The sequence below is a fragment of the Diospyros lotus genome, chromosome 15, assembly GCF_014633365.1.
Source record: "Diospyros lotus cultivar Yz01 chromosome 15, ASM1463336v1, whole genome shotgun sequence".
Lineage (NCBI taxonomy): Eukaryota > Viridiplantae > Streptophyta > Magnoliopsida > Ericales > Ebenaceae > Diospyros > Diospyros lotus.
This window is the reverse complement of record NC_068352.1, coordinates 25,510,463-25,582,551: the sequence shown is the minus strand read 5'-3', so window position 1 is coordinate 25,582,551 and position 72,089 is coordinate 25,510,463. Positions and strand designations below refer to the sequence as shown.

Here is a 72,089-nt window from a genome sequence, read left to right as displayed (position 1 = left end):
TAATCTATTCTCAGAACTAGTTTTTCTGGGAGTTAGCCTGTTCTATTCACACACTGACATGTAGTTTTGAACCCTATGGTCTCCTGTTATTCACATTCTGACATATAGTTATTGAATACCTTAGCCGTAGCATTCTTCTTATAATATGGTAAGAAGTGTATTAAGTTGGAAATGATACTTCTACAGGAAGCTTGTTTGCATTTTCTATTGCGAAAGAGGAAGCCACAAAGTTGGGAACAGTTATTGGCATAGACCTTGGCACAACCTATTCATGTGTCGGTGTTTACAAAAATGGGCATGTGGAAATTATAGCCAATGACCAAGGAAACCGGATTACCCCATCATGGGTTGCCTTCACCGATGGTGAGAGACTGATTGGCGAGGCTGCAAAGAATCAAGCAGCTGTCAATGCCGAGAGGACCATCTTCGATGTGAAAAGGCTTATTGGGAGAAAGTAATAAATTCTCCTTTTCCTTCCTGTTTACATACATAATAGATTATGCACACCATTGTTCTAACCCAGATTTCTCTATAGGTTTGAAGACAAGGAAGTCCAAAGGGACATGAAGCTTGTTCCATATAAGATTGTGAACAAGGATGGAAAGCCTTATATTCAAGTCAAGATTAAAGATGGAGAGACCAAAGTGTTCAGTCCTGAGGAAATAAGTGCCATGATTCTTATCAAGATGAAAGAGACGGCAGAGGCATTCCTTGGAAAGAAAATTAAGGATGCTGTTGTAACAGTTCCAGGTAGAGTAAATCTCAAATTATGGAATTAAATGATCAGTCAAGATTTGACAGCAAAATTTGTTTTTATCAAATTGGGATAATAAAATTCATATAAATCGTCATTGAAACCGACACATTTATTTATTTCATGAATTTGCAGCGTACTTCAACGATGCCCAGAGGCAAGCTACTAAGGATGCTGGAATAATTGCCGGATTAAATGTTGCAAGAATTATTAATGAACCAACTGCGGCAGCTATTGCCTATGGTTTGGATAAGAAAGGTGGTGAAAAGAACATCCTTGTTTTTGACCTTGGAGGTGGGACGTTTGATGTTAGTATCTTGACAATTGATAATGGTGTCTTTGAGGTTCTTGCAACAAATGGAGACACTCATCTGGGAGGTAAGACTTTCGTTAATGCCCATTTTTCATTATTTACTTATGATTCAATAAAAGAAAGAGCTGTATGTCTTTGTTTAACTTAAATAGAAGACCATATCTATCATATGAAGAAACAATTCCATAGAGCCAGGGGCGGAGCCAAAAGATATTTTTAGTGAGGGCAAAATTTAATGGAGGGACAAGACTCAGTGAAGGCCAAATTAATGGAGGGCCAAGGTTAATGGAGGGCCAAGGCCCAGTGTGGGCCAAATTAATGGAGGGCAAAGGCCCAGTGAGGGCCATGGCCTGCACTGGGCCTATGCTGGCTCCGCCCCTGCATAGAGCTACATAACTTATTTGCTTGTCCACAAGAACACTGGCCTTGGTAGCCTTCCAAGAAGTTGAATATTGCAGTAGCGTTTTGTCCTTTGCTGCATCAATATTTTTATCATTACCTTCTAATTTAACCGTTTTACAAGAAAAATTATGTCCACGAAGCAAAGAAGTTCAATTGTAGACCGGATAAATTTCATTTATTTTGCATGCAGGTGAGGATTTTGACCACAGAATTATGGAATACTTTATTAAATTGATTAAGAAGAAGTATGGAAAGGACATTAGCAAAGACAACCGAGCTCTTGGGAAGTTAAGGAGAGAAGCTGAGCGCGCTAAGAGGGCCTTGAGCAGCCAGCATCAGGTCCGCGTCGAAATTGAGTCTCTCTTCGATGGTGTTGATTTCTCCGAGCCACTTACCAGAGCTCGTTTTGAAGAGTTGAACAATGACCTCTTCAGAAAGACCATGGGACCTGTTAAGAAGGCCATGGAGGATGCTGGCTTGCAGAAGAACCAGATTGATGAAATTGTCCTTGTGGGTGGGAGCACCAGGATTCCTAAGGTTCAACAGCTTCTCAAGGACTACTTTGATGGGAAGGAGCCCAACAAGGGTGTGAACCCTGATGAAGCAGTTGCTTATGGTGCTGCTGTACAAGGAGGCATCTTGAGTGGAGAGGGAGGGGATGAAACAAAAGGTATTTACTTTACCTGAACTGCTGCACCGTGGTTATGATGCCATTATCATTATTTATCTTGTTTCAAACGGGTTGGAAGATATTGGTTGAAGAATCTGATTACTCTCTACCTATTTTTCTTATACCATCCAGATATCCTTCTCTTGGATGTGGCCCCTCTCACTCTTGGCATTGAAACTGTTGGTGGGGTGATGACCAAGTTGATCCCAAGGAACACTGTGATCCCAACCAAAAAATCTCAAGTTTTCACCACTTACCAGGATCAACAGACCACTGTCACTATCCAGGTAAATGTTTGAAAACCAAAAACAACCCCTTCAGTAAACTTCTTCAATGGAAAGGAAAGAGTTGGATCACTTCATCTATTACGATTATATAAATGACATTTATCTGGATTATGCTAATTTTATCTGGTCTGATGTGAATTCGTTCTGTGTCTAGGTTTTCGAAGGTGAAAGGAGTATGACAAAAGACTGCAGACTCCTTGGGAAATTTGATTTAACCGGAATTGCTCCGGCTCCAAGGTTTTTACTTTCCCCCTTACCTTTATGAAGCCCGTCTACTACAAAACTGCTTAGATTGTTAAAATCTTATTTGTTTGGACAGAGGAACTCCTCAGATTGAAGTCACATTTGAGGTTGACGCCAACGGCATCCTCAATGTTAGGGCTGAAGACAAAGCCTCAGGGAAATCAGAGAAGATCACCATTACCAACGACAAGGGTCGGCTCAGTCAGGAGGAGATTGAGCGCATGGTCCGCGAAGCAGAGGAATTTGCTGAGGAAGACAAGAAGGTGAAAGAGAAGATCGATGCAAGAAACAGCTTGGAAACTTACGTCTACAACATGAAGAACCAGATCAGTGACAAGGACAAGCTGGCAGACAAGTTAGAGTCCGAGGAGAAGGAGAAGATTGAGACAGCCGTGAAGGAGGCCCTTGAGTGGTTGGACGACAACCAGAGCGCGGAGAAGGAGGATTACGATGAGAAGCTTAAAGAGGTGGAAGCTGTTTGCAACCCAATTATTGCTGCTGTTTATCAGAGATCCGGTGGAGCCCCTGGTGGCGGAGCAGATGGAGAAGATGACTCTCATGATGAGCTCTAAAGCAATAGGAATCCCTAATTAGTCGTCTTTTTGGCTTTTAATCAAGAGAAGCTGACAACCGGTATTAGGATGGTTCGTTATGTATTCTTGTATTTTCTAGTGGTAGAAGAAAGGGGAGGAAACGAACACTAAACAGGGGAAATGTGCACGTCCTGATGAGATTTGCTTTCCTCTTGTTGATTTTGGGAAGATATGCATAGAGAGTTTACTGCTTTTACCATTTCGGTTGGGGGTTTTGGAAGACCAAATTTAAGTCTTTCTTTTGGTATTGTTGGATTCAAAACTTCATTCAATTAGTCGTGTCGTTTTTGTACTCTTCCTTCGTCTTTTACGTTACTGATATGTGTCGCTGTTTTGATCTTACCATATGCGACCTGATCTAGAATTGTGATTGGACTGAGCTGAGAGGACAGTTCCCTTATATCAGGCTTCTTAGCACGAGCAGAGCAGTCCGTCTTGAGGGACTGCTGCAACCCCAAATTATTACAGTTTGGGTCATTAACCGATAGGCCGCCGGCACGGCAGCCACTAGAGCTTTGATGGCACCATATGCGCCTCATCGAAGTCGGTAATTTCAACACCTTCCCAATTATCGCCATCGCCATCGCCATCTTGACCACCGGAAATCAGCCCACTCTCCCTCTGTGAATCACTGTAATTTTCGATGACCCGTGCATCTGAATCATTGCCCCAACCCTCGTGAATCGGTTTGGACTCGCTCGACCAATTCAGCCTCCGGTTCGTTCTACCGAATCGACTTGAAATCGGTTTTACTTCTTTCTTTTGTTTTTTTTAGACATTTTGTTTTGTTTTGAATTATATATATAACTTTCTTTATAAGGTGGTGTTTATTAATTAAAATATTTTAAAAAATAATTAAAAGTGAGATATAAAAAATATTTTTGACAAAAATAATTTTTATTGTATTTGTTAAATTTATTTGATAATTTATTAAAAATAAGTCACATAATTTTTTATTTATAATTATTCAGATAAATTTATCTTTTTTCCCTTCAAATAAATTTATTTAATACTTTATAAATAAAAAAAGTAACATATATATTTTAAAAAATTTAACAAATAATCTTGTCTACCAATTTTATCTTAATTATTTTATATTTTAGTTCAAAAGATATTTTAAATTCATCTCAATATAACTTTATATTTTTTATTTTAATAAACGTTATTTAGATGTCATAAAAAAAGAAAAAAAAAAAGGTAAGGGCATGTTTGGGATGAAATGAAAAAGAGAGTTTTTTTTGTTTGTTCTTGGTTAACGTACCATCACGAGTGCCCCTGCTGTTCGACCCCACAATTTCAGTAAGAGAGGTAAATCAATGAATTCAGCAGGCAAGTTTCGATCCCTAATACAACCGCAAACGTGATGGCAGCAAGTATTTTTTATTTTTCAGGGTCGTTCATTATTTGCAAAACTATCAACTGGTTAGAAGTTAAACACGAAACTTGAAGACCTAAAAAATAATACCCCAACACATTCTTTCTTTATCAAGCAACAGAATGGAAAATGATGAAACGAGAATGGGAGAGTTATTAGTAACGGAGTTGAGGAAAATTCTTTCCATTCAATCTTTTTAAAGTCCCACATTTTTGTATCTTCCCAAACTTGGGGAGAATAGATTTAAAAGAAATGGGTGAAGAATAGTATTATATGCATGGACAAAGTGATCTTTTGTAGTTTATACAAGGGTAAATTATTAAAATAATTTTAAATTTTGTCACACATATCAATTATATAATAAATTTTAATTTTTATTAGATATATACTTTGAATTTTTATAATTGTAACAATTATGTAACGTCAACAATTTAAATTAGCATAGCAACTTTTCATTTAAAAAATAAAAAATTTCTTTTACAAAACTTAAATAAAAAAATTAAAAAATTGAAAAGAATAATAAATTACACTCAAACTCCTCTATTATTGACTCCGTCACTTAAATTTTAATTAAGATAAATTAAATTAATTAATAATTAAGTAAAATTAAAGCTAAATTTAACCAAACAAAATAAAAAATAAAACTAAAAGATTAAACACAAAAAGCTCTGAAGAATAGAACTTGCTCTTAGCCAAGCAACCCAAAGGTTTCTTCGACACTTTCTTAGTTTTTTTATTTTGCTTGGTTAAATTTAGTTTTATTTTACTTAATTATCATTGAATTAATTTAATTTAACTTAATTAGGATTTAATTAGAGAAGGAGTTAGTAATGGAGAGGTCTGAGTACAATTTTCATTTTCTTCAATTTTAATTTTTTATGTTTGTAAAAATAAAAATTTAATTGTTGGATGAAAAGTTGCTCCCTTAGTTTAAATTTAACAATGCTATGTAATTGTTACAATTATGAAAGTTCAAATATATATTTGATAAAAGGTTAAAATTTGGTACATAATTGATACATAAGACAATATTTAGAAATTTTTGGTTATTTGTCCTTTATAAAAGTTATTTTTATATATCTTTGTGATGATATAATTAACATTTGTTGTTTATTAATTAATAGAGATGACAATGACTCACCCATTTATCCATTGCATACTCCTTTACTAAACATTAAAATATATTTTTATGTAGCAACTCATGAAACGTAACTTAATTTAATTATTAGTTATTGAGTTAATTTAATTTAAATGAAATATTAAACTATGTTATTAATAACTACAATGGTAATCAGTAATATGAGAATAATGACATTAACAATTATAATAATAAAAGTAAGAATAAATTCATTATCAAGTATAATAATAATAATAAATTATTATAAGAGTAGGGAAATTGGAGGATGGCGTGAAGTCTTCCCAGATTTGTTCAATTCCATAGGATGTTTGACTTGGCATTGAAATTAGAGTGAGGGGAAATTAATTGAAGGAGCAGCCAGCGCAGGCAGCAGCTTCTGCTACCCACGTGGCTATTTCTCCACCAAGTTTTTTCTTTAAATTAGAGCCATTAACTTGCCCCTTAAATGGCTTAATTAAACAGCCTTTAGAGCAATTAATCGGAAGGAATTGGGCAGAATCAAAGAGAGCGCGCGCGCGACAGCAGAAAGTAAAGAGAAAATTGAGATTTTTTTTTTAGAAAATCTCACTTTTAATTGCAATCCGAGAGTACCAGGTAATTCAGGGAGTCGAGTACTACATTCTGTATGGTCAGAATTTCGTTTTAAGTCCGATTTTATTAATTTTGACAAATAATTAGGATATTGCAGTTTGTATAATTTTTACTGCTTTTGGACCAAACAAGCCTAAGGATATCTCTGATAAGGCAAGTTCTTCTTACCTATCTCGTCGTTTCTTTCGTTGGCGATTTATTGGACCTCCATTCGTTTGTTTCGGCTATTAATTAATTATGAAGTTTTAAACGGTTAGTTTAAGATTTAATTTATTAAATGGATCTTGTGGGTTTTATTCGTTGGTTGCCTACGGGGGTTTGTGTCACCCCTGCTTGTTGGGAATGATGTCTTACTCACCCGGGGCTAGGTTCTTAGCGGTTCGGGTATTATAATTGGACTTTTGGTTGTTTTCTAGCTGGAGCGGTTGTGTAGTGGGGGGCTAGGATCGACAGTTTGGTGACGGAGTGACGGTCGTACGGTCTACCTTAGGCCGCCGACGAGTCTCTCCTACCCACTGACCGTTGACCAGTGTCAGGCACTGCTGACTAGCTTAGCCGTTATGTGATTATAGTATGCCTGCTTATATTTTATTCTCGTTGCATGGCTTGATGTGCACATGGGTACGGGCTGCATGTTGGGATTAACATGATTTGGTTATGCTTGGTCACGGGCATTTTAGCTTGATTATGATGCATCCAGCACGGGCATATGCATCACGTGTGGCTTACTATATGGGCGGAGCATGGCCTGATGTCTGGATGTATGGGCGCTTGGTATCACGTTGATGCTCACTACGCCATTGCATTTTATGTGCATTGCATGGCTACTAATAGTATTTAGTTCTCGGACGGGAGTATCGTTCCGAGGGAGCCTATGGCTCGGTTGTCGGGAGTACCGACGTGGATACGGGTGACGGGAGTACCGCCCCGAGACAGTGCGCACAGGTTTGTTGAGAATATTGTTGCCTTTCAGGGCAGCGGCAGGTTAGTATGGGACTTGGGTGCCAGGTGTCTTGTGTGGGCCCCCAAGGACCGATATGTGCTCTTATTATGCTGCACTGTTGTGTTGTAGCGTCTCATGACTTGTGTGTACTTGTGGGGCTATGTTTGGGATGGTCTCTTCTTTTATTTATAGCCTTTCATTTCTTATAAACTTACTGAGTCTTGCGACTCACCTTGCTTTCCATTATTCCAGGTAGTAGCGGCGTGGGCCATGGCAAGGGAGTTAGCTTATAGCGGTAGAGTCAGTATGGTGTACAGGCAGTCCCGTCAATCCTTGTCAACTCTGATGTTCGAGTAGGATTTACTCTTTTATTTTGTACTGTGCCAGGCCTTTTCTCGAGTCTCGTGTATGTCGGCACAGGAGTCTGTATTTATTATTTATCATGTGACCGCTGTGATAGCGGGGTTCCCGTAGTGCATGCATGTATTTAGCTTTGTTTCCGTTGCTCTCATTTTTGAGTATGCATGCCAGGGTGGTCTTTGTCTCGTATTTTATTTTATTTTTTCTCCCGTAGACACTCCCGTTCGGGTGATTGGGGATATCCGGGCGGGGTGCTTACACTTTATGTCTATATACTGCACAAAATGAATAATGGGGGAAGGGTAATTAACGTCCATGTGAGCCATGAGATTGGACTGTGGTTGAAGACACCATAAAGTCACCTTCCCCCGTCTTAAGGGCCATTTGCACCCTTTAAGTGATTCATAAAATGTTACCACGTTTACTTTAAAGAGGTAATTGAACACTTCACCTAAGTTTGAAATTATGAATTTGACATTAATGACAATTTTTAATACTTTTTTTTTTAATTAGAAAAAGTTAAAAAAAGGGGTTGTTAAGATGGTTGCTAAAAGAATATGAAAACTAGCTAGCGTGTGGTCCTCTACTACAAATAATCTTTCATTATACAGTAATGCCATTCTCAAAAAGGGGAGAAGTTTTCCGTTCTTCATCTTCTTCATCCTTCCGGCCTTCTTCTTCCACCATTTCCATCATCTCTCAGTATTTGCAGCTTCCATAGCCTGCAAAATTATCAAAAAGATGAAGGGAAAAATAAGAGATAATTAATACTAATCATTACATATAATATTTTTATTAATTATAAAATACTTTAAAACAATATATTTAATTATCATCAATTATTTTATAAATAAATAAAAAAACAAAATACATTTATTACATTACCCAGTATCCTATATATATTATTACCCATAAATGATTATGAAAGTAATTTGAGTTTTTTACTCACTTGGATCAACATTGGTGATGGCGCCAGTTTGATCGAAATCACAGTCATAACCATTCCTTCCCTTCGCCTGGAAATAAGCATTCATGGCATACGCAGCATGGGCCCGAACCGTGTCGGGAACGAAGCAGGCCCCGCCCTTTTGTATCGGCCCGCAATCCAAACCCAACCCGCATACATAATCAATGTTATTCTGTAAAGCCTCTTCTTCAGCTCCCCATTTTGGAAGACACCATTTTCCCCTATTACTAGGCTTTCCCGGTGACGGACTCACCGGGGCCGGGTGATCCGGAAAAGTCGATCTAGCCTGCAGCCAGAGCCAAGCACAGTTGTATAAGTACTACCCACAAATATGCATCGTGTTGTTTAGAATTGGCGGCGGCGGCGTCGTTGTCTACCGTTTTCCTTAGTATCCCGGCGTTGTACACCGGCTTCATGTCCGGCTCAAACAACCCGAAGTTTCTCTCGCACGTTGGCCCCGGCTTCAAGTTCTCGTTAAACAGCGCGAAAATATAAGTCTCGAATGTTCTATTGGGCATCAGCGGCGTGCCCAAGCCAGACGAAACGTGTTCTATGAGCTTGTGGTTGTACTCGGCGGCGGTGTCGGCGTCGACGCCGACTTGCCCCGGGTCGCCTTTCGACGGCCATCCGGTCTCGGCGATGACGATCTCGAGATCGCCGAAGTCCAGGTGCTTCATCGCCGAGTAGACGGCGTCCAGCTGGGCGTCCAACATGTTCGTGTAAGTAAGCCCTGACACTTCATCGAACACCTTGGCGGCAGGCCTAAACAAGGCGTAATCGAGAGTTTCGGCTGAGCTGCCAAAGAACGGATATGGGTTCACCATGAAAGGGGAATCGGTGGCTCTCAAGAAGCTGAGCAGTGGCTTCAGGACGTGAACATCGTAGCCTTGCCGAAATTTTCCGGCGGATGGCGGACTGGAATTGGTGAGGATTCCGAGCGAGTGTGGCGTCGAGACTTGGATCTGCCGATCTAGGGACTCGCCGACGAGGGCAGTGTGGAGAGTCTGCATCGCCGGAACCAGATTTGCGATGAGCAATTTGTTGGCGGTGGCGAGAACTTCGTTGCCGACTAAAATGCGGACTATGTTAGTGGCCGGAACGTAAGGGGTGATGTTGGTTTTGACCCATTGTTGGGCGAAGCTGAGCTTGGTGAGGCGTGGGATCTGGTCGTTGGGTATGGTGACGGTAATGGCAATTCCGGTGGGAGCAAATGCTCGGAGCATTTCCGGGTCAGCGTCGAAGAGTCTGACACGGTTGATGATGGTGGATTCCAGGAGAAAAAGCGCCACCTCCGCCGGAGGAGGGAGGTTGTTCGCCACCGTGCCGTAGTTGACTCCGGTTTCTCCATCCACTCCTGGGTAGGAATATGATTGCATGATCAATCCAATATGTAACTAAACATTGATAATTGAATACAAAATAAACCATTAAAGGGTCGGTACGTACGTATATGGTTTCAAGAAGTTGGAATATATATATATAATTAGGTGCACTCTCTACCTATATCGGTGGGTTTATATATATATATTATATATTCAAAAGTTAAAAGATTTGGTTTTGGTTAATTCACTTATCATTAGCTTTAGATTTAGTTAAGGAATTTAATTTTTATTTAATCAAATTTCAAATACTGATCCTTGAAACTATTAATCAAATCTAAACTCTACAAATTAACATAATTTTGTATTATTTTTTAGGATGGTACTACAGGTGTGTGTTTATAATCATTTAAATATGAATTTAAGGTTCGTAATTAATGCCTTGTAAGTGTACGCAAGTAAGTAAATAAATAAATATGTAAAATAATTTATAAATCACATGTATTAAATAAACACAAAAATTTGTAGTTAGACTCGACTTTAGAGAGATTTAAACTCTAATAATAAAAGACTCATTTCAGTCTCCTTAATTACAACCATACTAAATGATGTTTCTTCTTATTTTGTAACAATGAGAATCTGCAAACACTAACTTCCTTCTGTATATAAAGCAAATTCAAGAAAATAAATAATAACACACCATGTGTGTGTGTGTAAACAACTTGATATATATATATATATATGAGGAGATTCGAGCCCTCGTGGAGGGACAACTAGCTAGATACGAGGATGCCACAAATATTTCACCTACGTACGTACCTTGGTGGAGGAGGGCTGAAGCAAGAAGAAGCGCTGCTGTTCCACAGAAAATAGAAGCAAAGTTGGTCTCCATGGCAGCTGTAGCTAGCTAGGGGGTGAAGATGGTGGAGAATGACGGATCGAAGATCGAAGAAGAAGAAGAGTACTGCAAGGAGATGCTTTCCTTTGGTAGCTGGAAATGAATATGTCCAAAGGGTTCCATTTGGAGTGCATGGAGAGGGAATGGACCTTTCAATTAGCTCAGCTTTTTCTTTCTTTAATTTGCATCTCCTCTTAACTTTCTATCTGTTTCTCCTCTCAGAATACACACACACACACACATATATATACATATATCCTCCTGATTATCAGAGGACTGTACAATCATCAAGTAAACTAAATGGAATTATTGGAACATGACTATCATTCATATATATATATATATAGAAGAAGAAGAAGAGATTTATTAAAGTTCATCATGGATCTTGCTTTATCCTTCTATTATCCAATAACTTTTAGTTACCAAACTTGGGCAGCAATTTTAGAACAATATGCTGTGACAAAAGCTCTGTTGACTTTATCAATTTTGCTGTAATTCTATCTTTTTTTTTGCTGGCATCATGTATTGGAATCCTTAAATCTCAAGTTAAATATAGTGGAGGTAACAAAATAAGTTACACCAAAATAAACAAAATTAAAATAAAGCAAAGCGACTAGAATATCTTAGGTCATCGATCTGTTTGAGATTTCTGTACACACCACCTAACTGGACCACATGAAGTAACTTTGGCCGGGTTCTCTATTCCTCATAAGCATTGTTCTCGTTGTTCATCTTGGAGCTTCTCTGCATGCAGAAGGCCTTCGCCAGAGTTGCCAGACCTAGGAGATGGGCCCTAGCATTAGCTTGTTCCTTAAAGGAGTTAGGATGCGTATAAGGAAGCCAATGATTTTACTCACCTGATGTTGTTTGGTGTACTGTAAAACAATTATGACGAACAATAAGAATCATCTAGAAGAATTGAATCCCATAAAAAAAAACAGGAATAATATAAAAAATATTACTATTTTTAATCAGTAGAGTGAGAAAAATGAAAGTACTCATTTATGCTGTTGATGCACCAACCACCAAGCTCTCGATTTATAAGGATGATATGAGAAGAAAACATGTTTATAAAAAATACTATCTTTACATAATTTTAATACGCTACTTTTTGATATATAGGAACGGAACATCCTTCCTGCGTCCCATATTTAGTCACAAAAGGACTATCAAATAGTAAAAATACAACACAATTACTTACTAGAAAAAAAGGGACACGACAATACAACCCAGAATTAATCCAATATGCGGCCTCAAGTTTTAACATTGCTTGCACAAATGAGCATCTCAGAAACAGCAGCAGCAGCAGCAGCATGTCATGGATGAAATTTTGAAAGGGCTGCCGCTGATTGGAATACTCATTTGAGCAAGAAACATTACAAGAAGCCATGAATGATCATCATACTGCTTCCATAGACTCTCTCTCTCTCTCTTTCTCTGTGTGTTGTAAGTAGATGAATTCGTTAAGTTCCTCAACCAATTAAGTCATTGTTATAAGGAGAAGGATATGGAACTGTGACAGGAGTGGTATTTTGGGAAAGGAAGGATTGTGATAGAGATGGGCGACCCACCAGTCTTCCAGCTAGAATTAATGGAAGGGGATTGGACCGGGTTGGAAACCTTGTTTTGAGTCACTTCAGAGAAGCAGGCAGTCCAGAATTGTAGTTGCTCATGGAATGGCAGATCAAAACCCAACAACCAAAGCTGTGCGAAGCATTATTGCTCTAGTTGGTTCAGCACTTAAAAAGCGCGTTTGGCTTAATGGTTTGACCGCTCTTCCTTCACATAACTTATTTAGTTACATATTTATTAAAAATTTAAATATTAACAAACTTATAAACTGTTTTTTACAGTATTTTGAATAAGCTATCCCTACAAAATAAATTATTAATTTGCCTTCAAATAATTCAAATATTTATAACTCTCTATCCCTTAAAACATTACAATCTCTCACCTTCTCCCATCTCATCATCTCATCCATTATTGACTTTTCTCATTGTTGTCTCCATTTCCTCCGTTATTGTCTTCTCTAATTTTCTTCTTCATTGTCACCATCATCACTGTTATTAATCATGATTTTACTATTGCCGTCGCCTCCATTACAGCCTTTACCGACGCCTTACCCTTTTTTATATAACATATATATTTAACATTTTATGAATTAAATTTAAATTTAAATATAAAGTATTATATTAATATATTTTTAAATAATTATATATAATTTATCAACATGTAATAGTAAAAATTTTATTCGTTAGATATTAATTTATAATTTATTTTTATTAAAATTAATATTTTTTATTTATTTTTTTAATATTATTCAAAATCATATCTATTTTAATATTTTTGTTAAATTCTGACAACTTATTAATGGTTTGACCGCTAGTTGGTTCAGCACTTAAAAAGTGTGTTTGGCTTAATGGTTTGACCGCTCTTTCTTCACATAACTTATTTAGTTACATATTTATTAAAATTTTAAATATTACCAAACTTATAAACTGTTTTTTACAATATTTTGAATAAACTATCCCTACAAAATAAATTATTAATTTGCCTTCAAATAATTCAAATATTTATAACTCTCTATCCCTTAAAACATTACAATCTCTCATCTTCTCCCATTTCATTATCTGGTCATCTCATCCATTATTGACTTTTGTCATTGTTGTCTCCATTTCCTCCTTTATCGTCTCCTCTAACTTTCTTCATCACTGTCACCTCCATCGCTATTATTAATCATATTTTACAATTGTCGTCGCCTCCATTACCGTCTTTACCGACGCCTTACCCTTCTTTATATAACATATATATTTAACATTTTTATGAATTTAATTTAAATTTAAATATAAAGTATTATATTAATATATTTTTAAATAATTATATATAATTTATTAACATGCAATAGTAAAAATTTTATTCGTTAGATGTTAATTTATAATTTATTTTTATTAAAATTAATATTTTTATTTATTTATTTTATATTATTTAAAATCATGTCTATTTTAATATTTTTGTTAAATTCTGACAACTTATTAATTTTTTTAAATTAAATATATAATTATATAAATAATATTTTAAAATATATTTACCTAAACATATCATCAATTTAAACATTATTCAACTTTTAAGATGGCATATTTGAAAGACTTATAAGCAGCCAAACAACCTCTAAATAACTTCACTTGGGCTAGTAGACTTGCAAGGGCGCATGAGTGTAGGCATTAGATCGATATATTGTAGTAAGATTAATTAGGATGATAGACTCACTTTTTGAGTAATAATTATGAATTAAATCAAATATTTTTTTATGAGAAAAAGTCTTTTATGATTACAATTATTATACTAGTCATTCTATTTAAAAAAAAAATTAAAAATGTCTAATGATTGTGACAACCAAAATGAATAATTGAGTTTCATTAATAGGGGTCTTTTCCTTTAGGAATATGTCATTGTTACAATGCCAAATCAAGCATGTGATTAAAGAAAGACAAATGATAAGACAAATGATACGGACTTTCAATTCAAGTTCAAAGTAAAAATAATTTGAAAGGCAAACTAATTAATGGAAATTCTAATCTTTTAAAGACAAACTAACTTGTTCTCTTTCATATTGAGCATTTTGAAGCTTCATAAAACCATTCAATTCAATTCATAATTTTAGCTCAAAGTGATTTACTCAAATTGTTCCTTATGTTTTAGACATTGTTTTTAAATCTTCAAATCTTGATTATTTTCAATTCGAATGAATAATATTGAAATCAAGATATGTCATCGTACGTAATTATACTTATTTGAATACTCACTTTTTAATTCATTTCAACCCAAATCTATTTATATTTCATTTTAGTTTAAAGTAAACTATTCAATGAATTTGGCATACATTTCAACCATTTGAGTTCAAATAATTTTTAATTTACTTGACAATTTTCAATGAACTTGGACCCCATGAGTTTTTTGCAACCCAGTCTACGATGCTCTTTATTGAGCTTGGCCCAATTCAATTTGGTTGAATTTGGCTCCCAAAAGCTGGAACTTTAACTTACTAGAAATAACTTATTTAACCAATTTTAAAGAATTATGCTTAGGAGTTATTTCTTTATAAATAAACTAACCTTTGGTCCACTTAAATTCCTCTTGTATCCCAATAATTCTCCCAATTATCAACAACCCCTTTCAAATTAATTTTTAATATTCAAAATTATTTGAAATTTTTAAATATTATAGAGATGCAATAATTCAAAAAAAAAAATACAAAATTACGTCTGAAAATATCCTTTTAAAGTCAAAAAGTTTTAGAAAAATGCAAATAATAATTTTTGCACATAGTTTATTAATATGCTACAATTAGGAATTAAGATGTTGACAAGATTTATTTAGAACGTTTAACATTTAAACTAAAAAAAATATAAATTTTAATAAATAAATTGCTTAGTAAAAGAGAATAAGTGTGTAAAAAAATAGAAAATTATAAAGAGCATGCATCTCTCACATTTTTAAAATAACAATGACTACTCCTATTATTAAAGAAAATTAAAATCCAATAAACTTCCTCAAAATTTACAACTTTGGAACACTTAACCCCCTTATAGTTCTATTTTTGACAAAGAACTCCTTTTGACATTATTTATTAGCCAAAATACTAGATTTATATGCCAAAAAACTAAATGATTGCAATCCCCTAATTAATCTTCAATAGATAAATGCAATTCTATTGTTACAAATCAAATACCAAACTTACCTTTAAATGGAAAAAGGTGGCACTAATTGATAATTTGAGAGGGAAAAATAGAGAGAAACGTAGAAAAACGTAACCATATAAAAATTATATTATTTTATTTTTCTTCTTATTTCATAAAAAATTTCTTAGAGCTTGTTTGGTCTGACCTTTTGTTTTCAATTTTATTATTTTGAAAACAAGAATAGAAAATAATATAATTATTTGATTGCTTGTTTTGGCTTTCAAAAATTTTGAAAAGATTTGAAAAATAATGAAAATGATATATGTGTATTTTTAAATATTATGATTTTTTAAAACATAGTCTGTCATTATGAAACAGTTTAGAGCAATTTTTTTTACCATAGTTGTTGTCAATAAGCAGAGTGATTTTCAATTTTTGAAGTTAAATGTAATATGTGGAGAACCCAAAATCAGGTTTAAGAAACAACTATTGAGAAATTAATATATATATATCGAGAATAATAAGAAATGAAATAACACCAACTAAATATCTTTTGAGTTGAATGTAGATAAAAAACTTCTGAGTTAAGTATGCTCGAGGTAGGGTAGCTCAAGAATGGACAACCCCTGAAAAGTTTGTGTAGGTCTATGAGAGTAAGTTGATCCAATCCTTCCTATCGCTCAATGCAGGATGTTAAAGGTGGTATTAGAATCGACCCTCGAAGAAAATGGTCCGATGAGGGCAGGAAGTAATGCTAGGGCGCGAGGGCCTAAACAAAGTGCATCTGTTGGCAGACTTCTAGGATGGCAGCTCCCAAAGAGAAGAAGATCTGAGATCAGTTATAAGGTCACATAACGAGAATGTCATGTGCTCAAGGGGGGAGAATGTAATACCCCGAGAGCCCAATGTTAGGTCTAAGAAGGGACTCTAGAAAAATTAGTATATATATCGAGAATAGTAAGGAAGAAAACAACACTAATTGAATACCTTTTGGATTGAATGTAGGTACAAAAACTCTCAGTTTAAGCGTGCTCAATTTAGGGTAGCTCCAGAATGGGTGACGCCTGAAAAGTTCGTATAAGCCCATCAGAATAAGTTGATCTGATCTTTCTTATCGCTCGATTCGGGATGTTACATTAAAAACACAAATATAGTATTTGAATATTCAATCAAAAATCGTATTTACTGAGGACGAGGAAAGTTTAAAGAATTACATGTTTCAAAATTTAATTAAAAATTGTATTTACTGAAAAAAAAAGCAAGAACATTCAATAAAAAATTCAATTAATTAGAAATTATTTTGCTTCCATGATTCAAATATAAATTGGAGAGTAATTTTACTTTTGTAATTCGGTGAATTGGATTTTAGTTACGTCAGCTTTTGTATTTATTTGGAAATAAATTGAATTTTGATTTAGTTTAGGAACTGGTTAAGTTTAGTGGTTATATTTTTTATTATTTTTTCCTCTCAAATGATCAATTAGCGTCACTCTCCTTTACTTAAAGGCAAATTTAGTATTTTTATTTTTAATTAATTTGTAATAATAGAATCATGTGTAATTATTTAAGATTAATTGGGGTATTATGGTCATATTCTTTCTTAGCATGTAAACCTAATTTTTCTAACCCAAAAAAATAATATCCAAGAGTTTTTTTTATTAAAAATAAAATTATAAGGGAGTTAGGTGTCTCAAATTGTAAAGTTTGAGGGGGGGGGGGGGGGGGGGTTTGTAGATTTTAGCTATTAAAGAAAATATATAAATTATGAGTAACATTAACTGGTTCCCTTGTTAAGGTGCAAGACATTTGCCTTGTTTACAACTCTCAAATACTCATATTAGTTGATAAATTTTTTAAAACATAATATATTTATTATCTATATATAGAAACATTTAGGGATGAAAGAAAAAATGCATTTATTATAGTTTAACGAGTATCCTTAGTTTTCGTTAGCATTACCATAGATTTATTATTTTCATCTCCTTCCTCTCTCTGCTCCCTTTATTTCCTTCTAAACTGGATATACAAATAATTTTATTTGATAAAAATACATTTAGAAAGGTAATTATTAACTAAAAAAATACAGTTTTTGAATATATAGCGTCCAATTTTAAGAATTAGTGAAAACTACAAAATATATATAAACTAAAAAAAACAACAACAACAACCTCAGCATGCTCATTGGTGTGTACCTTGCACCCATGCAGCAATGTGGTACGACTAGGATGTAAGCACCCTCGTCCGGATATCCCCAACCACCCGGACTATTCGAACGGGAGCGCCTACGGGAGGAGAAAAGTAATAAAACACGAGACAAAGACCACCCCGACATGCATACGCGAAAATAAGAACAGCGGAAGCAAAGCTCAAGACATGCATGCACTACGGGTACCCCGCTAACACAGCGGTCACAAGATAAATAAATAAACTCGAACTCCTGTGCCGGCATACACGAGACTAGAGGAAAGCACCTGGCACAGTACAAAATAATAGAGTAGACCCTACACAACCATCAGAGTTGACAGGGATTGACAAGACTGCCTATACACCACACTGACTCTACCGTTAAAGCTGACTCCCCTGCTATGGCCCACGCCGCCACTACCTGGAATGATGGAAAGCAAGGTGAGTCGAGAGACTCAGCAAGCATAAGGAAGAAAAGGCTGAAGGCTACACAAAACCAGAAATCTCACCCTAGAATAAACCCCAGGTACACACAAGCCATGAGACGCTACAACACAACAGCTCAATAGCATAACAAAATAAAAGCACATACCGGTCCTTGGGGCCCACATAAGACACTTGGCACCCAAGTCCCATACCAACCTGCCGCTGCCCTGAAAGGCAACAAATATCTGCAACAAATCTGCGCGCGCTGTCCCAGGCCGGTACTCCCGTCACCTGTATCCGTCGGTACTCCCGACAACCGAGCCATAGGCTCCCTCGGAACGGTACTCCCGTCCGAGAACTAAATACTACTAGTATGCATGCAATGCACATAGAAATGCAATGGCGTAGTGAGCATCAACGTGATACAAGGCGCCCATACATCCAGGCATCAGGCCATGCTCCGCCCACATAGTAAACCACACGCCATGCATATGCTCGCGGTGGATGCAACCTAACCAAACTAGAATGTCCATGTCCAAGCATACTCAATAAATGAATATCCCAACATGCATCCTGTACCCATGTGCATATCAAATCATGAACAGTAATACAAGATATCTAATCATGCAGTAAATCACATACCGGCAGAGCTAGTCAGCAGTGCCCGGCATCGGTCAACGGCTAGTGACTAGGGGTGTCCACCCGACGGTCCACATCAGGGCCGTACAATAGTCTACTCCAGCGTCACCAACAACCGACCCCTGCCCTACTGCTCGATAGCTCTAACCGAACCATAAATAAATCCGAGAAAAACTATAAATAAGCCCGATAAAATCATAAATAAACTCGCCCGTCTAGGAACCTAGTTCCCAACCTGGGTCCGGCATCATTCCGAAAGGAATGGGGGCGGTACAAACCCCCTTAGGCTCACAACGAATAAAATTATAGAAGCCTCAGATTTAATTTAAATTAAAACAAATGAATAATAGTTCAACCAATAAGGTAAGGTGCCGAATTAAAGTAAGGGAGGTGATAAAATATAGGAAATCACGGGGTCTTTCACGGGAATTGGAGAACACGAAGAGAGAGTTAGGAGCTGGCCTTTACACGATCGTTTCTTCTCTTCCTTGCACTCCCGTTGCGAAGTAAAACGTTTAATAACTATTAATAAAACTCGTGGCTCACACTAATTAAATCTAACCGTATAATTTAAATAATTTAACCATCTAAAATCCCATGTAAGTACATCGTAAATAAAATTCCGACGAGTCTTATATTTGATTTAAATTAAATCACATCAATAACAACCTCAATATATATAATTAATTAATTAATATATAATATTAAGAACTCACCAATATCCACCACTACCTCTCGCGTAACTTATAAACATAGGAACATATATATATATATATATATTTGCTTAATAGCATGTACAAATATCTTCACCCATATGCTTACACGGCCAGGCAATCCTTTTCTTTTCTATCACCCTAATTTCATTGCACCCACACACAGGGACATTCACGCCCCATATACTGTATTTACACACACACACACATATATATATATATATTTAGATATGTAATTGGCACCCTCACTGTAACGCAATTCTCACAATCAAAACAATATACACACAGTAAACTCACCACTTGCATACAGTGTATTAATATATATATATATACTTACGCAACAAATTAATACACGAAACACAGTATAATCATCCAAAATTACTAAAATCAAACTTTTAAATAATTTCTAACCGAACAAAATTATTTACTCACCCGAGTAATTAATCCGCAATGAAATTTGACTAAATCCTCAACTTCTCCTAATTTTCCTCAAGATTTCCAGCCTTTACGTGCCATTTTCTTCTTCTCCCGAGCTCTCTGCTCTGCTCCAATTTAATCCAAATTTTTGCTTCAATTTGAAGCATAAAAGGCAGCAAAATCGGTAGAAAAACATGGCCAATTTGGCCTTAAAAAACGTGCAAACAGTGGGCGTGGGAGAGTGGCAGCGCGGATGCACCAGCGCGCGCCACGTGGCAGCCAAGGGCTGCCCACCGCCTAATCAAAACGGCGCCGTTTTGGCGCTTTATGGCTGATAAAAATCCAAAAAGAATTCCTCCAGCGCGCGCAGCCGAGAATCGATCCCGCGTCCCCCCCCTCGCATGCACACGCGCACGCATAACCGCTCGACTGGCACTCACCTTCATACATATATACATATTTAACTAAATTTAAGGTGACTTATCGCCATTTCCAAAATTTACATTTCAGCTCCCACATTTTCTATTATTTGCATATTGGCCTAAACTTCACTTTCCTTCTTATTACACTCAAACCCCGAATTCTCCAAAAATTCTACCAAAGTAATTTAGTTAACCCTTTTATAAATACTCCCAATAATTTATTTAAATTTCCTACTTCCTCAAAATTACATAAATAAATATTTTTTTTAATACTCCAAATACCTAAATAAATTAATAATCATTTATTTAATTCTCAAATTTCGAGATGTTACATAGGAGGTGGCATGTCAATGGTACAAATGTTGGCTAAAACTTGCATGCTCCGTGAGGGAGGCATGCTAAGATCAAGGTTGCAGTGCGGGATAAAAAAAAAAAATATATAGGAAAGGTTGGAAACAATTAGGGATGTAAATGGGCCCAATTAACTCCATTTACAAGCTTGTTTTGATAAATTTTTAAATGATTCTTGTATTTATACTTCATTTTTGTACTTGTTTTCACTTTAAATGATTCTTTGTATTTAAACCTTTGCATCATTAGCAGCAAGGTTGGGGCACAAAATGCTAAGCGGGGGAGCAACACGGGGTCAATTAGCGCACGCTGGGCCATGCTATGTGTAGCATGGCATGTCTGACACGACAACTTGGCACAAGAACAAGCATGAAACACGAATGGATGGTCGGCATGGCCCGTGCGTGCGCACCTGTCTGCATGACACGGTTTGGAAGCAACCTTGACAATAGTTGGCTATAGTTACCGACAACTAGGAAGCCCAACTTTTTCATATTTTCAAAATATCCCTTTGAAGTTGGGGTGTCTACAACCCATATTATGTCTACAAATACCATGTTTATGTGGGTATTTTGGGATAGAGTGTTTTCAATTGAAAAGCCTTTCTTTTTTTGATCGAAAGGTAAAAATATATTATTAAAAAATATATAATGTACACTAAACATACCCGAGAACGAAGACAATTGCCAAAATAATTAACGATTAATGACATGAGCCTAAAAATGAACTAAAAACCTGTGGATACAAGGAAAAGATAGTCTTGTATACAGAAGTTTTAATCCTATGAATAATACAATTAGGACGGGTAGGCAAGTCTTTAAAAATAAGCCAGTTGCGAACATACCAAATCTGGTAGATGGGGCATCCCAACGCAATTCACTTGGCCTTGCATTGCCAAGAAGTTCCTTAAGCTTCTTTCTTCATCCACTTGAGGGCGCTAACCATGGTGGACATTGATCGAGTGAGCCCTATCCATGCTTTAATATGGCTCCAAATCAACGAACTTGTAGGACATTGGAAAAAAAGATGATGCAAGGATTCCTCTACTGAACCACATAGCTGGCAGCTGCTATCGATATCCATGAATAGGAGCTTGTCGTTAGTAAGAATCCTCTCATTAGCACACACCAACAAATGAAAGAATGCTTTGGAATGATGTTGGAGTTCCACACAACAGAAGCCCAAATTCGTTGTTTGCCCTTGAGCCTAAAAAAGTTATAAGCATCTAAAAGATTGATACTCTTAGCTCTCATTGTTGTTAAAATCCCGATTTTACGCGTACGATTTTACGATTCGAAGACCCCCAAACGATTCAAATCCCATGTAAAATCCAATTTGGGATAAAATCCTATAAAATCTCGATTTTACATGTACGATTTTACGATTTTACGCTTCAGAGATCTCCAAACGATTTTACGATTCAAAGACCTCTATTGATTTAAGTTATAATTTAGAGGATGCTTCCAACGTCTCAATGTCACATAGCATCTGACATTGGAACTTATGCAATGAATTGTTATATTTTGCCTCTAAATTGGAACTTGATTTAACATTGATTACATAAATTCCAATGTCACATAGCATCTAACATTAATTGCATAAGTTCCAATTTACTTGATTTAAATTATAATTACTTGATTTAACATTGATTGCATAAGTAAATCAAGACAAACAAGTAATTAATTAATGGACCACCCAACCCCAAATTGGGATATTACTTGATTTAATCAATGTTAAATCAAGAAAAAATTACAATCTAAATCTAATGGAAGACATTGGAAGCATTCTCTAAAGAATTTTAAGCTATATTTTACCTTTAAATTACCTATATTTTGCCTCTAAATTGCCTATACCAACCTGCTAGTTTTTGAGCTATATTTGGGAAGTATCATTTTTTGAATTATAATAAGGAATAATCAAGTTATTAAATAATATTAATTCATTTTATACAAAATTATATTATTATAAACATATATTTACAAAAATTAAAGGGTATTTTTAATTATCTCTAAAATTTTACGATTTTACGATTCAATTTTACGATCCAATTTTATGGACCCTTTGTCGATCCCACTTAAAATCCCGATTTTAACAACCTTGTTAGCTCTAGCCCATCTGGAAAACAGATTAACAGCAGCCGAGGGAGAACCTTGAGCTGAGCAAAGAGCATCTCGAATGGTAATGATCTTTTTTATGAGGAGCGAGTCATCTCTATTAGCCCTCAGCTCCTAGATCGAAAAGACAACAAGGTAACAGTGATGGACCCATTAGACCCATAAGGAGTCCTTCTTGTGGTGAATATTCTAGAGAACTTTGATTGGGAGAGCCGAATTCTAGCTCTGGAGGTCCTTAAGGGCAAGCCCCCCTTCATTTTTGGGAAGACAAACATCATGCCAAGGAACAAGAGTCGACTTGGAGTTCCATAGAAAGAGCCTGCATAACCTGTAAACTTTTTGAATAACAACAGCAAGAGTGGGCAGGATGGAAAGCCAGAAACATTCAACGCCTTGGAGAACTGCTCTAATAAGCTCAAATCTGTCTGCATAAGAGAGAGATGATGCAATCCATGAATTAATGCATTCTGAAATTTTGTCCGTGAGGGGCCTAGTGAATAACCTTGAGCTTCTCTGCAGCAGGGGGATGCCCAAGTATCGAAAGGGAATAATGCCTCTGAAAAAATTCGTGACAGCAAGAATATCATGGAAATTGCTGTCATTAATACCCGCAAGATAGATGTTGGATTTGAGGCCATTAGCATTTAGCCTAGAGCAAGCTCTAAATTTGTAACATCCTAAAATTTGCAAACAAGTAATAATAATTAATTTCGGTATTTGAGGACATTTTAGAATATTTGGAGATTTTAGAGAAAATATTTATTTATGATATTTTGAGGAAATGGGAAATTAAGGTAATTAATTAAATTATTTGAGAATATTTATGGAAATAATGATAAAATTATATTGGTGGATTTTTGGGAATATTCGAGGTATAAGTGTAATAAGAAGAAATGAGGTGTAGGGGTGTGTGTGATTTTCAGAAGCTTTGGGGTGTTGGGGTAATTTCGAAAAGAGGCTGGGAGATTACTTAAATAGAATGAGATGCATATATGCGTTGAAGGCAAGTGGTAGCGCAGGCGGTTGCGTGCGAGGAAGGCCAAGCGTGGGACCCAGGTTCGATTCACGGGGGAGGCGCGCGTGTTGGGAGAAAAAAAGGCTTATTTTTAATCAGCCAAAGCGCCCCAAAATGATGTCGTTTTGGGGAGGCCAGGTGCTAGCCCTGTACGGCCCAGCTGCGCCACGTGGAGTGCGCTGGTGCTTCCCTCGCCACTTGTTCGTTTACCCTCAATTCAGCTTCATTTTTTTGCCAAATTTCAGCCACATTGGAGCCATAAATCAGAGCATTTATTAGCCAATTCAGTGGGTAAATTCGTGGGTTTGAGGTAGAAATCAAGGGGTAAATGAGACTATAAATAGGAGAAGATTAGAGGTGAGCTCGGCAGTAAATTGTGAAGAAAAGCAGAGGCGCTTGGAAGGAGAAATCGACCGTGAGGTAATTAGTTTAATTGAGTTAAATTTATTTAATTTAATTAGTAGTTAAGTTGAAGTTTATTTTAATTAATTAGTTTAGTAAGTTAATTAGTTAAGATAATTAGTTAGATTGGTAAATTAGTTAAACTAATGAATTTAGGCAGTGGCTAATTAATTAATTACTTAGCCTCATGTATATGTATAATTGTGATAAGGGCGTTGCGGGTACGCTACTAGTTTGTACAATGAAATAGAGTTCATCACCGAGCAGCAAACAAATTAAGGTAAGGGTTAATATATTTTGTGTGTAAATTTCTCTTGTCGTGGCTTGCATAAGATGTCAAGGGAGTGCCTAGGCATGGAGTAGTGGGTTTCAGACCGTGTGAGTCTTGAGATAGGGTCATAGAGGAAACCACTAAGGGCCATCTAGAGCCTGAGATAGGTGCGATGGACAGGCTTGCATGCACGCTGCACTTCATTTTTATCTATGATGTCATGCTTATTAATTTACTACATTGTATATTGTCTTTATTGAGTCCCTGGACTCACCCCCTCTAACCCAATAAATGGCTCGAGGACTAAGATAGGGAAAGCAATAGTGGTGGAAGAGTCGCCGATTAACAGTAATTACGGGCAATGAGAATGTGGGTCATATACGTGTCATTTATGTAAATTATATGTGCTCTGTACTTGGCTACGAAAGATGGCTGTGATTTAAATAAAACTTGCTTTAGATCAAGTTAAGGTCCCCATTGTGAGTAACTAAGTGAGTGTGAACTAGTTATGCTTGACCATTGGAGTATTGTATTGGGCATGTTGGTATTTATTTGTTTTATTTGAAATTGGATTTATATTTTAAGGGCTTAATTGGTTTTGAGAATCGGGTAAGTACTCGTTGCTTATACATTTTAAACTCTAATTTTCGATAATCGAAAGCAGTGAAGCTTGGACCCTACCCAGGGCTTCCAATATTACTTTAATATTTTATGTTGGCAGGGCATAGCCGTCTTTCGAGACAGACCGGGGTTGTAACCATAGGTTACGGTGGCCGGGGTGTCACAAAATCTATGAAGACAATCCATGAGAATCTTAACTGAAATAACATCGCCCCTAGCAAGGAGCAACAAGTCATCTGCAAAGGCAAGGTGAGATATGCCAAGGCTAATACATTTCGGATGAAAATTAAAATCAAGATCCATAGTGGCCACTCTAAGAGATCTGGATAGATATTCAATGCAGAAGACAAATAAAAAATGAAGAAATAGGGTCTCCCAGTCTGAGGCCTTTCCGGCCTTTGAAAAACCTATACATACCACCATTAATCATGATGGAATAGGAAGCTGAACATACACATTCCATAATCCATTTGGAAAAGACTAAGGGAAATCCAAGCCCATCAAGAATCTGCTGAATGAAGGACCAATTAATGGAATTAAAGGCTTTGTGGGGATCAACTTTAACAAGGGATTTCAGAGAGAACCGCTTGCGACTGTAATTATGAAGAAGCTCTTGGGCCAAGTACACATTTTCCATTAAACTCCTGCCTTTGACAAATGCAGATTGGGCACGGTTAATAATGGATGACAAAACAGCGATAAGTCTTGAAGCTAAACCTTGGATATGACTTTAGGCAACACTGTAGCAAGCTATAGGCCTGAACTCACCAACCGTGTTAGCATGCTTAGACTTCGGCATAAGAACAATGACTGAGTGATTAAGTTGTTTAAGGAGGAAACTCGAAGAGAAAAATTCATGAATGGCCTCAGTGAACTACCCGTCCACAATAGGCCAGGCCTTCTTAAAGAAACATGAATAGTAGCCATCAGACCCTGGAGCCTTCTCATCTCCAATACTAAATAGAGCAGATTTAATCTCCTTATTGGAAATACTGCTAGAGAGAAAAGTTGTCTGATCCGATGAAATGTAAGGCCCAGATCTTAGGATATTAAGGTCAATGGGATCACAAGACTTGGAAGAGCCTAGCAAGTCCTCAAAATACCGAATAAACTCCCCAACAACTTGATTCCCAGAAGGTTTCACTGACCTATATGCTCGAGAAATAGCAGCAATAACGTTTCACTTAACAATGGCGTGAAAAAATTTGGTGCACCTGTCGTTAAGCTCCAGGTATCTGCACTTCGCTTGCTGATGGTAGAACGATCTTTCAGCTTCTTTTAAGAACAATGTTTGCTTTCGCATAAAAGGAATCTAAGATTGCAAGCTTTGGTCATGTGACAGATTTTGGAGTGATAGCTAGGCCTCCTCAAGCTCCTTTGTAACTCTAGCAATTCTGGATGAGATATGGCTCAAATGCTTTGAATTTAAATGTCTCAAGGGACCCTTAAGCTGTCGCAACTTCTTACACAAACTAAATTGCTTGGTTTCTGGAACATGCTACTAGAAGATAGATCTTACAATACTAAGAAAATCACCATGATCGACCCATATGTTAAAGAATTGAAAAGGCTTGCTTGGGGGGCTGCTTTGTTGGGGAAAGAAGACAACACTTGGAGAATGGTTCGACAAACATCCCATTGGTAAAACATTAGCTTGGCTAAGAAGGTTGCTCATCAACCAGGATTGGTTAATCATCACTCTATCCAATTTAGAAAAAACAGAGTTATTCGTCCATGTAAAAAAACATCCAATTGAAGCCATATCCATGAGGCCAAAAGAAATACGACAGTCAGAAAGGTCTTTGGTTTCATACGGGGTGATATTTGCCCCATTAATCTTTTTCTCAACTCTAAGCACACAGTTAAAATCCCCCATGATAATCCACAGACTAGAACAAAGGTTGCTGAAATCCATAAGATTTTTACAAAAAGGATGCCTACCCACCACAGAGTTAAAAGCATAAACAAAATTAGAGTGAAAAATGCAGACAGAAACCTTACAACGAATAAGATAATGAATAACTTGAGGAGTTATTCCCAGGGGCTCCAAGTTGATTTTTGACATGTTCTAGAGAACCACAGTGCAACCAGCAAAATGAGTCTAGAAATTATTGACTTCCTCCCATCTAGGGAATTTTCGGCTCATAACATGCTGCAACTTAATTAGATTAAGCTTGTTCTCTAAAATTATCATAACACTAATTTGGTGTTGATCTATGAGGCATTTAACCCCATTTTGTTCAGGGGCATATTGAGGCCCCTGATGTTCCAACAAGAGAGAATCATGATGGAAAATGAAGGGTTAAGCCCTTCTTCCTTGAATCCTGTGGGAACTTGGAATTCTCTACCAAATGGCTGTCATCATCCTCAGAAATCTTGGGCATCATGATACATTGTTGACTTTGGGAGGAATGCTTCCGAGCTTTGTGGTTTTCGAATCTATCAATTTCTTTCGCAGATGATTTCACCTTGTTTTTCTGCTTGGCCTGAGGAGGGGCCTTTTGTTGACTAGGTTTTTTCTTCTTCCTCGACACCAACTGAAATTATCCTTCATCCTTTAACGTTGGAGTGTCTTCCTGGTCTTTATTCGAAGCATGCTTCAAGACATTCTCACTATCAACAATAGGAATCTATTATTACTCCTTCAAGGAAGAATCCGTCTGGCCCGAGCTGATAATTCCGGGCAAGGCCCTGTCATCCTTTAGGGGGGCCTCGAGAGTCTCTTTTGGGGCACTTTAAGGCCATGGACGAAGGACTTACAAAACGAGTAGTATTTGGCCTCATAGTCATAAACAACCTGTCGGTGTCGAATCTTGCCATAAGGCATCATGAAACTTACTTCGCGAATGAGATCTTTATAAACATCAACCTCAACAAGGGCACGAGCATATGAGATACGCTCCTTAGATGTTGTGTTCCTATCACTTGTAATGGGCGAACCCATTCTGGAAGCAATCCTCCCAAGAAAAGTTGGGTTCCAGAAATCGATTTAGAGACTTGAGAAGCTAACCTAGAGAGGCATACGAAAATCCAGCATATCATCAAGTTCAAAACAACTAGGCATGACTTTGAGCAGTAGGGGATGCCTAAAAACAAAATAAGGCCTGCCCCTGAGCACTTGGTCTCTCGACCCTGCATCATCAAACTTAAAAATCAGTCATCCGCTGAAATAAGGGATGTACGTGTAAGGAACTTCCCATGAGTTGCAAAGCTTGAGCAAGGCAGATTTTCCTGGAAGTTTCCCAACAAAGTAGCCAACTAAGCAATAACCCAGCACTTTCTCAACATCATCCAACTCCAGGGGGTCAACGACAAACATCTCACTTGAGTCTTCAAACTTCGGCATATGAAAACCTTGCACTTGCTTCTTGCTTTCTTTGAACAGACCCACCCATGGGGTTGCCGTTTTGGGCTCCAATGGATTAATAAGGTTGACTTCTCTGGGTTTATCAGCCAGGGTGTTCGATTATGTGTCCTCATCGCCAAGGGTGCACAACTTGGTAGATGAATTAATATTGGCCCTACTTGGGAGTGATGGGTGGCATGATGACAGACCATCGTCTTTACATTTCGATTCGACGATTAGGACCGAATATTACTTTGTGGAAAAATGCTCTGAAAGACGAAATAAATTGGGAATGAATATTACTTTGTGGAAATTTAAGGATGTGATATAGTAGTATCTTTACTCACATTTAACGAGGACATTAGGTTCTCTTAGCGTGGGATGTCTATAACATCCATGACATGTTCATAGGTGCGTACCTTGTGCCTATGTAGCATTGTGGCACAAGCTAGTGTGTTACTCACACAAGACGTGTGGAAGACACATAAAGATCAAGATGCAACATGGGGATGATACAAGATAGGCATGTGGACAAGGTTATACATGGTAATGTGCATCAAGGTTGAGGCATAAAGGGTTAAGTAGGGGAGCAACATGTTGTCATTTGGTGCATATCATGCCATATCGCATGTAGCATATCATGTATGGCGTGGTAGCATGACACAACAAGAAGCACGCAACACCAATGGGTAGTTGGTGTGGCTTATGTGTGCGAGTCTATGTATGTGACATTTTTAGGCAATAACTTTGATGGTAGTTGACAATAGTTATTAAACCTAACTTTTGCTTATTCCCAAAATACTCCTTAGCAGTTGGAAGTGTCAACAACCCATATTATGTTTATAAATATTCGGCTTTCGGGGGCATTTTGGGATATAGAGTTGATAGTTTTTCTCATATTTTTTCATATTTTTCTATTGTCTTTCCATTTATGTTGTTTTTTTGGGGAATTGATTGAGACAAAGTGAGGAAACTTATTGTTATGCAAGCACATATTCATAATAAAAAAATTAGCCTTGTAGAACTAAATGCCATTAACAAATCACAATAGTTGAATAAGGTTAACCTTGACAGAGAGAAAGAGAAAGAGTTGGGGGTTGATTGTCAATTATGGATCAAGCCAACTCCATTGAGATAGGAATCATTATCCCAAATATCAAATTCACAATCTTTAACCTATTAATGTTTGGAAATCCTTCATCTAACTCAACTTGTCAGGCTTCGGAATTGGAAGAAAAATTATTTCAATATAACTGTCATATTATACCAACACCTAATGTTATATGATTAAATTATAATACAACGTTTAATGTTTATTATTTTTTGCCACAGTGATTACATTCTCAAAAATTACATGATATAGAATTCACTCTATCCTCTCATAAAGAATATTTTAGGATAAACGACACTCATAATTTCTTGTTTTGGTTATTTGCACAAAGATAACTTAACTTTTAAAAATATTTCTAAAGGTTCTTGTGAATTTCTTTTTACCCATGTGCCTTGTATATAAATATTTTTAAACTAATAAAAAAATAAAGAAAAATTGCATAAACACTTCTATGTTTGGTTTAATTACAAAAAATACTTCTCACATGTTAAAAATGGTAAAGACTACCCTTATCTTTAAAAATAAAGACAAAATGACAATTTTATCTATAGAATAAAATATATATTAAAAATGGTATTTTATCTACGATTTAAAAATATATTATAAAAATCTAATAATTAGTGAACATATATTTTAATTTTAAAAATATGTTTATAATATTTGGGATATACTAAAACATATATTTAGATATATTTTCTATGAAAATATTATATATATTATATTTATTAAAAAAAAAAGGTTCACCCAACCCCAAATCAAACCCAACAAATCATCGGGGCAACAATGCCCAACAATTCATTGGGGGTGATTTCCTAACAAATAGATTAGGGCAAATCTTTCTTGTTTAGCAAGATTTGCCTTAATCAATATAGTTATAGACAGAAATTGAGATAAATGAGAAATAGAGATATATAAATGGATAGACCAGACAAACTAACTTGTGAGATAAAAAAGATTGATCAATTTAATTTTTTTTTACTAGGGTTAACTAACAACAAAGGATTTAGTGCAATAAGGTTTATACTATCAAGCTTAGTTTTAAAATCTCAAGGGTTCTATGTTAGTTTTAAAATCTCAAGGGTACGCTTTGCATTTAGTCAAATTTAGAGTGCCATTTTTTCTGTGACTCACGCTTGAAATTGTGTGTAGTTATTATGATTTGGAAGTATAATTGGGATCTTTATATATATAGAGAGGTAGGGTTAGGGATCGAATTGGCCGCTAAGTACTTTGATTTACATCTCTTGCTAATATCGTAGGACCAAACAGTGGGGGTCGCTCATGATGGTGCATTAACCAAAAAAAAAAAAAAGTAAGATTGTCTGTAAAAAAAAAAAAAAAAACTTCTAAAACTTGCATTAATTACTAAAAGTAGCAGTAATTAATAATTATTGTAAAATTAATAATGAATTTTTCAATACATGAGTTTTTTAATAGTAATTATGAGATTTTCAATGCATTATTATGTGTATATTAAATATTTAGTTAATATACACATAATAAAGTAGAATAGTCTATAAAAAAAATTCTCCAAAACTTGCATTAATAATAATTAAATTATTATTACTAAAAGTAACAATAATTAATAATTACTATAAAATTAATAATAATTTTTTCATGAGTTTTTTAATGCTAATCATAGGTTTTCTAATATATTATGATATGTATATTAAATATTTAGTTAGTCAATAATTTATTGTGGACATAATTAGTTAGTTGAATATACATATGCATGTAGGCAATTTTTAATTTGCAAGAATAAATACACACAAAGAAATTACATAAGAAGTAGAGATTATTCAATGTTACTTTAATGTATGGATTTTTTAATATTAATTAAGATTTAACATATCACGTTTATAAGACTATGAAAGAAAATTAATATATAATGAAAGAAAAATAAGTCAAAATTTATATATTTTAATGTTTTGTTATAATTACAGAAATTAAATTTTAAGATTAAAAATTAAAAATTTAAAAATTTCAAATGAATTTTTAATTAACATTGAAAAATTATTACTTCCTCAAGTTTAAGAGTTTTAATTTATATTTATAATTTATAAAAAATATATAATATAATAAATAATTTTATTTTAATAATTAATCAATTACTATCTTTAATTTAATGCAAGATTAATACATAAATTTTTTAATACTAAACAAAATTTAAGATATTATATTTTCAAGATAAATATATGAATTTTTCAATATAAATTAAAACTTAATTTTAAAATTTATTGTTATTACATCTCCTATGCATCGCATGGTAAACACTAGTTATTATTAGAGTTAAAACATTATTAGTTGATGTTAAAAATATATCTATTATAATGGTTAATGTAGTTTCAAATTTAAAAGTGATGTTTTATTTAATATTTTTTAATCTTAATTCTAAAAGTATAGTTGCCTAATTCTATAAGTATATTAACTTATGTAATTCCTCTTAAAATACAATAATCAAAATTTCGTCGTAATTAAAGTAGAATGGTTTGCGGTATACTATATTTAAAAAATTAAATTTCGTTGTCTCCGTACAAAATATATTTACCGTGTAGTCTGATGTTTTTTGTTCAATTCAGCTGTCTAATAGAGAAAGCCGTCCCCTCTTCCGAGTCTTCTCCTAGGGTTTCTGTATACCTACCTACTTTTGATTTGAGTTGATCAGATCGGATTGCCATTCCGATCGAACTGAGAAAGAAGATGGACAACGCATCCAGCTCGGTGAATGTCAAGCTCGAGAGCCTGGCAAGCTGGCTGGGGACGAGTGTAGCCTCGGCGTTCTTCGCGTCGCTCGAGCGTTGTTCCTGCGTTAACCTCAACACCAACGAATCAGATGACGAGAACGAAGAAGAAGCTAAAGATCGCCCTCTCATGCTTACCAATCTCCAAGTCAACGACGACTCTGTCCCTAAACCTACCTCTGTCGAAAACCTCCCCGTCTGATTTGGTATATATATATCAAAAACTGCGGTTGATGTGTCTCTGTTCAGTCAAAAACTCTGTTTTTTAGATGGTCGATCTGGGTACTTGAACTGTGCCTCAGTGAATATCTAGTCCCTTTTTCCTTCGTTTTATGTTCTGTAATTTGAAAGAAAGTTGTTTATTTTGATCGTTCATCTGAATAGAATTTGTTATTGTTACCAATACTGAATGTGTTGGCGTTCGCCAGGTCTGAGTAGAATCTGGTTACTTGTTCGATCTGAATGTTACATCTCCTGGATTTGTAGAAATCTGTGTAAAATTGAGCGTCCTGTATGGTCATGTTACCTTTTGATTCTTTATATGGCATTCTCTACTTTTTGGTTTTGGAAGTTCTTGATTTTGTGGCGAATTTTTCATCTTTTGTTATTTTTGACCTATGAAGGGGCGGATGTAGGAGAAACTCTGGGACTAGGCTATATTAATATTTAGTTGGGGTTTTGCTAGGCTTTTACATATATAGATATATATGTAATATATATTACTACTGTTTAGCTGGGGCTGGCACGGGCTGAAGCCCGTGCCAGCCCCCCCCTACATCCGCCCATGCGGCTATGAGTACTCATTGGGATCACTGATTCGAGTCTTACTGATGATGTTTTGGTACGTAGAAATTGTTTTTTAGGTTCTTTTTTGTTTACTTCCTAATCAAATAATAGTTAGTTCATTTAGGTGTACTGATTTTCCCAGGGAATCGGACAATTTTCTACCAAAAGTGAAATTTTTATCTGATTTCGGTGCATTGTCGAAGTTTTTTGAATTTGGTTTTGGTTAGTCAAATCTTAGAGTTGGATGAAAAATTAGTTGTAGGAAAACATAGCAACTAGCATGTTAAAAAATTATGAATTGTTATGTTTTGCATCAAGTATAATCTAGAAGAAATTAGGAGAATTGAAGAATAATCCAAGCGGCAGACACAAAGTAAGATAGAGTCTAACTTATGTTGTATGTATGAGGGGTATATTAAATTTTGTGTAGTCTAAGTTTTAAACCTTGTAATACCCGCTCTATTTGTCTATAAATAAAAGGCATGGGGTGGCTGTCGTGATCATCATTCATTCTATTATGCGAGTGTAGTAAAGTGAGAGAAAAGTCTAGATCAAGTTAGCCTTTGTAATCTCGTGATTGATGTACTCACGTTTTTCTTGTACTTCAAGATTATTAGTGAATTCCTCTCAGGATTGAGGCTGGATGTAGGATTACAAATTGTGATTGTGTGGTTTGCGTATTCTTTCCCTATTTCAATTTCTGTACTTGTTATATTTTTCTGTTGTGGGATAAAACCGTGTGCTGTCTATTGACATGATTGAGTGTTTCTTTGCTCCCAATTCAACATGAATGTTTGGACTTTGGGATAAAGTTAAAGATTCAAAAATTATTTGAGATGTCTTAATGATGGTGTTTGCAAATAAAATAAGGAAAGAGGGGAAGAATCATTGAAGGTGTTACAAAGTTACATTAGGAAATATAAGTTATAGAAAGATTTAAGATGTGGTAACTAAGACTATTACTAAGAGAATTTGCAAATGAATAGAGGAAATAGAGGAAGACTCGTTGAAGTTGTAACTTACATTTTACTTTGAATTGGATTGGTTGGGTTGGCATACCGGAACAGGAAAAAGTTGTATTCATTCTGCAAAATTTATTATGACACAAGTTTGTCAATTGAAGGGGAAGTATTGAAGGTTTAAATAAGTTAAAACATTTTAATTATTAAGTGTTTCAAGTGAGCTATTCTAGATTAAGATCGACTCCTCCCATCCTGTTGACCCAACAGAGGGGGAAGGAAAGAAAATGAACTAAACAAATTGAAATCCATGATTACTAGATTTGAATTGAGATGTTAGGATTCTTGCTGTCGGAGGATCAATTGAATGAATCACGTGCATAACTTGTCAAGTCGTTGGGGTTTTCCATGAACATATTGTTCTGAAGTATTGTACTTATGGCTGTATTGTTCAGTAATTTATGTATCTAGATAATTTCTATACTATTGCACTTGGTGAAAATAAAGAATGCACTCCATTATTGTATCAGAGTTGATTGAGTAGCTCTAGGGAAACTCTTAAACAAGGGCAGTACACTCCTTAAGATGGTTGTTATGTCAGAGAACATCCAAAATAACCTATTGGACTGTGTTGGGAACATTGTTAAGTACCTTTTAATAAGGGTGTTTATTTGTGGGAAGAGTACTAAAAATATCTTGTAAATGGGCATGTCACAAGGGTTCCTTAATTCCCCCTGCCCCCCTCCTCTCTATATATAATCAACGCGAATACATGTTCGTGCCCACCATGAGTGCGGAGAAGTCGTTGAGAATCCCATCCTAGAGGGATTTCAGGATGAGCTCATCTCTCGATGGGATTTAAAATGCTTGCTTAGATTATTAGAATCATAGTGTACTTTCAGTATTCTTTTATTTGTTTCTTTTTGCTTCCAAGGAACAGCTCTGGTCAAGCGACATGTTTTCTGAGGCGGGTTTGGTATATTTGTTTCACCACCTCATCAGTTGTGATCTTGTGATGATATTATTTTGCCAATAAAGCTGGTAAAATTTGACATTCGCCATTTCTCGTTATGAGTGGACGTTCTTGTCATAGACATATTTTCAGTTTTTTGTTAATTCATGAGGTTTTTTACTGCCTTGTGCAAGTCTCTGCACGTAATGAGAGAGGGAGGGTTGTCTATGGCCGCCGCATGGCAGGCGCATCTACAACGTAGTTTACATGCGCATTGGTTTCAAATTTGAAGACTTATCGAACAGGGGTGGCATAACCAGGTTGGTTATGCGGATGGATGTGTTGTTTTTGGTTCTTGTGTTAGCTTTTGCTAATTGTCAACAAGTAATTTAAAAAGAAACAAGGCAAAAACAATTTACGCTTAAATTTTCCCTTTATACAAAGCTTCTTTGGCATAGTCTCCAAGAAACGGCAATCAGATAATGATTTTTGTACTATTGGTTTTTCCTTAGGAAACAAACAGGGCATAGAATTCAAAGTAATCATAGCAATCATTTATAAGAATGAGACCATAGCTGAATAAAGAAGAAGCGAGTCGGATGTACCACAACCTACAAACTAGCAATTTTCTTATAATCCTATATTGGGGGGACTGATGAAAAAACAGAAAAATTAACTTAGAACACGCAAGAGATCTCATTGCATTCCCGGTGCCACCGCCGGCGTGGCTGTCACCTCACTTCTGCTTTCTTATTTTAATCTTTCAAGTCATCAGATAATGAAATTTCTTATTTTAAATTTTAATAAATAATTATATATAATTTTTTAATATCTAATAATAAAATTTTATTCATTAGACATCAATATATATATATATATTGTATTAATATAAAATTTTAATAAATAATTATGTATAATTTATCAACATCTAATTATAAAATTTTATTAATTAAATTTTAATATATATATTGTATTAATATGAAAATTTGATAAATAATTATGTATAATTTATTAACATCTAATGATAAAATTTTATTAGTTGGACATCAATATATATATTGTATTAATATGAAATTTTGATAAATAATTATGTATAATTTATAATTTATTAATATGTATTATATGAATATAACATTTAATATTAAATAAAAGCGCTGACATGCAAATTTTGGATTTTGAAGTGTCTAATAGACTCAAATTAAAAGTTGAAGGGCGAATACAATAGGTCCCCTCAAGTTGGGGCAGAAGGCACAAATATATCTCCCAAATTGGGGTTTATAGTCGTTTGTGTTCTTAAACTTGAATAAAGACCTATCATAAACCTTAAATTTGAATTTTTAATCGATCGTGCACCTTTTTAAGTCCCGCGTGAAGGCAGCACCCATATTCTTCTTCTTCCTCTTGCTGGCTGTAAAAAGCCGGACTTTTGGGCCTCATTCTTGAGCAGGCCCAAGGGGAGCCAAGCCCACGTTACAAAACAAGGCTATTAGGGCTCCCAGCTCCCTTCCTCCCCCTTCTTGTTCTTTCCCGTTACTCTCTCTCTCTCTCTCTCTCTCTCTCTCTCTCACTCTGTTCCAAGAACACTTCCGTCGGTCGGTAAGGGGGAAGGCGCGGGGTCAGTCGGCAGCGGCGAGGAAGGCTAGAGGTCGGTCGGCGGAGGGGAAAGCAAGGGGTCAGTTGGCAGCAGCGAGGAAGGTTAGCGGTTGTTGGCGACGAGGAAGGAGGAAGACGAGAGGTCGCCTGTGTCACGCCCCAAATTCGGAGGCCGTGACCGACATTATCCCTTAAGAAGCCATAGCTAATTCTGAGGATACTTTTTAGTATTAAAAGATACATTCCAGCCCAAGCTAATTCTGGGCTTTCTGCCCAGAGAATTTGTGCGTCTTGCTCCTTTCTGGTGTTAAGTTCATTGGGTAAATTTGAGTTTGCTTTAGAATGGAGGTTTTTGTACCTTAATCTTTAAACATATTCGTGTTACTGTTATTCCTATTTATGTCATCCATTTGCAACTAGATATATTGTGTTTTGCTTTGTTATACACAAATCTCAAAATTTTGCTGACCGGGTGTATATGTTTGTCCTGTTTTAGCATGGATCTTATTTGTACTGCAATACTTGTCTTGCAATTTTGAGGCTATTACTTTGCTTTAGCGATGGAAAACTAGACCAAATGGAGGTTGGATAAACCATTTTTGGTGCATAATTGCTGAATGGCATAAGTGTTGGTGGCTTGATTAGAATATTCTGTGGAAGTAGTAGTCGTTATGTCAAGGTCTCTTTTAGGACCATATATTGTTATAATTGGGAGCACTGCCAGCCTTTAAACCCTCCAAGAAACCGATCAAACACCTCTCCAAACACTCACAACTCACCGGCCAACACACCACAACACAAACAGTCAATAAAGAACAGAATTTAAGTAAGAACAGAACAAGAAAGAAACATTCAAACCATATAAGAAGACAGCCTTTTATCCTGGTTCATGCCAATTGAATTGGCACTACATCCAGCCTTGAAACCACCACCAAGCAGCCTTCTTTATTTGATGAAAACAGTACAAAACTTCCCTCTTCTCTCTCTCACGATACAAGCCTTCCAAGAATGAATAAGCCTATTCTAATTCACAGCTTTCTCACTCTCTAGGCTCTTGCAAAAACTGAAGAGAACATGCGGTATTCTCTCTCAGCCCTCCCCCTGCCCTATTTATAGAAAATAGGGTGATATTTCCTAGGGTTGGTTATGATATTTCCGGTTTTGCCCTCCACTAATAAATAATATTACAAGAGAGCCACCCACCTATCAACTAATCCCATAACCGCATACAAAACTGTAAACTAACCTATCACTAACTCTAGACAATCTTTAACATATATATTTTCAATTTACACAATATATATTCCGTAGAATTGTTATTGCTAGCTTTTAGAGATTTGCAGATTTTATATGTGGGAAGTTTGTCATTCTCAAGGCTTTCACATGGATTGAGTTTTGTGTTATGTGGTGGTGTCTATTTGTTGTGGACTTGAGGAGTTGCCACAATTATCATACTTGGTTTCTAGTAGTAGCATGATCTATACGTATATTTTCCTCTTTTATAAGTTAATTATTCTTCAGTTTCTGTTAAGGAATCTGTTTTGTCATCAATTTGAACAATTGGAATAAATTGATGTGTTTTATGGTAATTCATGTTTAACGTAATTGGAATAAATGAACAATTGTGTTAAGTGATTGTCTTTTTATGTTAGCAAAACTGTAGTTCTTGTTTAATTTAATTAGAATAAATGATTTTTTTTTTTTTGGCCAAGGATATTGCAAATACATTAGCTTTCCTTTCAAATCTGGAAGCAGGAGTTGGCAAAGGAATTTATAAAATGCTGTTTATTTAAATTGAAAAGAAAATTTCAACTTTCAATGGGTCAGAATTATGTTTGGAATTATATTCAGGTTTTGTCAAGTCAGGACAGGTGAGGGAATTAATTGGGTTGGGTGATGGTGTGGAAGGCCTAGATGGGGTAAGGTTTTGGGATACACTTTGCCATGCATACTTGATCCATTGCCATGAAAGTTCAGCAACCACTTTGATTGCTTATCTAAATTTGTTTTTCGTGTTTGTACAGAGTGTGCAATATGGCTTCAGTATCCCTGAAGAAAAACTACCGCTGTTTTAAGTCTTTACAACAATTCTATAGTGGTGGACCCTTTGCTGTCTCATCCGATGGATCTTTCCTTGTCTGTGCCTGCAATGACACAATCAAGATTGTTGATTCATCTAACTATTCAATTAAAGCAACCATTGAAGGGGACTCAGAGCCCGTTACTGCTCTTTCTCTGAGTCCTGGCGACAATTTCATATTCTCTTCCAGCCACTCTCGCCAAATAAGGGTTTGGGATGTTTTCTCCCTCAAATGCTTGCGCTCCTGGAAGGTGCTTGACTCTTGAAAGTTGTTTTTATGTTTTTGTGGTTTTGGTTCCTTGATTAATTGATGGAATGGCTGATACCGTGCAGGGACATGAAGGCCCCGTGATGGCCATGGCTTGCCATCCATCTGGTGGATTGTTGGCGACAGCGGGGTCTGATAGTAAAGTACTTGTATGGGATGTTGATGGTGGATTCTGCACACACTTCTTCAAAGGTCACAAAGGAGTTGTGAATAGTATAATATTTCATCCTGACCCTACTCGACTGATGGTAAGTTTTGTATTTCAAAATACTTGTCAGTACATTTGCAATTTATGTGATATCTATTACATATTTCAATTCTGAATATATGTTTTCTATAACACAGATTTGGTATACAAATGTGTTCGTCCATGTAATTACACTATTTTTTGTATCTGGCTGGCAATCATCAGATTGAAAATAACCTTGTAGGGAAAATTAGTAGGCATCTGATTAGAGACTAATGGTAATGAATTTACATCTATCAGCCTTGTTTGATAGTTACTTTCTTGGAAGTATAACTTATGACAAAGGTTGCTTTTACAGTGGAGTATATCTTTGCAATGCAAAATGCTGAAGTCCTTTACTTTTCCCCTTGTTTTTCCTTTATTTTCTTTTTCATTTTCTCTAATTTATAGGTGTGGGGGACTCAAAGTCATGGACAGAACTAGTTGGCTCACATGCCTTTTTAAAGGTTGAACCTTCTCCATAATTTGCCATGACATATTGAGTCATGTAGGTTCTCATATGTTATGGCTTGGCCCTTTTATGGCAGATATTGTTGAATTTGGTTAAGATTTTGGGTTGTTCATGTACAAGTGCAACAAATGAATTTTATGTAGAATGTACTTGGATGAAATAGGAGAGGCTACAAGGGAAAGCAGACTGGCAAATATGAGACAGGATGTACAATGGGGAAAGAACTACTCTTTTTTTTTTGTTTGTGGAATCCAACTTCGTGGTAATGGGCCCAGAAAAGTAGAAAAGAAATAGTAATGAATGAAGTGAAAACAAAAAGGAAATGCAAAACAATTAGCAATGAAGCTTATTTTGAAGTATTGCCTGCATTCTGTAATTTTCATTACTTAATGTTCCTATTTATGTGTTATGATGCAAATTGCAAATGTTTTCTTGCATGTGAACTAGATCCCTTTTGGATCACTAATCCCTTCCAGATCTTCTCTTTCCCTCTTTTGTTGAGGCTTTCCTGAACATTTACCTGGGTTTTTTGCAGCTTTTCTCTGGAGGTGATGATGGAACTGTTCGAGTCTGGGATCTTACAACTAAGAAATGCACTGCAACATTAGACAAGCATTTCTCAGCAGTGACTTCCATTACAGTGTCCGAAGATGGATGGACCTTGCTTACTGCTGGAAGAGACAAGGCACGGTTCAGCTTACTTAATTTTTATAATATTTTAGTTTGAATAAATGATTTTAGCTTCTGCACTGGCTTGTGTTCTGGGTTATGCTTTTGCCTATTGGAACTTGAAAAGAGAAGTTTTAGGATGTTTTTTCGTGAATGGACTATAGAAAATGTTAGGATTAGGAGCTCTTTAGATACTCAATCAATACTTCTAATTGCCAATTCTCTCAACAATCACTCGAAATCAATCAGCAAACGGAAAATATAAACTGCAAACACAAGAACAGAATTTAGCAATGAAAGAAATGAAAGAGATACAACCAAACCAAACACAATAGTTGCACGATGTATCCTGGTTTGAACTGATCAAAGATCTGTCCTGTCATGACCCAAGAATCTATAGAAGGGCAATATAGTAATAGGTTGATAATAGTTGTTAGAAGATATTTTAGATATTTTAGCAATTGGTTAGAAGCACATGGGTGCTGTTATGGAGTTAGTTAGGAGCAAATATGCCTATATAAGGCTATGTAAACGGATGGGATAGGATATGCTGAAATTGATATTGAATCTCTGATTTTCCTCTCTACATTTCTCTCTAAATCTCCCTTCCGTTTCTCTCTATTACTCTCTCCCTTTTTACTGATTTCTTCCCCCCATTTCTGCTCCATTTCCTCCTCCAATCATTCTATTATCAGTTCTCTTTCAATTCTAATTTCTTCTCCAATTCAATCCCTCTCCAGTTACTTCTTAAACCTGTTATGAACCCTAGGTTCATGACAAATGGTATCAGAGACAAACGTTCATTGGCTGTAATTCCTGCAATTGGTAGCAGTTGATTCCGACGACTCTCGACGGAATCAATAGAGCAAAGACTTCGGGTGGTTCCAGCGAACTCTTGAGGAGCTGCAATAGAATTGATCGAACTCATAGGGAGCTCCAACAGAGTTGATCGGATCCTCAGGGACCGCAACAGAGCCCGCCCTAAGATTTTGATTAGTTCAACTACAACTGAGCGGCAGTCCTTAGTTGTTGAATTGGATCTGGACGATTCCAGAAGGTGATTCCGACCAGAGCCAATCATTCCTCGGTTGTAAATTCAATCGTTCTTGTAAGTGAGTTGGTTGATTTGGTCGGCTGTAATTTCCATTGCGATTCATAGCAGAGCCCATCATCAATCAGTATAGAGGAGCGTTCACGATTGGAGTGGGTCGATAGGCGAGCATACCTGAAGCATCGCGAACAGACAACGCTTGCTGTTGGTGAGGGAGTCCGTTGAAGACGGTTGGGTGAGACAAAGGCGCTGATTCGGGCAAGAAAGGAAGGCGCGAAGTGGAAGCGAGTTTGGGGGTAGTCGTTGAATCTCAGCAAACGCACACAGAGCTTGGGCAATCTTTAATCCCCTGCAATCTTGTGTGGAGAACGATCAGTGTAAGAGGTTGACGGCTCGCGGGTAAGACTTTAATCGTGTCCAGAATTGAAGGCGAGCAAGCCAGGAAGATTCACGATGGGAGCTTGTGGACGGTGATTGGGTAGCGATTACACCAGCGATCTTGAATTCACTTGAGCTAGAAGAAAGAAGTGCATGCGAAAGAGGCAGCAAATCAATCTTGGCTGTCGCGATTTTGAAGGTGGAACGACAAGGTGAATTGTTGTTGTTTTCTGAATTGCTGTAGTTGATCCAGAAGGTGAGGCGATCGCTTGTTCTAGGTGGCTAATGTGAAGCGGAAGAGCAGGTTGTTTGCGGCTATTTTCCGAGGTTGGGCAGTGTGGGTCAGCAAGCTGAAGCACAACAACTAATTCTAGCTTTCGATTCCTCTTACTGTCGCTAAATTCTGTGGGGTCTCGGCTAAGAAGTGCGGCAATTCTGGTATCTAATTCCAGCAAGTCTCGTAGCAACTGGGAGTGTAGTTTTGAAAGCATTTCTAAGCCGGCGAGCCTCAGCCATTGCGTGACAAAGTAGTGGAAGTGTGGTGAACCTTGCTGAAGAACTGAGTAGTGGATTTTCTGTGTTTGAGATTTAAGTTGGAAGGATACAAGGTTGATCAGAAATTGACAACAAGTAGTCCAGGGTGTCTAGGGTGCATTCACATCGATTATTGGCTGTGATCTCTATTCAAAATTTGAAGGAGACTCCTAGAGCAGTTTTGGTGATTCTCAATTGTTGCGTTTTCGATTGTGATTCTCGGTTGACAATTAAGACGGTCTAGAGGACTCTTGGAGGCCGATCAAGTCGCTATAAGTGTGCAATTTTTTCTGCTATTACAATAAACTTGGTCTTGAAGCGTAACAGTGGCTGCAATTTGCCACTTATTGGATCAATTTTAGAGGTGATTGGGTGAGGCAGATACAGAAGGGAATTAGGATGGAAAGAGTTGTTGTTTCTTGGCCTATTGTTTTTCCATCTAGTGAGATTTCAGCCAGGAGGAATAGTGCACGAAGGAGTCCAATGGAATCTCAATTGCAGTAGAAGACTGTTTCATTTTCAGCTGAAATGGAGCTTCAATGGCAGCCAAAGAAGGCTGCCTTTCAGTTGGCAGCAACAGGGACAAAGGGACAAGCAATGAGATACATGATGCGAGCAAGGAATTTGGTCTTATGATACGCGAGAAATTGCAAGAGCTTGCAATGATACTATCTAAGGAGTATCATTACAGTTTTCCCGCCGAATATTTTGATGACTATCATGAAAGTTTTAACAAGGAGGAGTTTTTTAAAAGGGAGCAGCCAAGGCAAGAGTTAATACACTTGAATGTGCCGAATGAGGGCTGGCAGGAAAGAAATGAAGGGTTAAGCCAGATTGCAGATTTCTCTTCCAGCCAAGGCAAGTTTCTTGCGAATTATGACCTTGATAGTAGCTCTATCTACCAACAACAGATTCAAAGTGGTGAGGAATTCTTGAAGCCGGTTGTAGCTGGGGAAAAGCTAAAGGAGGCAGAAGAAGTCAAAGGTTTTGTCAAAGGGAACAAAACTCCCACTGCTGTATTGGTTCTTCCTCCAGTTGGCAAATCCGAATGCTTGTCTATTACATTGAAGGACGAACAGATGGCTGGAGAACTAGTTAGTCAACCCTCTGTATTCAAAACAACACACAACGACGATGATGAAAAGGGGGAAACATATGTGGTAGCTGGTCGGTTGCGTGAGTTTCAGAATGATCGACATTTGAAGGATGTAGGGTTGCAGATTTCAGCTGCTACCTGTGATAAGGAGCGGCTAAATTCATTGAAGGCATTTGATGTGGATACATTGACAGGTTTTGGCATTATATTGGATCCCCAGACTATGGTTACTAACAATCTTAATTTGGTAGCTATTGCAAACCCAAGGGAAACAGAATGTTATTCTTTGGAGGAAGATGCAGCCTTGTCTGCAATGATTATCATTCTTGTTTCAATTGAGAACCTAAAAATAAAGAAGAAGAGACTTAGAATGAGGAAGAAGGAAAGAAGGATGAACCAAATAGAGAAGGTTGGAATTGGATGAAGAGCCATGGCTACTTGTTGCAAGTTCTTGGGGACAAGAACTCTCTTAAGAAGGGGGGAATTGTCATGACCCAAGAATCTATAGAAGGGCAATATAGTAATAGGTTGATAATAGTTGTTAGAAGATATTTTAGATATTTTAGCAATTGGTTAGAAGCACATGGGTGCTGTTATGCAGTTAGTTAGGAACAAATATGCCTATATAAGGCTATGTAAACGGATGGGATAGGATATGCTGAAATTGATATTGAATATCTGATTTTCCTTTCTACATTTCTCTCTAAATCTCCCTTTCGTTTCTCTCTATTACTCTCTCCCTTTTTACTGATTTCTTCCCCCTATTTCTACTCCATTTCCTCCTCCAATCATTCTGTTATCAGTTTTCTTCAGTGTTCGAAAATTCGGCCTAGGCGTCCGCCTAAGCGCCGCCTAGGCGTTGAGCGGCAACCGGCCGCAGCGATTTAGGGCTACTCGGTAGCCTTATGCACCATGGCCGACTAATCGGTCCGCAGCGCCGCCTAGGCGGACCAGGCGGCGCCTAACCGCCTGGGTGGCCACCTGGGTCGCGCACGACCTGGGCCACCTAGGTCGTGCGCGTCTTGGGCCAACCTTTTTTCCCCCTCCCTTTCTCTATTTCCCGATCCCCTTTCCCTTTCTCTCTCTGGTTGTGTTCATCGCGGCTCCTCTCTCTCTCTCTCTCTCTCTCGCCTTCGATCTCTTCTTGGTTGTTCGCCACCGCCATTGATCTCTTCTCTTGGTCTTGCTCTCTCGTTGCTGCTGACCTCACCTGTTGCCTGTTGGTCGTTCTCTCTCGTCGCCGTTCGCGTCTTGCTGCGGTATGTATCCAACCATCCATCTTCCTCCGCCAACGCAAGCTTGCCTTTTTGCAGCAACTCAGCAGCAAGTAGCAACGCAAAGCTACTCATGGCTCGCTTGCGTATTGCTTGCTTGCTGCTTCAACGAGTAGCAAGCAGCAGCAACTTGCTGCTTGCTTGCTGCTCGTTGAAGCAACAAGCTTGCGTTGCTGCAGCAAGCAGCACAGCAAGCGTGCGTTGCTGCTTGCTGCTGCAACAAGCAGCAACGCACGCTTGCTGTGCTGCTTGCTGCAGCAACGCAAGCTTGCTGCTTCAACGAGCAGCAAGTTGCTGCTGCTTGCTGCTCGTTGAAGCAGCAAGCAAGCAATACGCAAGCTTGCTGCTTCAAGCAGCAGCTGATTTCATTTTATTTGATGAGTTTTAGTTAAATTTTAATGTATATTATTGAAATTATTCAATACTCAAGGAAAAACAGGAGTCAGGAAGTGAAATGAATGATTCAGATAGGACTGGAAGTACGGGAGCATCGTCCGAGGCCTCCTCAATTCTTAAAAGGAAGTCAAATGATGTCGGATGGGAGTATGGAATGTTAATTGATCCGAAAAATATGGATAAAATTAAATGTAAGTTGTGTGGTAAAATTATGTCTGGAGGTGTTTACAGAGTAAAAGAACACATTGGCCACATTTCTGGAAATGTTTCTGCATGTTCAAAATCTTCTCCAACTGATCAAGCCAAATGTAAGAATGCTATTGCCGAGGCAAAGAATAAGAGGAAAAATAAGAAGGAGGAGGAAGATTTGATGAGATCAACTGTTAATATCTCCGAAAGAGTGGAAGGGGATGATGAAGATGAATTGCAAGAGTTAGGTAGCAGAAAAACGTCCCGTACTCTTGGCCCTATCGATAAGTTTGCAAGCTCCATCAGCCCTGAAACTTGTTTGAGTGCGAGAATGAGCCAAAGGCAACAAACTATTAGTGAAGCACTATTTAAAGAGAGAACACAGTCTGTTCGTGAATATTGTGCTAGATGGGTGTATGAAGCTAGTATACCTTTCAATGCGATTGACAATGATAGCTTCAAATTGTTTGTTGAGGCGGTTGGTCAATTTGGGCCGGGCTTCAAACCTCCCAGTCAATACCAATTGAAGGAACCACTATTAAAGGGGGAAGTTGACAGAATAAAAGAGTTATTGAAGAAGCATGAAGAAGAGTGGGCACGAACTGGGTGCTCCATTATGACAGATGCTTGGACAGATAGAAAAAGGAGGAGCATCATGAACCTATGTGTTAATTCTAATGCAGGTACTGCTTTCCTTTCTTCTAGAGAGTCTTAAGATGAAGCACATACAAGTGAACTTATCTTTGAGTATGTGGATAAATGCATTGAGCAAGTTGGGCCACAAAACGTCATCCAAGTAGTAACCGACAATGCTGCTAATAATATGGGAGCGGCAAAATTATTGAAGGTGAAGAGGCCAAATATCTTTTGGACCTCATGTGCTACTCACACTATCAATTTGATGCTTGAAAGTATTGGAATACTGCCGAAGTATAAGAAAGTCATTGATCAGGCCAAGAGTTTCACAATCTTCATTTATGCACATCATAAGACCTTGTCCTTAATGAGGTCATTTACGAAGAAGAGGGATATAGTGAGACCAGGAGTTACTAGATTCGCTTCTGCTTTCTTGACTTTACAGAGTTTGATGGAGAAAAAGGCCCAATTTTTCCTAGTTATGTTGGGCTTGACAAGGGACAAATAGATTAACTTGTCCACTAGTCTTTGGTATCTCTCTTTTTCAATTGGGATATCACCATCCTTCTCTTCAAATTTCCAGCCTTTGTCTAATTGTCTAATGGGGTACTTGCTTGTCTGCATGTCAGCGTACCTTTGTTTTTGAGTAAATAAACGGTGTACTTTCTTTGAGAGATAAATAAGCCTTTGTTATGTTTAAGAGCACTCTTGACAACTCAATCAATGTTTCCTAATGCCGATTCTCTCAACTCCTCACCCGAAATCAATCCAACCAACAGAAACACAAGACGGAAAGCAAGAACAGAATTTAAATGAAAGAAGAACAGAAACAATCAAGACACAAACCAAACAATAGGCGCAAGATATATCCTAGTTCGGATTGCTTTAAAGCAATCCTATATCCAGCCTTCAAACACCCCAAGAGCAGTCTTCTTATTACCAAGGATGATCAAAACAACATGTTGAGAAAACCTCCTATTCTCAAGTACAATCAATACTCACTCTCCAAGATTACAAGGCAGTCTTGAACACCAGCCTTTCTCTCTAAATAAATGTTCACTCGGTACAATAGAATAGAATAGTAAAATCTATCCTCTTGCCCTCTATTTATAATAGGAGGCGGAACCCCAATGACGACTTTCGAATATTTACAGATTACACCCCCAACTTATCACTAATTACAGTTTGGGTTACAACTTCTATTTAATATCTCATTGGCCCTCAAAAAACACTATTATAACTGATTTTATTTAACCTATACTCTAGACAACATTTTAATAGTCTTCCTTGCTTCTAGCCACCTCCATTCCTAGGAAGTACCTCATGAGTCCTAGCTCTTTCACCTCAAACTTGGCTTTTAGTTGCTCTTTTAGTGTCTTGATACTTTGCTCATCATCACCTGTTACAATGATATGATCAACATAGACAATTAGTATAGACTTTTTTCTAATTTATGTGGTTTTGATAAACAAAGTATGGTCAGCTTGTCCTTGTTTATACCCAAGTCGGATTAAGGTTAGGCTAAATTTCTTAAACCAAGCCCGAGGTGACTGCTTCAAACCATATAGAGATTTTTTCAGTTTACAAACCTTTCCTCTGCAGCCCATTTCATCTTCAAAGCCTGGTGGAATTTTCGTGTAGATCTCTTCATCTAAGTCCTCATTAAGAAATGCATTTTTTATATTAAACTGAAACAAAGGCTAAACCAAATTTACAACATTTGAGAGCATTACCCGAATAGAATTGAGTTTAGTTACATGAGCAAATGTTTCTTCATAGTCTATCCTATACGTTTGAGTAAACCCTTGTCCCACTAACCTTGCCTTATACCTTTCAATACTATTATCTGCATTGTGCTTGATGGTAAACACTCATTTGCATCCCACAGTTCTCTTATCTAGGGGTAATTCAACTATATCCCAAGTATGGTTCACTTGACGTAGCGTGTAGCGCGAGTGTGAAGAAAACATACCAAAATAAACCCTTAAAAGAGCAAACTTCAATGGCCGAAGCTTGGCTTTCAAGAAGACGCAAAAACAAGACTGTTTTGCTAAGAAAACCCAAATAGGTTGCTGAAATTTGATTGAGAAAAACTTGATTACAATCTCTAGATCCTAGGTATATTTATAGTGTTTGGCTAATCCAAATCCATCTAATATTTGGAAAACAAAATCCAACTAGAATTTTAATAGAAATAAATCCTAAATAAAAGTCAACTAGAATCTTAATAAAAATAAAACTCTAATCAAACATGAAGTAGAATCTTAAATCAAGTAGAAACATGAAATAGAATTCTAAATCAAGTAGAAATATAAAATAGAATCCTAAATCAAGTAGAATTTTAAAACTTAAGAAGTATTAAAATAACATTATGACACTACTATTTTGGTGATACTATTCTGGTTTAATTGGGTCAGTTTTGGGCCGAGTCTTGATTGGTGACCGCATCATTCACCTTCACTTGAGAAAAATTCGACCTCGAATTTTGATCCTGTTTGGATAAATCCACATTCGATAAGTACGAAGAGATATTAGCCATTTTGAATGTTTAGAAATACCTATATGATTAGGCAAATCCACAACATAAGCATTGTCATTGGTCTTCTTTGGAATCTTGTAAGGACCATACTTCTTTGGCTTGAACTTGTTACGCTTTCCTGCTGGAATTCGTTCCTTCTTCAAAAAGATCATAACTTCATCTCCAATCTCAAATACCTTGTGCTTCCTATGCTTGTCAGCTGTCGCCTTATATTTCTTATTTGTGCAACTTTTGCTTGACATCTTCCTGAACCGCTTGAACTTTTCTGCTAAGGGAACATGAGCAAAGACATTCCTCCCCTTCTTAGCCATATCAGCATTGGCATGGGCCCAATCATCGCCATGTTTGTTGCCTTTTGCCTCCATTGCATTATTACTGTTAGATTGAGGACGTTGAACTTTCCATCTTGAGCGCTTCTCTAATCTGGTAGATCTTATTGCCTTTGATTCAACCATGCCAGAGCTTGAATAAATTGTAGAAGGATTTGCTACCATGACCTCCATCTCCTTTACAGTCGCAAGTCGATCAGAAGAAACACCACCATCCTTGGGTTGCGAAGCAATGCTTGAGCCATCGGGACTGGAAAATACCCCAGTATGAGTCAATAACCTTGGAGTTTCTGTCATGTTAGCAGCATAAATCAGACCTGAGTTTGCAAACGTTGAGGTTGCTGGCACAACATAATCTTCGAAATCAAGCTCCACTTTATAAGCTTTGGTTTGATTCTTTTCCACTATGGATAACAAAGTATAACGCACACCTTATTTCTCAAGCTGATATGTGTTCTTCCTACCCGAGTGCGTAGCATCCACATCAAATTGCCAAGGCCTCCCAAATAAAATATGGCAAGCATCCATATCAACAATATCACAATAGACTTCGTCGGAGTACTTACTAATAGAGAAAGGCACCCTGCAACGTTCATCCACATGTATGCCACAAACTTTTTTGATCCATCCAATCATGTAAGGGCTTGGATGTTTTTCAGGAGTTAACTGCATCTTTGCCACCACGTCTCTTCCTATAATGTTCTCTTGACTTCCACTATCAATAATCAACTCAAAGATTTTTCCTTTCACCGTACACCTCGTGCGAAAAAGCTTATGCCGTTGAGTAGTATCTTCATTCTTTTGAGATAGCATTAACTTCCTCACTACACAGGTATATCGCTCATGTCCATAATCTTCTTTGTCATCCTCCCCATCAGGCCCGGAATATACTTCCTCTTCAGCAACATCTTCCTCTTTCTTTTCTACAATGTTAACTCGAATGTTTTCCCCTGTTGTAGCCTTATTAGGGTTGACTGTATGGGGTGGATTGGAGGGTTGCGCTCCTTGAACCGACTTGCCTGTATCAAAAGCTGGTTGTTTATTTTCATTCCCACTATACCGACGATAGTTGTCATTACGAGATCTCTCACTCAATATTAACTCAGCCTTTAAAGCTAAGTTCCTTGCTTCTTGCACACTCAGAACCATCTGAACCCCAATTTTATCACGAATAGCAAGCTTCAATCCATTCAAGTAACGAGCTGCTTGTTGATTGTCACTTTCTGACAATTGGTTTTTCTCCGCCAATCGCAGAAACTCAGAGGTATATTCATTCACACTCTTCATTCCTTGTGCACATCTTTGATAAGCTTCAAACATATATTGTTCATAGTTAGGGGGCAAAAACCTACCTCTTAACAGCTGCTTCATTCGTCTTTATGTCTGAACTGGCTGTCGGCCTTCCCTCATTCTTGTTTCTCTTAATCGCTCCCACCAAACAGATGCACCGCCCTTCAATCTGTAAGCCACTAACTTTACTTGTCGTTCATCTGGGATCTCCATGTATTCGAAAAAACGGTCAACCTCAGTGATCCAATCCAGGAACCCCTCAATATCAAGATCTCCACTAAAAGTAGGAATATCAACTTTTAGTTTATACTCATCATTGCCCCAGTGGTTGTGCTGATGTGCATTCCTCCTAACCCCTCTACCACTAGGGTTAGCTATTGCTCGACCAAAATCATCATCTTCATCGCTATCTTCAATCACTGGTCTTCTAGGATCAAGGACATGATTAATGGGTGGTCTTCCCGCTCCGGCTTGATTCACCCCATTATTCAGGTTCCTGTCATCATCAACTCGTAGTAAGGTGCCCAATTGGTTGCTATGCTGCTCCAATCGCAGTTGGATAGTACGAGTTACTTCCCGTTGTTCTTCTATTGCTCTCCAAACTGCGGACAACCCCTGATCACCGTCACGAGGCTGGTTGCTACCGTTACCTTCAAGATTGGCCATCTGATTGGTTGGTTAACTGCTCTGATACCACCTGACACAGCGTGTAGCGCGAGTGTGAAGAAAACACACCAAAATAAACCCTTGAAAGAGCAAATTTCAATGGTCGAAGCTTGGCTTTCAAGAAGACGCAAAAACAAGACTGTTTTGCTAAGAAAACCCAAATAGGTTGCTGAAATTTGATTGAGAAAAACTTGATTACAATTTCTAGATCCTAGGTATATTTATAGTGTTTGGCTAATCCAAATCCATCTAATATTTGGAAAACAAAATCCAACTAGAATTCTAATAGAAATAAATCCTAAATAAAAGTCAACTAGAATTCTAATAAAAATAAAACTCTAATCAAACATGAAGTAGAATCCTAAATCAAGTAGAAATATAAAATAGAATCCTAAATCAAGTAGAATTCTAAAACTTAAGAAGTATTAAAATAACATTATGGCACTACTATTTTGGTGATACTATTCTGGTTTAATTGGGTCAGCTTTGGGCCGAGTCTTGATTGGTGACCGCATCAATGGTTTCCAACTAAGGCCTTCATTTCTTCCATCACAGCTGCTTTCCACTTAGGATCTCTCATAGCTCCTTGAATATTTTTAGGAATTTCATCACTGTCAAGCCTTGCAATAAATGCTCTAAGTTGAGGAGACACTTTTGCATAAGTTAAATAATTGGACAGAGGATATTTAGGATGTTTAACACAAAATCTTATATCCTTTCGGAGAGTTATAGGTACTGCCCAGTCTAGTCTATCATCTTGAATAGCACCACCAGGTTGATCCTCGTATTCTTCTATTAATCCAATTTTATCAGTCTCATTCCTTGTTAAATTAGCACTTGCTTTACTGTCTTCAGGCCATCATTGAGGGAGGATGATTGACCCTGCTGGACTTCAGATGGACCCTTAGGTTTTCGGGAATACACAAGCCAGGGAAGACTGGTAAGCTGTTGTGTTTGAGACTGAGGAGATAGGGGCTGCACGGGTTTAGATATAGGTGATGACTGAATAAGAGCTAGAGAACTTGGCTTAGGGTCTGCTGTTGCCACCATCTTATCAGGGATTAATTCTCCCCCTTGAGAAGATTCTGGCAGAAAGGGAGGAAAAAATGAAGAAACAAGAAGGGGATCAGCAAGATTGCTTTGAGAAGTGTGTGAACAATAGGCAAGATCCTCATAGAAAGTGATATCGGTGGATGTATAAAACTGCCGATTGATGGGACAATAACACTTGTTGTCCTTTTGTGAAGGAGAGTAGCCAATAAAAACACATTTAAGGGCTTTTGGATCTAACTTTATTCGAGACACATTGTGATTGTGAACATACACAACACAACCAAAAAATTTAGACTCAATGAAAGGAAAAAAGGGTGTATTAGGATAGGATTCACAAAGGGTTTCAAGAGGGGTTTTGAATTTGAGGGTTTTGGAAGGGAGATGATTTATTAAATATCTGGCTGTAAGAACAGCTTCTCCCCAAATTGAATGAGACACATGAGTGGTAAACATCATAGCCCTTGCCACTTCTAAGAGATGCCGATTTTTTCTTTCAGCCACACTATTTTGTTGTGGTGTGTAGGGGTAAGAACTTTGATGCAAAATACCATGCTTAAGTAAGTAGTTGGTCAAGTCATGAGAAAAATATTCTCGACTATTGTTGGTTCAAAAGAAACAAATAGGGGTTTGAAACATATTCAAAACAAACTCGTGAAATCTTTTAAATATGCTACTTGCTTCTGATTTATCTTTCATAAGATACACCCAACATGCCCTAGAATGGTCATCAATAAAAGTTATAAACCATCTTGAACTGGAAAGATTAGGATGTTTAGAGGGGTCCCAAATGTCACTATGGATTAAATGAAATTATTTAGAAGGTTTATAAGATTGAATGGGATGATGGGCTCATGATTGTTTTGCAAGAGTGCATTGTTCACAAGAAAGAATATGGTCTTTATTGATAAAAAACTGAGGATACAAGAATCTAAGATAGGGAAAGCTAAGGTGTCCTAACCGTTTATGCCATAACATAATTTTGGTATTGGAGTTAACAGTTAGGACCGTTTTATTCGGATGAGATGAGGCTGAGGTATCCTTCGTCAACCAGTAGAGTCCATCTATTGCTTCAGCATTGCCAATCATCATCCCTGATGCTTGGTCCTAAAACACACAACATGAGAAAAGAAATCACTCTACAATTCATATCTTTGGTAATCCTACTTATTGATTAGAGGTTATAGCTCAGCCCAGGCATATATAAAATTGATTTTGTAGGGAGTGTATTCGGTCATATGCTTAGTAGAACTAGACATATGGTCGGATACCCCTGTATCTATTATCCAAGCGTCCTTAGGCAGTCTGTGAGTTGTCAAAGAGAGATAGGGATTACCTTGTAGAGCCATGGATACAGTAGGCTAATGTGTAGAGGGGTTGGTAGGGCTGGTACCTTGATTTAGCAATTGATAGAGGGCTTGCATTTGTTCTTCTGACAGATTTGAATCTGTTCTACTACTGTTCTCACTGGATGCCTCGGCAACATAGGCTGTTCGGTTATTGTCTCTCTTGTTTTTAGGCTTCCAATTTGTAGACTTACCATGGATCTTCCAACAAGTTTCCTTAGTATGATATGGCCTTTTACAGTGGTCACCCCACTATTTTTCCCTTCCTTGTCCTTTCGAAAAGTTTTCCTTTGGTTTAACTGTTGCAAGACAAGAATTTTGTTGGTTTATACTTAAATCATTGAGTTGATGAAGGATTACCTTGGCTTTCTTCAACTTTCTTCTCTTCTCACCTCGGCAAAAACTTCACTGAGAGATGGCAGGGGTTTTGTTCCTAAAATCCTGCCTCTTACTTCATCTAAATCAGTATTAAGTCCATGAAGGAAATCAAATATCCTATCTTTTTCAATCATCTTGTAATACCTCTTGTTGTCATTAGTACACTCATGTTACCTTGCCTTGTTGTCCTAATGGTTGACTTTATTTCAAAGTTTTGAGAGGAGTTCTCTAGGTTGGAATACATCTCCTGGACTGAATCCCAAATCTCCTTGGCAATTTTGTGAAATAGGTAAGTCCTTCCTAGTCTTGGCTCCATCGAGTTGATCAACCATGCCATTATGGTTGAATTTTCTGCTTTCCAAGTGCCATAGGTAGCAGAATCAATAGGAATATCCCCCGTGAGATAGCCGAATTTTCCTTTCGTTTTGATCACCAATAAAATCGACTGAAACCATTCTCTAAAATTACTACCATTTAACTTATGGTGAATAATTTGTATGGGATGGTTATCAATTGAGACAATTGGTAGATTCTGAGAAGAAGGGCTGGAACAACAGGAGGAAAATGGTTTGGGGAGCTTGTAGCGGATGCTTTGGTTAGGGTAGAATTCTGGTGAATATCGGCCATGATTTTTGAGAAAGAGAAGAAGAACTTCGAAGCCTTAGTGTTGTTTGTCGAGCCTTGGCTCTGATACCATGAAACAAGCAAAAACATAATGCTTGATTGATTAATTCTAGAGGAATAATAAAGAATATATACACAAGAGATCCTTATCTTATCTCCTATAATTTAAGAGAAGATTTAGGATTCTTTTATCTCCTAAAAACTAGGAACAAACCAAACTTAAAATACAAAATTTAAATACAAATTCAAAACAACTTTTTCTACAAGGATAATGACTTATCCTTATCTTATCAATCTCCTATTTTTGAATTTCAAATCATCTTGATCTCGTCCAACATAAACAATATCAAAATATCAAAATTTTCAATTTCCCTCCATTTCCTCCCAATGTTGGAGGGAGGGGAATGAAAAATGCTTAAAATGATTGTACTTCTTAAAAGCTCATCCAAAGAACCTAATTATTTATTATTTCCTTTCAAATCTTTCACTTCCCTTGCAAGTCCTTAAATCCAAATCGGGTGTAAAGGGAAGGATTAATGTAAAGATAGAAATTAAGGTTTTTGTGTTCTACTTATCAAATAAAAGGGATGACGTACAATTTTTATCTGACTCTTGTGCTTCATGATACTTTTTAAGGCTTTCAAATCCAGGTAAATGTAATTTGGAATATATAAATATGATGAAAACTGAAAGTAAGAAGAACAAATTGTAATGTAAGCTAATAGTTTTGTGTTGTTGAGGCTGGATGGGTTCTCGTCATTCTTTGCCACTTTAATTCGTCATCTGTAGTTTTTATGTTCTTATAGAATTGTTGCACTCAGGATTCTTGTCAATATGGTATATGCATTTTTTGGCTCATATAAACTGTTACTTTTTTTTCTCATTGCCAAGCAAAAAGCAAGATCTTTCACATTTTATCATGTGTTCATTATTCTTATTTACAATAAATTTTAGAAATTGTCTTGAAATTTATTATGTATGTAAGCTCTGCCTGATTTCACTTTTCTTACGTGGGGACACTTGACACTTTTGGTAATGTCAGACAGAATATGACATGTAGATTATTTCAGGTTGTAAACTTGTGGGACCTTCATGACTATGGCTGCAAGATCACTGTACCAACATATGAAGTGCTTGAAGCAGTGTGTATAGTCCGATCGGCATCCCCATTTGCTTCATGTCTGGATTTGTACAAACAGCAGCTTGGGCGGAAAAGAGGTTCGCAATCAATTTATTTCATAACAGCTGGTGATCGTGGGGTTGTGCGAATATGGAACTCAGAAGGGTATGGTGCTCCAACATGAGTACTTCTCACTATTTGGAATACCTCTCTACTTGAATCTTGGATTCTTTTCTCTAGTAGGCTTAAGTGGTTTTTGGTTGGTTAATGTGTTTGCTTTCATTTGCAACAGAGCAGTTTGTCTTTTTGAGCAGCAGACTGCCGATTTTACCATCAACTCTGATGAGGAGGACTCCAAGAGAGGCTTCACTGCTGCTGTAATGTTGCCCTTAGATCAAGGATTGCTCTGTGTCACGGCCGACCAGCAGTTTCTTTTCTATTCCCTGACGGAATGTCCTGAAGGTTGTTTGAAATTAACTGTGAGAAAAAGGCTAGTGGGTTACAATGAAGAGATTGTGGATATGAAGTTTCTGGGTGAGGATGAGCAATTTCTCGCTGTTGCTACAAGTGTTGAACAGGCAAGTTGCTCACTGTTCTGTTGCTAGAAAAGTTTTTATACCTTCACGTGCCATTTCTGAATCAGGCTAGTTAATTTTGAGTTCTTCCTTCTTTAAGTTGCATTATTAGTTAAATCTTGGACTTGCTATGGTTAATTTCTAGGTGCACTATTCTAAAGCATGTGGCTCATTTACTTCAGTCAGCTTTTCACCTAAAGCCAATTAACTTGGAAGTATTTAGCTTGGGATTTGTTGCAAGATTAGTATCTACTTTCGCTTTATAGTTTCTTTCTTTTTTTTTTACTCTCAAATATGGTAAGGTATAGGGACAGGATCTTCAGTTTTTATAACCTCCAAGTCTATGGTTATCTACATTGTAAGGTATATAGTCAGCTAGAACGTAATTGAATGCTGTAGTGCAGCTTTAAGATGTAGATGAATTGTGGCTTGGAGGAGTAAAACTCACTGGGAAGAAACTGGAGGAAACCTTTGGGTGCCTGTGAACAGATCCAGTCATTGCTTGCTTCATTTTGGTGGCCATGTTCCTTTTCCATCGAAACATTTTTAACTACCAATCTTTGTAAGCGACGCGGCTCTTATTAGCTTCCTTTTGTTATTGGACACGTTTGCTCACTGATTTCTTTAGGACAGGATATGAGCATGACCTTGACCTTTTAGTCTTTATGTTAAACTGAGCTCCCTTGCAGTCTTATGTTGACATTATTGTCAACATGAACTCTGCTTAAATTATTAATTCCAGGCTTTGCATGGAGGAATGATTTAGAATTTCCAGGTCACTCCTCTGTTAGAACCCCTAACAGAAAAGTATTACCTTTTTGAACTAACAACAACAATGCTCTCGAGATTGTGACCTTCTCTTCCAATTATTTTTGTTAATTACCGTTAATAAATGCATGTTATAATTGCTGCTTCCAATTGACATGATGACCAAGGAGTGCATGTGATGGCCATAAACTCATTTTTGTATTACAATATCACATGTTAGATTTTATGGCTTACAAATTTTAGTGCCTGTTTTTCTGTAAGAAACACGCATTTTAGTCTGAAATGCAGTCTTTATTCTTTACCTAAGTTTTTCTCATGCAGGTTCGAGTTTATGACCTTGATTCAATGTCGTGTTCTTATGTGTTGGGAGGTCACACAGACATAGTTTTATGCCTCGATACCTGTGTATCAAATTCTGGAACAACACTTATTGTAACTGGAAGCAAGGACAACAATGTAAGTTAATTTCCAGTTTTTACCCAGGTGGTGAATATTGTCTTCTTTCTGATAATTGGGAAAAGATTTGCTTCCTAATCATTTCAAAAGCAATTTGATAGCTTTCATTATAATAATATCTGGGTATCAAGCTTTGTTTCTGCTGTAGTTATTTTAGGGGATCGAAGTACTGAACCCTAATATGGTTTCTATTGGAAAATGTATATTCATTTTAATAGGTCCTGTGGATATCTACTTACTATGTCATGTGTTTTTGCCTGCATTTATATTACAATTTTATTTGTAGGTTAGGTTATGGGAAGCTGAGAGCACCCGTTGCCTCGGAGTTGGCATAGGTCATATGGGTGCTGTTGGAGCTGTTGCTTTTTCAAAGAAGCGACGAAACTTTTTTGTTAGTGGCAGTAGGTGAGATCTTGGGTAACTGTCTATATTTTTGGAAGGATAATCCTTTCTGTTGAAGCATGTTTAGGATTTCTATATGTGACCGTGAATTGTCATGGTCTTTTGTACTACTCCAGAATAAATGAAGCTACTATTGGTTCTCATATAAATATATATATATATATATATCATTTTAAGAGTTACTGATTAAGTTGATCTATCAGGGTTAGCTGCTCGTATGCATTTTGAATTTCATTGCTTCCATGTCTTGTGCACCTCCATTTAGATGTGTGATCACATTGCCATAATATTTTACTGAAATGGACGAGTTACCTTCCTTGTCCCTCATTATGTTGATGGAATATTATTTCATGTTTGTCTGAGTTATGGTTCCCATTATTCTCTTGTTTAGTGATTGTACCCTGAAGGTCTGGAGTTTGGATGCTCTCTCTGATGACATGGAACAATCTATGAAAGCAAAGGCAGTTGTAGCAGCACATGATAAGGATATAAATTCTCTGGCCATTGCACCAAATGATAGTCTTGTCTGCAGCGGTTCTCAGGTCAGTAAATCTCCGATGCATTTATTAACATTGTTCTAATTTTTTGTGATTCTATGATCATTTACTGAGAAAAAGACTGCAGATAGAGAAGGAATATATTTCTTGAGGTCTAATTGGTAAAAAATTTGCCAAAGTTGCTCCACAAATATTTATTCTCTCTCTCTCTCTCTGAAATCAGGACCGAACTGCCAGTGTATGGAGGCTTCCTGACCTTGTATCTGTGGTGGTGCTACGGGGTCACAAGAGAGGGATTTGGTCTGTAGAGTTTTCTCCAGTTGATCAATGTGTTATAACAGCTTCTGGAGATAAAACAATAAAGATATGGGCTATATCTGATGGTTCCTGTTTAAAAACATTTGAAGGGCATACCTCAAGTGTATTTAGAGCATCATTCCTTACCCGAGGGACCCAATTTGTTTCGTGTGGTATTCCAGCCTGCTATTGCATGATCTGTCTTTTTTACTATATTGATGCTTAATTATGCTTTTCTTAACACCAAAAACTAAAAGCAAAATAAAAATTGACATTCATTTTCAGGTGCTGATGGTTTGATGAAACTATGGACCGTTAAGACTAATGAATGTATTGCAACTTATGATCAACATTCGGACAAGGTTCTGAACTATTTTCCCAACTTTTATTAGTAGAAAGCAGATATTGTTCTTTATTCTTTTTTATAATTTTATGCATATCGAAAGTCAATACTTTTGTTGGAGATATATGGTCACTCTGTCTAATTTTTGTACAGGTCAATATAAACTTCCTGTGATGATGCATGACAAAAAGCTAGGATTTGGATTCCTAATCTTTGTCCATTTGGTTTTTTTATTTGTATTTACTGCATGGTTCAGTTGTTACTGTGTTGAGCAGTACCCTCTTGTACAGAAATTGGAAACCTTTGCTGTGGCACTAAAGAAATATTACCTAACAAATCAAAGAAAACAGGTGGAAAGAAATATGATAAATGTACATGTTCCAAATTGACTGAGTATCTTTACCTTGTCCAACTAGAGGCACAACTAGTTTAATGGGTACCCAAATTTTGATGTACGCTTCAACAACTCAGTGTGCACGTGCACTTCTGTCAATGCATATTTTTGCAGGGTTTTCAATTATTTAAAGCTCGTCTTAATATTTTGTATGATTTCTCTGTAAAACTAGCCATCTCATATTTTGTCCTGATAAATGAATTATTATGTTTCACAAATGTTTAAATGCAAGCATGCGATACTTCTTTTCCCTGTTAAATCTTAAATATGTGATACTTTTTCATGCCATTTCTCGTAATGAACTGATGACCTTGTAGTTCATCTATATAATCATTTTTACTTTTGCTTTCTTACAGTGAAAAAGAAATACCTCTATATTAATGGCTTGTTGAATTTTATCATCATCTCGTTTCACTGACTAGACATTCTGTTAGGTTTGGGCCTTGGCCGTTGGCAAGAAGACAGAAATTCTTGCAACTGGTGGCAGTGATGCAGTTATCAATTTGTGGCATGATTCTACTGCTTCTGACAAAGAGGAAGCTTTTCATAAGGAAGTGAGTCATTTCAGTTACTCGTTTACTGATTTATCAGTATTTTCCACGCCTGGTGTACAAAGAAACTATTGCTAATCTGAATGACTGCAAAATTTATATCACATTTAAATTCCAGTCAAAAATATATATAACCTTTGATGTTATTATTTATGAAAGTTTCTCCTTATTTTGGTATGTTAACCCTTCATTGTTGTTGTCGAAATCGTGTTAATTGCCTGCTGAACTTTATCTTCTGCTTGTGCCTTGTTGTAAGTAGCTATGGTGAATGTGTTTTCTGTTGAACATTTTATCTGCCATTCTGCGTGTATGAATATACTTACAGTGTTTGTTTCTAAGTCAGCTGCATACTACCTGAAATGAAAAACCTGAAATGGAGCGAGCTGCCTCCAATTGATTTGTTGGTCATGCAGGAGGAGGGAGTTTTGAGAGGTCAAGAACTAGAAAATGCTGTTTCAGATGCTGACTACACTAAAGCAATTCAGATTGCCTTGGAGCTTCGCAGACCTCATAAACTTTTTGAGTTATTTGCCGAACTGTGCAGGTTTGCTATCATCTCGTCATTTCTGTCTGGTCTCCATGCCAGTACATTGATTTGAGTTCCCTGCAGGAAGAGGGATGCTGAAATTCAGATAGATAAAGCGCTTCATGGTCTTGGCAAAGAAGAATTTCGTCTGGTTTTTGAATATATCCGAGAATGGAATACAAAGCCAAAGCTTTGCCACGTTGCTCAGTGTGTGCTTTTCCGAGTTTTTAATATCCTGCCGCCAACTGAGATTCTTGAGGTGGTGTTATTTTTCATATTCTTGCTCTGGCTTGTAAAAATATTAGAAAGTAATGGATTATTAAATGGGAAGTTGCCGCATCAACTGTTTGCTTACTGCCTATGTGGTTGGTAATAGTGTAGGCCATAATCTTCTAAAGATATTAGTAGTAGTGGATTATCAAGAAATTTTATTACTATGCACAAGAAAGTTAAGTTGTAGGGCTCTATGAGTTAGATTGTATTGAGACTCATGAGAAAGGTTTGAGACTTGGAGGGTAGCGGCTAGGAATACTTTTCATCTCCACCTGACATAATTTCGCCATGATCATAGTGGAATTGTTGCTCATCCGTGGAAATAGGCTTGGAATTGCTGAACCATGTACATTTATGTCCTCTTGCATGCGTTTGTGTTCCTAGTTCAATTATTTGGATCTCTTTTTGTTTGGAGGCATGTGGACGATCAAGTTAATCAGTTGGCAACAAGGCCCATTCATCCCTTTGGTATTAGTTTGGTTTAGAAGTTGAAAGAATCGATCCTTTCTGGGACATCCAGTAAGATTAGAAGTTCAAACGGAGACGATGTGGTTAAGAGTGAAATGTCTCATCTATACTTATGCACTCTTAAGTTTGTAGCCAGCTGCTTTTGGTGAGTTCAGAATTAAACCAACTTCACAAATGCACATTTACTTACCCTGTGTTTTGTGGTGTTGTTTCAGGTTCGAGGGATTGGCGAACTGCTTGAAGGTCTCATCCCGTATTCCCAGAGGCATTTCAGCAGGTTAGAGAGGCTGGAGAGAAGCACATTCTTGCTGGACTACACTTTGATGGGGATGTCGGTTATTGAACCCGAAATGGATGAAAAAGCAGCGGCAGCGACAAAAGCAGCTGCTTCAGTGCAGTTGAAGACTGAGGATGCAGAAACAGCAACAGGCGATGAGGAGGAGCACAAGCAAAATGGCGATGAGCTAAGAGAGAGGGTGGCCTCTTCTTCAAAGAAGAGGAAATCAAGCAAGTCCAAAGGGAAAGGGGTTGTTGCATATAAGAAAGTGAAGGGGGCTTCTTTTGGGGAAGCTCCGGCCATTTCATCCCAGGCATGATGATCATACTATTGTACTAGGGAGCTTGTATTTTTAGTTTTAATCATTTTCATAGATCAATTTTGTCAATTTTGTTTTATTTTTTTTTTCACGTTCGAGTAATGCTTCGTGAATTGTAGATTTTGCCATTCTCTTCTAGCAGGCTCCCTGTAGAAAACATGCTGTCCACTGTGGGAGGGCGGCGGGGGTTGGAAGAAATGAAAATCAATACCTAATTATTCTGTTCTGTGTGTGTGTGTGTGTTTTTAAATCTAATTATTCATTCATTGCAGCTAGATGCGAGTGGTATAAAATCGATTCAAAGGTGAAACAGAAGAAGAAAAAAGAAGTTCAGAAACCTAAACTGAATTTCAGCAACGACCCATTTCCAAGTTCCAACCCTTTTTGGAAATATGATGATGATTTTGGTAGTTAATTAACGGTGAAATATGGTTTCTCTTACAAAATATAAATGGAAACACAATATCATGAAATATAAATGGAAAGGTACTCAACCTAAAACAATTGGATAGAAAGGGCCTCAACCTAAACCTTTTATTAATACAGTTCAATTGAATACACTTGTTGGTTAATATAAGTCTTGATTTAGTGGCAAAATAAGTCTTGAAAATTCTCGGGCATTACATTCTATTCTTAGTTTATTGACAAAATAGGCCTTGAAAATTATTGGTTATTACATTTAGTTCTGGTCATATACAGAATTTTTCTGTAATTTAATGTTAGATTTATTTGTTTTGCATCTGTGCTTTAGTACTATTAAACTAATAGTAATAGATGCTTGACTTTGAAATTAATGGAGCTTCGGGCACAGCCGCAATTCCGGTGGCTAATGCTCGACTTTGAATGGGAAGTTGACCTCAGTCGCAGAGAATAATAGAAAATTCACAGAAACAGCTGAAAAAGCACGTGCCTAAAGGCTTAAAAAAAGCAAAGCAACGCGCACTTTCATGCATTTTCTCTCTCTCTCTCTCTCTCTCTCTCTCTCTCGCGTGCATTGCATTTTCAGTCATTTATCCTCAAAACACACACTCTCTCTCTCTCTCTCTCTCTCTCTCTCTCTTGTGTGTTGCATTCTCAGTCATTTATCCTCAAAACATTCTAAAAGAGTCAAGTCAATAGTTGGTTTTTTCAAACCCCCATCTTTCATTCGTCGCGTCAACACGCACATAAGAAGACATCCTTTTGCCTGTTGCCCGATGGTATCTGCCGGAGCCAACTGTCGGATCGGGTCGGGTTGTTTCTTCAAGTGTGCCACCAACCAACACAGGATGTGCCGGATGCCTCTCCATAGAATTTTTTTTATTATTTATTTAATTATAAATATCTATTGTAAGTAGTCATCCATTAAATTACAAATATTTTTAGTTACTAAGGTTCAAATTTTTGTGAGCTCAAAAGTAAATATTGAATAATGGGAGCAAATTCTCTATAGAAAATTATCAACTTATCATTATTATTATCATTACAATCCTATTTTATCTTATCAAATTTATAAGAATAATGCTATTTATCTGGATTGAAAATTCATCTCCTGACATTTTTTTATTAAAAAATTTGGAAATGACATTTATAATTATAACTAATTTCTAATATTATATTAATAATATAAAATTATATGACAGGCATTATATATATATTCTTGACACAAGAAGACTCACTAAGAAAATGATGAAATAAAATTTTAATACTATTCATTCTCAAGTTTGGCTTAGGGGGTGACTTTGCTTTTGTAATAAACATCGCTTCATGAGTTTGATGAGGTTGAGGTAAGTTGAACTCTTCTAATTTAATTATATTATTATTAATATTATAATTTTAATAATAATATTTTTTATTTTTATTATTATACAATTTAATATAATAATAGTGTTATATTATATTATAATCTAATATAGTATTAACATTAATATTAATCTATTATGGAATTAATATAAATATTATAATTATAACATTAATATAATATTATAATTATTTTGTATTAACATATACAAGGCTATACAACAATTATATTACTTTCTATCGATCATAATATGATGTAATAATATTTAATTAATAACAAAAATCAACTCAACTCAACTTGTGGTCTTTGTGGCTTCATTACTTAATAAAATGTTTTTATTTTCTAAAAATTTAAACTCAATATACTTATCAAATAATTTTATTTAATTCAATCTAACTCACCTCTGGTTAACTCCACTCTGTTTTAATTCACTCTAACTTAGCTCTGATTAACTCATTTTTTGTACCTCAATTCAAAACGAGCCCACGTACGTACATTTAATTAAAATATGGTCGAAATTTCAAAATGTTGATAATTGGAGAGAGGAATGGCGCAAGAAAGTCACTAGGAAATAATAATGAGTGAAAATTGCACAAACTAACCACTTTATAAACAGTAAATTCATTTTTAATCCATTTTCTGTGAAAAACGTTTTTTTACTAGAAAGTTATTAAAAATAATTTTCTAAATTTCTTTTGGACTATTTATGAATTTTTCCCTAATAATGACGCCTCTGTCTCAGTGGCCTTGCTAGCTAGCCAACTGAAATTTCTACTTTTGGGGGACAAACCCTAGCCAAAATATTATACATTTAGAGGGTGTTTTGTTAACTTTAAAATTTGATCAAAATTAGTTACAAAGTGTTTTGTCCTGATGGAATCCATCAGTTAATAAGTTCTGTTATTCAGTTGTTGTTTGAGAGCGACCAGATTGATCATTCTCCCAGTTGAAAGCAACTTTAATTAGGGTTTTATTTATTTTTTATATTATAATTATATATTATTTATTTATATTATATTAATATCTGAAAAGAATATCTGGAATCCATCAGTTAGTTAGTATCCCCTGTTGATAATAATAAAAAGATTTAAATTATTTGGTACAATTTTTAAAAATTGTTTTTAATTAATTATGAAAAGTTCATAACCCTAAGCTTAACTCCCCTATAAGTCATACCAAACAAAGTCATAGTATATTTGAAAAGAATCATTCGGTTGAAAACTCGATCCAAACCATTTTATCCTAGCTGTATATATTCAAAGAGAGAAAGATATATAATTAATAATTGTCAATAATCTTTTAACTGTTAATAAATTAAAAGTTGATATTTAATATATATTGAGTGGCCGGGACTCATTGTGTTAAATGTCAATGTCCCTCCCAATTAACCGTTGAAGAGCTTCCCTAAGGCCAATGGCCCACGGTTAAGAAAAAGCCGGTGATCCCGGCAAAACACATCGATTTGCTTGACTTCGAACAAATATTAATAGATCAATGATCAGTTGCATGCCCCATCAAAATCAAGCTGTCTCTGGATATATATGGAACGTTATTCACGGCTCAGTACAAATAAATGAATTTCGTGGAAACCATGCACCTACGTCCGGGACACGTTTAGGGATGTAAATAATTTAGGATTTAAGGTTTAGATATATAAATTTTATTAAATTTTAAATAATCTCATTTATATATTTATTTTAATAAAATTTTAAAAGAGTTTTATTTATGCTACTAAAAGGTGGCGCTGGCCAATATTAATTGTTAGTAAGAAGGTTTTTCTTGCTAATTTTTTTAGGTCATGCACGAGATTGAATTTATACCCTAAATTAACTAACTTGCAAGAAGTAGACCGTTTTTGCAATGGTAGATGAGGGAGTCACTACTATGAATGTTGATGACGTTAAAGGTGATGGGATCATCTTCTAGAATAGCTTAAACTTTATATTCTTTAACAATAAGAGACCCTTATGATCGAGTCAAAGGGATACTACATCCCTCGTCCCATCTTTCCCTTTGTCCTAAAAAAAAATTAAATTTATACATATATATTTATTTTTATGCTTATTTTAAAATTTTTACAAAAGAAATTAAATATTAGTTTATCATGATAAGAGAATGGACAGTGATAAATCTTGAAAATATAATAAAATTAAAAATTTAAGGATAAATTAAACAAAAACACGATATGACAATATAATTAAATTAACTACTAATAAAAATTTAAGGAAAAATTTAAATTTATTTTTCTAAAATTAAAAAATATTTATAATTCAGATAAATTAATTACAGAAAAAAACCCTTTAAATGAAGCCTAATTCAAGGAATTGCCCCATCCTTGATTCACAACCAATAAGTACTCTTACAATTAAAAATTTAATTTTAACACTTTAAAAGAACCTTTAATAAATCACATAAATAATTCACTATTAATTAGTTCCCTCTCTCTCTTTTTGTTTCCTTTAATTTTCCCCTCCTCTCTTTAACCTAACTATGGCTGAATTCATTGAACTCAACCCTCATCCCCCTTCCCTTCCCCGTTTCATAAACAAAGCTCTAATTATAAAACAAAATAATAAAAAGTAGAATGATAAAGTGTGACATCGCATCAATCAACTAAATTAATCATCACAAGTAGCAACTAGCTAATTCATTTTTATTTGGAGAGATAAGGCAGGCAGACCCACTTATCGAAGACCAAGACTGACTTCTACAAGGAGCAACCAATAGTGAGATCTTAGTTTAATTTCTCAAAAAAAAAGATAATAAATTTCTAAAATTTCCCAAAAATTCAGTTTTATAATTTAATGTAAAATATTTTTCTGAAAAAAGAATTAGTTAAGACAAACTGACCCAAAATCACGTACATAATCTAATTAATGCCTAGAAATATAATTATGCCAAATATTCAAAGCATATATATATATATATATATATATATAACCGTAGACACAAAATTAAAAGAAAGACATGCAGTCAGATATGAGCAAGAGAAGAGGGTTAATGATGATGATACTGTTAATAACAATGGTTCATCGAGAGTTTGATTTCAAAAACCATCTTGGATCGATGAAAAGATCATAAAGTGATGAATAAACATGTTGGATTACGTCTCTCCCCATGCGTAGTCAGCCACCTTCGTGTTCTTACGTCAACGCAAAAAATTAAAAAAATGGAAAAAGAAAAAGAAGTGGGAGTAGAAGTGGAATACTTCGAAGAAGAAACAGCAACAAATAGAAGAATAAAGTTGGGAAGTGTTGGCTCCATTAGGGAGCTAGGGAGAGCAGCAGCAGCACCATGATGATGGGAGGGGTGGAATCAGGATTTTAATTTGGGGATAAACTTAAATACAATAAAATATAATTTAAAAAATAAAATAATAATAATATTAAAATATAATTTGTCTTACAATTATTCTTTACGAATTTCATACTATAAATTACAATTATTCAAGAAAGTTATCTTGATTATTTGAATTTTCAAACTCATTATGATCACGAAAGACTAGTCTTTATTGTAGAAGAAATCGAACACAATCAATTGATGTATTCAAACGAATTTGATAATCATATCGTGTTTGTTTTAACTATTTGAAGAAAACTATCTTAATATTTTGTTATTGATCATAGTTATTTTGAATTTGATTGTGTGTACTATTGACATCTTTAATATGAACTTGAAATCTATATTTCTTTTTAAAATTACGGAACCCTTCTTTTACAAAAGAATCACCACCTCCTTGTTTATCTCATTATTTGTTTTAAAAAGTCTTGATTTTGAAGTTGACACAAATCTTTTTACATGTAAGTTTTTCTAATTTAATCTCGAAAATTAATATAGTAATCCATTATTGAAGTTCTTATCCTGGAATGCATAAAAAGTTGTGCAAGATCAATTTATTCAATACTTGCTTTATTAACTTGTTTATTTTCTTCAATATAAATTTCTTCTATATTTGCTTTCTTTGCTTCGTAATTTTATTTAATACTTTGCTTCCTTTACATCATCATTGTAAAAAAAATAAAATTATAAGCAAATTATAAAAAATACTCTTATAGTTATTATTGGACCATTATATACTTGCTTTCTTCAATATTTACTTTTTTTTTTTTAAGTAGTAAACTATGATATAACTTTCTTATTTTTAGTTGTAAATCATTGTGAAAAGTAAAATTGTAAAAGAAAAATCTGGCCCAGTCCCCCACTGTGACTCACGTGGCTCCGCCACTGGTATAGTATGTATGAGCACGTGGATTGTAGAATATGCAAAGACGAAATATGAACAGAAGACAGGACTACCCGCCCATCCCAACCCAAAGGGCCCCCCCCCCCCCCCCCCCCCCCCCCTCTCGAAAACGGCTTGCAGCTTCTTCTCGCTTCATCACTCTTGACTTCTTCCCTACACGCTTTGCCTTTCATTTCACTATATATATATACATGTGTGCTCCACATTCACTATATTTGTGTGTGTATATATATATAGTCTAGAGTCTTAAATTCTTAGAGAGAGAGAGAGAGAGAGAGATGGCGAGCTGTTCTTGCTGTGAAAGGAGTGGACTGAAGAAGGGAACTTGGTCTCCGGAGGAAGACAAGAAGCTCAAGGATTTTATTACTAAACATGGATGTTCCAACTGGCGCCAACTTCCCAGGATTGCAGGTAAAGATCGATATCGGTGTTTGGATAGAAGGAAACATAGAACGATCTTTAATTACATGTACATGTACATGTACATGAAATGTTTGTTTCTCTTTCCTTTTAATGCCTCCTAGCTAGGTTTATTTTTATCCATCTGAATGGGAATATTAATTACGGCTAAACCTATATTTTCCGGAAAGTGCTCCTATGTACCCGGAAACATCTCAAATGGGGTTGTGTAGATTTTCACGAAAAACATAAAAATCCAATTTTAACAACAAATTGGCCACCATATATATATATATATATATACTAGCTAGTGCAATATTATTTTCATGAAATTATGGTTTTAATTTTTCTTTGCATTAATTATATACTATTGTTTTGGTTATCTCTTGAAGGACTGTCAAGGTGTGGGAAGAGCTGCAGATTGCGCTGGTTGAACTATCTGCGGCCAAACATCAAGAAGGGGAACTTCAGCAAGGAAGAAGAACAGATTATCATTCAGTTGCACCAGTCACTTGGGAATAGGTACTGGAATTTATTGCAATTTAATTTCTTCTTTAATTACACACCGTGCGCCTTTATATTTTGTACACAAATAAGTTCAAATCGGATGAATGGATATATATATTGAACAAAATAATAAAATTATCACTAAAAAATAATGTAACAAAGATCTTCTTGCAGGTATAATATAGTATGATAAAATCACCGGGTGATAGCTAACATGAGAATTGAAGTGTAAAGAGAAATCTTTCAAATTAAAATCTCTTATATATATATATATATATATATATATATAGACACATATTGCGCAATCCCTTTTAGCCCTTGGGGCCTAATTAGTTGCTTGCTATGGTAATTTAGGTTTAAGAGCGAAAAACACTACAAAAAAATCAATGTTTTAGCGATAAAAAATTTTGTTACTAAAACATCAATATCCGTCGTTAAATTTTTTAACGATGAATTTAGTGACGAGTACCTTTCTGTCGTTAAAAAGGACGCCGTTGAAATTTAGAGTTGAAATTTTTTTAGCAATGGGGTTGTACTCGTCGCTAAACGAAATTAGTGTGTGATGGGGGATAAACTTGTTGCTGAATTTAGCGAAGGAAACAAAATTCAACACTTTCCAACCCTCGCCCTCCCCTCATGCGCGTCACGTGGCAACCCTGGGATATTACTCTTATCTATTATCTCCAGCTTTATCGGATTCGAACCCCCAACCTCTCATGACCAAGTTCTACGCGCGAGCCAGCCGATCTGGAAGCCTCTTTATTTATTAATGTGTATAAAACATATTTATAATTCTCTTTCAAACTTTTCATAATTATATTTACACTTCAAAATTTTCTAAACTTATTTAATGATATTAATTTTAATATTAATGTTAGTAAAGGGAAATAAATATTAATATTAATTTTATTTCGTTATTAATTTAAATAAAAGTTTATAAATTATTATATTAACAGTGAAAAATTATGTTCTTATTTTGATTTTAATTTGTAATATGTTTAAAAAATTATTAGTTTAATTTTTACTAATTCTAATGTTAGTAAAAATTATTATGATATGTTTAAATGTAATTTTTCATAGCTAAATAAATTTAATTTTTTTAATTTTTTAGCGATGGGTGTGACTCTGTTGCTAAATTTTAATTTATTTTTATTTTTTAGCCACGGGATGATCCTGTCGCTAAATTTTACAATTTTATTTTATTTTTTTTTAGTTTTTAGTAATGTTATATGTATTTCCCGTATCACCCCGTATGGACCAAACTCGGTCCGATGGACTGGCCCAATCACCCGAAGCCAAGAAGGCCCAGACGACCTCGCCAAGGAAAGTCCAGCCACCACCGAAATTTGAAACTCGTAAAGCGAGCATTTGGCGAGCTCCCGATAAGCCCCCAACGAGCTCCCAGCAATCGACTAATGAGCTCCCAGAAATATCCTTCAGATCACTGGATCATTCAGGTCGCTGGCTTAAAACCTCTAGCTCGCATGAGTGGCAAAGCTGTTGAGAAGTCAGAGATAGGGTCCGTTCACTTTATTTGCAACAGCTCATGCCCCTCGTAATGAGGATCTCACTCCCAGTTTTGTGAAGACGATAAGGGCTGTTTGTCCCCCATTATACACTCATTGTATTTCTTTATGTTATCTAAATTATAAAAGCCCCTTAGTATAAATAAGAATGATAGATATCATGAGGGACAGGGAGAATAATCGGATACTGCCATTCTGAAGGAATAATCAAAGTGCGGTCGTGGAGCAGGTATCGTTCTGGCTGAACCACGTAAAAATTTCGGTGTTGACTCACGTTAGATTTTTGGGTTCTTTTTTTTTTCCTGACATTTTTGGATTTACTCACCGCGGCCCAAAACGAATCACGGTCAGCTGAAATCGAACGTTGACAAGTAACGAGGTGACTACATCGCTAAATTTTAATATTTTATTTAATTATTTTTTATTTTTTTGTGATAGGGTGATCCATTCGATAAATTTTATATTTTTATATTTTTTAGTGACAGGTATGATCCTATCGCTAAATTTAAATTTTTATTTAATTTTTGTTTGTTTTTTAGCAACAGGTAGGATTTCGTCATTAAATTTTAATTTTTTATTTAATTTTTTTTAATTTTTTAACTACAGTCGTGACCTATCACTAAATTTTAACTTTTTATTTATTTTTATATTTTAGCAATGGAATCCGTCGTTAAATTTTAATTTTTTATTTAATTTTTTTTATTTTTTAGTAATAGAATTTTAGTGACTAATTTTGTCGTTAAATTAAAAATATATTTAAAAATTTTAATGATGAAATTTTTGTCACTAAAAATTATTTTTAAATGTTAGCTTTAAAATGCAACTAGCCTTGGGTAGGCTCTTATTTACGTGCATAGGTGTCCTTAACTTGAAATCTGATTCACCCCTTTTACCGGGAAAAAGAATGATGCAATAATAATAGTTCTCTTTGGGAAATAGATTTGATCAGTTTAACATCTCTTTGCTATCTTCTTTGTACAGATGGTCTGCCATGGCTGCGCAGTTACCAGGAAGAACAGACAATGACATCAAAAACCACTGGCACACCTACATCAACAGAAACTCAAGGCAAACCCCAATCTCAAGACCCAAAAACTCTAGCTCCAATCATCCTTGCAGACGCAAAAAGACTGGACAAAAAAGAGTAGCATCACAACACAAGATTAATTCTTCCTCAAACTACTCTTTTACTCTCGAAATCTTTGAAAGCTCGCTCTTCTCACTGCCGCCGTCGTCCTGTGAATCAAGCTCGCCGGCGCTAGATTCTGCGACGATGAACTCAACGAGCGTCGCCGCAGAGAATGATGCTTCGCCTTCCGAAGCGTTGGCCGAAACGGCCGGGAGTTTTTGGACGGAACCGTTTCAGGTAGACAAGTATGACACCGCGAACGATTTTCAGGGAGTTTTCTCGGCTCAATCTCCGGTTTCCGGTGAGGAATTTCTACATTCATATGGCATGTGGGAGGAGTATCAGAATGCATTGAACTGGTAAAAGGAATCTAAAAGAAACTAGCTAGTTTATCCATTTTCCCTGCATCGATCTCGCTGGCCATCGGAGCACAAAATTTTCAGCCATAAACGAAATGTGGAATGAAAGTAATTTTTAAGGGGTTTTTGGAATTCAACTTATGCAGATGGTCTGTAAAGAACACAACTTGATTTCACTTATTAAGAGGCCCAATGAAGTTTTTCCTTTGTTTTGCAAGCACACCCACCAAAACCGTAATTAACCTGACGAACTAACTTTAACACATTAATCTACGTCACCTACAGTTCAACTTTCACATCCATTCAACTTACAATTCATTTTTTATTTTATAATCTTGCACCATCAGAGGTTCTAGTATTTTCTAAACATGCATAATAATCGGGGAGACGTCCGCAAGAAACACGTCTTCATTCATGGTTAAACGCCATTCGGAGAACCTTCACCAACCCATGTCAAAGTCGAAGGGACGTGCGTATAAATAAATATACATGCGATTCGTTCACTAATTATTTAGTATTAACTAATTAATTAATTGAACTCCTTTCTTTAAATCATGTGACTAAGTTAATTAACAGTATTTCTCACGTGCATCCGAGACTACAACTATTTGCCCAGATCTTGCCCTTTCTTGTTCAATAAAACAAATAAGTTTTCTATTTGTCCTCTTGTTCTTTATCCTTATTCATTAGCAGACAAGGAACGATTTTACTATATCTTTTGGAATTCATTATTTTGATGATTTCATCTTTATCAACGTGACAATCGTTCCCTAAACTCATCATTTTATCCTTAT

At 36.2% G+C, this 72,089-nt stretch overlaps 4 protein-coding genes across 7 annotated transcripts in view; 3 read left to right on the top strand and 1 right to left on the bottom strand.

The window, feature by feature from the left end:
• Positions 1 to 3,554, top strand: part of LOC127792183 (luminal-binding protein 5) — a 4,311-nt gene extending 757 nt beyond the window's left edge. Inside the window, exons 2-8 of the mRNA XM_052322582.1 lie at positions 187 to 454; positions 536 to 750; positions 890 to 1,132; positions 1,660 to 2,139; positions 2,272 to 2,426; positions 2,581 to 2,663; positions 2,746 to 3,554. Of these exons, the coding sequence (XP_052178542.1) occupies positions 187 to 454; positions 536 to 750; positions 890 to 1,132; positions 1,660 to 2,139; positions 2,272 to 2,426; positions 2,581 to 2,663; positions 2,746 to 3,241 (1,940 nt within the window). The 3' untranslated portion in view covers positions 3,242 to 3,554. The remainder of the gene's footprint in view (positions 1 to 186; positions 455 to 535; positions 751 to 889; positions 1,133 to 1,659; positions 2,140 to 2,271; positions 2,427 to 2,580; positions 2,664 to 2,745) is intronic.
• A 4,509-nt stretch (positions 3,555 to 8,063) lies between these two features.
• LOC127792698 (glucan endo-1,3-beta-glucosidase) lies at positions 8,064 to 12,341 on the bottom strand. The gene is made up of 6 exons (XM_052323323.1): positions 11,852 to 12,341; positions 11,711 to 11,728; positions 10,775 to 11,632; positions 9,014 to 9,990; positions 8,619 to 8,922; positions 8,064 to 8,391 (listed from the first exon to the last, which is right to left on the bottom strand). The coding sequence occupies exons 3-6, from the start codon at positions 10,845 to 10,847 to the stop codon at positions 8,369 to 8,371; spliced, it is 1,377 nt and encodes a 458-aa protein (XP_052179283.1). The 5' UTR covers positions 10,848 to 11,632; positions 11,711 to 11,728; positions 11,852 to 12,341; the 3' UTR covers positions 8,064 to 8,368.
• A 24,173-nt stretch (positions 12,342 to 36,514) lies between these two features.
• Positions 36,515 to 61,518, top strand: LOC127792099 (protein TORMOZ EMBRYO DEFECTIVE). 4 transcript variants are annotated; one of them, XM_052322446.1, is made up of 16 exons: positions 36,515 to 36,879; positions 38,447 to 38,514; positions 38,620 to 38,926; positions 39,009 to 39,191; positions 40,177 to 40,326; positions 55,157 to 55,371; positions 55,499 to 55,784; positions 56,871 to 57,005; positions 57,292 to 57,410; positions 57,799 to 57,949; positions 58,128 to 58,374; positions 58,487 to 58,563; positions 59,373 to 59,492; positions 59,903 to 60,033; positions 60,100 to 60,274; positions 60,972 to 61,518. In XM_052322446.1, exons 2-16 carry the CDS (start codon positions 38,510 to 38,512, stop codon positions 61,350 to 61,352), a joined length of 2,682 nt encoding a protein of 893 aa, XP_052178406.1. In that variant the 5' UTR covers positions 36,515 to 36,879; positions 38,447 to 38,509; the 3' UTR covers positions 61,353 to 61,518. The 4 variants fall into 4 exon arrangements, with proteins under 4 accessions (XP_052178406.1, XP_052178408.1, XP_052178409.1 ...); XM_052322448.1 differs by lacking the exon at positions 38,447 to 38,514 and having other exon boundaries at positions 36,515 to 36,915; XM_052322449.1 differs by lacking the exon at positions 38,447 to 38,514 and having other exon boundaries at positions 36,515 to 36,943.
• A 6,099-nt stretch (positions 61,519 to 67,617) lies between these two features.
• Positions 67,618 to 71,935, top strand: LOC127791374 (transcription factor MYB15-like). The gene is made up of 3 exons (XM_052321206.1): positions 67,618 to 67,786; positions 68,167 to 68,296; positions 70,789 to 71,935. Exons 1-3 carry the CDS (start codon positions 67,654 to 67,656, stop codon positions 71,297 to 71,299), a joined length of 774 nt encoding a protein of 257 aa, XP_052177166.1. The 5' UTR covers positions 67,618 to 67,653; the 3' UTR covers positions 71,300 to 71,935.
• The last annotated feature ends 154 nt before the right edge of the window (positions 71,936 to 72,089 follow it).

Excerpts from the sequence above, each read along its gene's own strand:
- LOC127792698 (XM_052323323.1), bottom strand. The coding sequence starts at position 10,847 with ATGGAGACCAACTTTGCTTCTATTTTCTGTGGAACAGCAGCGCTTCTT. Across the intron at positions 8,923-9,013 it reads CCGGGATACTAAGGAAAACG|GCTAGATCGACTTTTCCGGA; the intron begins GTAGACAACGAC and ends CTCTGGCTGCAG. Across the intron at positions 8,392-8,618 it reads CATCACCAATGTTGATCCAA|GCTATGGAAGCTGCAAATAC; the intron begins GTGAGTAAAAAA and ends ATAATTTTGCAG.
- LOC127791374 (XM_052321206.1), top strand. The coding sequence starts at position 67,654 with ATGGCGAGCTGTTCTTGCTGTGAAAGGAGTGGACTGAAGAAGGGAACT. Across the intron at positions 67,787-68,166 it reads CCAACTTCCCAGGATTGCAG|GACTGTCAAGGTGTGGGAAG; the intron begins GTAAAGATCGAT and ends TATCTCTTGAAG. Across the intron at positions 68,297-70,788 it reads CACCAGTCACTTGGGAATAG|ATGGTCTGCCATGGCTGCGC; the intron begins GTACTGGAATTT and ends TTCTTTGTACAG.
- LOC127792099 (XM_052322446.1), top strand. Across the intron at positions 40,327-55,156 it reads TTACTGCTGGAAGAGACAAG|GTTGTAAACTTGTGGGACCT; the intron begins GCACGGTTCAGC and ends AGATTATTTCAG. Across the intron at positions 57,411-57,798 it reads TTTTTTGTTAGTGGCAGTAG|TGATTGTACCCTGAAGGTCT; the intron begins GTGAGATCTTGG and ends TCTCTTGTTTAG.